Raw genomic sequence first — 72,089 nt, 5'->3', positions numbered from 1 at the left:
CAAATCACTCATCTGAGTCTTTAAAGGGGCTCCTATCCCTTGATAAGAAAAGTCAAGATGTGTGATTTCAAGTAGTTTATATAACTTTCTAATGACAACAGAGTTAACTCAAGTGTTTGACCTCTAATAGTGGAAGTAATGGAATGATCATCAAGATTGAAAGGCTTATAATTGGCGTAAAACTTCCTAATTACTTCAACATATAGAGCATGTGCTCATTCAATTAGTTTATCCCATTGTCTTTTCTTAAAGATGTCTTTTATGAATATAAATGTGGGGTCAGAAAGATTATTTATCAAAACTTCTCTTTCACCTAGTATATTCTTCTTGGAGTAGTTGTTTCTATAAGCTATCTTTGCACCAAGGGAAGTGGAGTGATCGGTTTTTCCAGACTTTGCTATAAATTTAAAGGAACCAACAATCACTTTGCCCCCTTTTTTTTTATTTCCTTTTGTCATTTGAATCTTAGAGGATTAGAATGGATTCTCTTTAGGGGATGAAGTCTCCTGTTCTTCTTTATTGGAAGAGCTTGAAATAGAGATTCCAGGTTTTTTCTTGGTTTTTACTTTATAATGTCCCTTTAACAAGAAAACTCATTAGATATTTTTAAAAACAATAAATCTGAACAAATATGCACTATAAATATAGTGCACAACTGTGAAGACACTTTTTTTTTAATAAACTTTCAACAAAAATGACAAGTTAATCTTCAATTCCATTAAAAAAAATACAAACCTTAGTTTCAATTAAATTGATTAATTTACTTACTCCTAGTATTCAACATGCATACTTAAAGGTTTCATCATAAACTTCTTCACCCCACAATACCTCTAATGCTACATTCCTTTCAGCTTTACCTTTTAAAAATGTTTTTACGTTATTTTTAAATCAATGATAACTTGGCAAGAACCTTTAGTGGCAATAAAAAATAGTTTTACCACCACTGACTAAGGTAAATAGCTTATTATTATACATACAATATGAACAAACTAATTTTTCATATATGCTTCAACCCGAAACCATGTTATATATAGAAAAATCATTCATAATCCATATAAAACCGTTTTTATTTGAAATTTTGTTTTCTTGAGACATTATATGCCAAAGCCCTGACTAGCTATAATTGACTTAACTCATGAATCAACGGTTGAAGATAAATATCTATATTCCTATTTGAATTGTAAGGACTAGGTATGATCATAGATAAAAATATGAATTATGGCTTCATATACATCCTTAGAAGTAAATTATAATTTGCTAGAATGACTAACCAATAAAATAGAGTGCAATAAATGGATCCAAATAGATTAAATTCATTTACACACAAGCCAAGATGTATGTTTTGCGATTTTATTAAAAACCAAGGATGCATAATATTAAACTACTTCAAAGTTTCATCATAGAAATGATGCATCACGACTCCATCCACCTCGTTATATGAAAGATATCATGTCATCAACAAAGCAAAACAAAATAGTTATTAGCTCATGAATATTATCTATAATTTAGTTAGCTTATCGGCAAATCTTGTTGGTGTTAATGTGCTGGGCAATAATTACTAAAGTTAGTTTAATGTTTGTTAGTTAATTATCCTGTGATATGTATTGGAGTGCCAAGGGTTAGGCATGCATTGTGATGTTTTATCTAGTATACAAGCTAGAGAGGATGTTGAATAAAAAAGAGGAGAGACAGGTGTGCTGAAAAAACAAATCACACATGAATGAGAGAAGTAGTGATTCCTTGCGAGCGTGTGTGTGATTTTTCTTCCTAAAATTGCAGAACTGATTTGCTACGATAAAGTGAGGCTTGTGAGTATTTATAGCTGTATTATTTAACCCAATTACAGCCTAACAAATCTATTAGGCATGACAATTAAGAGAATCCTGTAACTACTAACTCTTCTCTTCGTCAAGTACAGTTTAGTCTAGAAAGTTCCTGTATTTCTTCATTCATTCAAGTAATCAAACACATTTTCTGCTTCTATCGTTTCTACAAATTCTGTTTGTGACAGTCATCATGTGCAGCTGATGTCTGAAGAAATCGTGAGGCAGAGAAAGGAGGAAGATCCGCTTCAACCAGCAAAGGACTACCAGAACTCCAGTACTTTAGCTTTCTGAGACCTGAATTTCATTATTGTTTGCCTAAGGAAAAGAACCACGCATCATTAAAATCACTCTCAACATGCAGAAAGATCACTATCTTACAACCCTGCTCTCCTCCAATGCAGTTTTCTCCAGCACAAGACAGCATTGGACGCCCAATGGGTAGAGCAATACTACTAGCATTTCACCTGAGGCTCTGGATCAATGGAGATGCGATGGTGGTGAAAAATGCAATGGAGGCAAGGGATATTGCAATTTTCTCCAATACTTTGGATACTTCAGGAAACCTATTGCTAATTAACTGCGAAACAAGAAGAGAACAAAAGGTAAGTAGTATGGCTAAAGAAAGCAAGAAAAAGGGAACAGGGACTTTGGAATGTTGAGGTTTTTCGTATTGGAGAGCTATCTGAATTGCTGCTTCGAAACAGAATGCCATGATTATGTTAGGCCATTCTAGAGTGAACTGTTTAACAACGATCATATTGGTTTGTTGTGGATTGATGGCAGGGGAAGGTGTCAGTTGTGGTGGAGGTGGTGATTGTAGCTCTATTTCCATAGTAGAATGAGGTTGAGAAGCCTGTGAAATGTCTCTGTGTTGATGGCTGTGAAATGTGAGGATTGTGTTTCTTGGTTTTGAGATAATTCTTGATTAGAAATGGTAGCAGAGGGTTGTGCCAGCGATTCTGTTAACTGGGATTCAATGTTTATGGCAAGAGAAGGAGGTGGTGTATGTGACGGTTGTAATGCTTGAAGTGGTGGTTGCATCATTTCTGGGCTATGTTATCAAAATGCAGAGGATGGTTTTCTGGGTTTTGAGATCTTTTGGTAATGGTAAGATGGGCTTGTGGATATGGCCGTGTTCCCTGTGATTTCGACTCCAGATCGAAGGCAGGAGAACGAGGTGGGGTGTTTGATGAATGTGAGGGTAGTATGTTTCATACTCTGCCCCAGACCAGGATCAAGAAAGCTGTAACTGAAAGAAAAAATCCCTTGATGCTCTGAGTAATGTCCATGATCGTATGAGTTGAGTTGAGTTAAAGCTTGAAAGCAAACTCATTCAGGAGCCCCAATATATAGGGATATGGTTGCTTGTTCTGCCTAATTATTTTATTTCGTTTCTTATGTAAAAAACAAACTATGATCTAAAGTGCTGTCTCACATATCCTCGGATCTTACTGCAAGAACCATGAAGCTGACGAAATTGCTGCAGCACCATGATTAACATTACTGAGTCTTGGCCTGTGTGAAAGTTCGAAGAAACAGAGTGGAATCAATACCTGGTTGTTGATTAATTGTGTGTATATTAATGTAGTGAAAGCACTTTTTTAAAAGTGATTTTTAATTAAAAATTATTAAAACAACCTATAAATATAAATTTAAACTTTTGTAGATATAAAAATATTTTTCAATCACAAAAACAAATATTTTTGTTTAGAAACAAGCATTTGAAGTTGTGGATTGAAAAAAAAAAGATAGGAAAATTTTCCCCCTTAGTATTTAGTATTGTGGTAATAGTTGCTTTATAAAGTTTTTTTCTCTTGGAAATACATAAAAAAAATATTTTTCTCTTTTTTAAAATTCATTTTTTTTATATATCAGCATATTAAAACAACTAAAAAACAAAAAAAACAAATTAATTTGAAAAAAAAATCAGTTTTTTTTAAAAGCACTATACAACCACAAAAACAAATGCTACCTTAGAAGATGTCCTCTGAGAGTTAATACAATAAGAAATTTCTTTTCATTTCATATATATATATATATATATATATATATATATATAGATTAACATAATCTATTGTTCTGAAATAGCATCTGTCAAGAAAAAGATATAAGTGTGCTCAATTCACTTCCTATAATTTTTTCTATGTTTTTATTTATAGATTTCTTGTTAATTGACACAAAAGAAATTATAATTACAAATAGAACTAAAATAACTAATGAGCTTTTAATGACAAAAAAACACACACTTGGTGGTAGAATTGTATTTTTACATATTTAGTGGACAATGTAATTAATTCAATGCCCTTAAAAAAACAACATAGCTAATGTCTGAGCGACGTTTTTAAATTTTCACATTTTTTATACAATGTAATTACCATATAACCCTTTGGGTCAATTTTTTATTGCCTAAGGTTAAGGGGACATTTTAGATTTTTTAACATCGATTTTCTTGGAATTATTCTGTAGGGTCAAGAGTGTTATGATCTTTCTATAATTCAAAAAAACAAGTGGGAAGTGCCCACGCTCTTTGAGTGGTGCGTGCAGCTCAACCTGGTAGCCATTGGTAACTTTCTGCGGTGGCATCTAAAGCATCATGCCGCCCTTTATACAGTGGGTTGGCACGTGTTGACCTCTATGACACGGAGGAGCTCTAGCAATAATTCCCTCCTCTTTTCTCTCTCCTCAACATCAAAAGGTGTGTTGGACTTGTAAAGTTGCAAAGTGATCCTCATTCATTTAATTGTATCGAGTTTAATTTTTTTTTTCAATTTCTTCCATTGATATTTTTTTTTATATTTTTTTTCTATCAAATTTGATCCTCATTCTTTTTATTCATATTTATTTTTTAATCCTTTTTTGATTAGATTTATTTTTCAATTTAATCTCTAATCATTTGATTTTAATTTATTTATTTTTAAATTTGATCCTCATTTTTATGATTGCAATTCCTTTTATTTTGAGTTCTCTTCTTGATTCATTGTTTTTTTTTTTTTTTTGCAATTTCATCCCTTATTGTTTAATTTCATTGAATTTTCATATCATATTTGATGTTTTTTTTTATCATGCTTTTAAAATTCGATTTGGGAGTCGACCCCTTTTGTATTGTGTAGGAAGTAAAAATGATATTATTTTGATAAATCAAAATAATGGCAAAAAAAATCAACTGATGTTGACATGATTTTTTCCTAGCTAATAACTTGATTTTTTATTCAGCTAAAATGCAAAAATGATATTATTTTGATAAAAAAATAATGGAAAAAAAAATTGAATCATGATCATTTTTTTTATTGGTCTTTCTTTGTTTTGGATTCTTTTTTAGATTTTTTTTCTAGTTTCATCCATTTTTATTTTCATTTGATTTTGTTTTGTTTTTTTATATTAAATATGATATTCATTCTCTTGATTGTTGTTTTTTTAATCCTTTTCTTGGTTTTTTTTTTCAATTTTACCCCTCAACATTTTATTTTATTTCTTTTTTTTTTCCAAATTTAGTTCTCATTTTTTTAATTACTCATTTTTTTTTATCATTTTCTTAATTTGTTTTATTTTTCAATTTTATCCTTCGGAATTTTATTTCATTTTTTATCCAATTTTGGTTCTTTCTTTTAATTTTTTTAATCATTTTTTAATTTTATTTTTCAATTAAATCCCTCATTATTTTTTTTATTATTTTTTATACCAAATTTAATTCTTATTGTTTTGATTACTATTTATTTTCTTTTTAGTTTTTTGATGGTTAAGAATTTTGTTCAAGATGTTTTTTTGGTCTTTTGTATGATCATCTTGGTCTCATGATCAAAGTTGCTGGTTCTGAAGATTAACCCGATTTAACTTCAATCTTTTTATTTATTTATAAATTTCATCATTTGACATTAGGTTATTGGGTCTTGAGTTTCCTATTTTTCTTTCCCTTTCCTTCCTCCGATGTTATCTTGGATATCGAGTTAGTCAAGTTAATCCGGGTTCAATTAGGTGATCACCGTTTGAGTATCTTTTTTATGTTGGAAAACAATTGACTCGCCCTACAACGTAGTGCGGGCAAAAAAATCTAGTAAAAAACTAAGAGTGTTCATTCTTTCACACTAGGATGGTTTCTATTTTTGGTCACTAGGATTTTCTACGCTTTGATCCCTTAATTTCTTTTTATTCTTATTTGGTTCTTTAACATTGTTTTGATTTGTTATTGGTCTTGGTGATTTATTTCTCATGCCTAGATATGAGGATCTCAAGCTTTCGAGGAAATATTTTGTTGTTTGGTTAATGCTTGGTTTGGAAAAACAAGATTTAATTTCATTGATTTAAAATAATTAGAGATTCAGAGACTAAATTTGAAGCTTAAAGAAATGTTCAATCCTTTTTTTTTCCAACATTAAGGACTGATTTACAGAGTCAGGGAATAAGTTCATGTCTTTTTTATTTATTTCAATCCGTTAACCTTTTTTTTTCAATTCGATCCCTTCACATTAGCTTTATTTGAGATTTAACTTAGTAGTTTGTTTTGGTTCCCTTGATATAGGGATCTTGCAATATTGAAAGAAATTTTCAGTGTTTGCTTGATGCTCAGTTTTACAAAATAAAACACAATTATGCTAATTTAGAATAATTAAGTATTAAGGGATCAAAATTGAAGCTTAAACAAATATGGGGACTATGGTAAATGGGTATGAAAAAATAGTTGGCACATGCAACACACATGCTAGCTTTTGAGGGAAGTCCACCGTGTTCTAATGGCACATGTGGCTTCCTCTAGTTACTAAATGCCAACTTCTGCGGTGGCGTTGGAAGTTGCATGTCGAGCTCTTTTTGTTGAAATCGACATGTGTGAGTGAAGGAGCAACAATGAGCCTTTGTTTTCTCTCTCCTCTCGAAGGATTCATGTCAGCCTGTCAAAATTGAGAGGTGTCCTATCATTTTATTTATTTTTTATTAAATTTGGACTTTATTCTTTTTCTTGCTATTTGTTTTGTTTCGAATCCTTTTTTACTTGATTTTTTTTTTAATTTTATCCCTATGTATTTGATTTCATTTAGTTTTTATATCGAATTTGATCATTATTTTTTTTATTACTATTTTTTTTTTGTTTTGGATCCTTTTCATAATTGATTTTTTTTTCAATTTCTTCCTTCAGCATTGGATTAGTTAGGGGTTGAGCTTCATGATTTTTTTTACTTTCCTTTCTATAGGGATATCTCAATTTTATGTTCTAGGTCATAGGCTTGGCAGGTTAACTTGAGTTGACTCAGATTTTTTTTGGTTTTTTTTTTTAATTTCTCACTTCAACATTGGATTGTTTTAAGAATTGAGGTTTGTATTTTAATTTATTTTTTTATACGGAGTTATCCCAGTCTCATGATAAGTTGTAGATATGGCAAACTGATTAGGGTGGACTTTGAATGGTTTTTTTTGTCATTTTTTTAAGAATTTATTTTAATTTTTTCCTTCAACATTTGATTTGATAGGAATTGAGTTTGGGGTTTTTTTTTTACATTTTTTTTATTTACTTATCTCATTCTCATTTAATTTTTGTTTGTTATCAAATAAGATTATGGGTCTTCATGGAGATAGTGGGTCAAATTTTAATCTATAATTGTATCCAACCTAACTTCTGATATTTTACAAAATATAAATCCGACCCATTAATTTTTTTTTTAATTTAAGTGGGTTGGATATATCGAGCTGGACTAAAATTTTTATGGATATTACAGATATCTGCGAGTTAGGTATATTAATTCTCTTATTCTTCAACAATCCTAAAAAAATATCAGGTTGCAATCGTTGAAACTAGATAAGATCTTTAAAATGCATATATCAGAGACAACATAAAAACCATCATAATTTTCATATAAAAACAAAATAAAACAAAAAATATTGAAATAATCAAGAATTTTATCAAACAGTTAGGGCTTGTGATTTGACTAAAAAATATAAGTTCAATTTGGACTCTTGAAATTTTCATTTGTTTTCTCATGGTCTTTATGTTACCAAATAAAAAATATTGAAATTGTAATACGCACTATCATTTCATCAGATCAAACTTCAAAAGAAACTTAAAGTTCATTACTTGCCAATAGCATTAATTATATGGATAAGAGATAAAAAAAATTGATAAATAATTAAGTATACAAGGTTTGAAGGACACAATTAAAGGGAAAAGATTAAAAGAATGAGAGATGACTATGAGTGTGAAGGCGAGAAAGAAAAAAAAACAAAGAAGAGAAGAACAAAAATATTATTTATACCAAGAACTAGGTTATCTATATTGGGTTAAATGGGTTGGGTTAAAAAATCCTAACCCACACCCGACCCATGATATCCATTTATTAGGTGTTTTGACCAATTATCATCTATAATATTTGTATTATCCGACTTTGATAGGTTGTGTAAAGTTAGATAATGCAAATACTACATATGACTCAGTTTTTTTTTTAACAATCCTAAATAAGATCATGGAAACTTTTTAAGAAAATTGGCCAGATATTTTTCCATTGTATTGGTAAGCATTCATTTTCTGCAATTAATCATTGTTAATTGTTTAGTTTAATTTAGTTTATTTATTGTCGTTGGTTTTTTTTAATAATATTAATAAATTACTTCAAGTCTTGAGTTTTTCTTGCCTTTTTTTTTTTTTTAATATTAGCATCACATGATCATCGTCTTTTTTTTTTATATATATATATTAACAAAATTTTGGCTAAGCCTATTGGCGACCAATCGAGTACCAAACTACACTAGATTAAGTAATATGATGCATTGGATCATAGATGACTGTCAAGATTGCGTGTAATTGGTTTTGCTAAAGGATTTAAGTAAAATTGTAAAAGCATAACATAATTACATAGCTATATAACTGTGTTGAATACTTTTATTTTTATTTTTAATTAATATAAATGTTTAAATTAGCTTATACACATCTCGACTAATCCTATAAATCCTAAAATTAACGATTATATAAACCACAATAACTCCAAAATTGATGCAACTCAATTGTTAACTGTGTTGAATACCTTTGAATGTTCAGGTTAAAGGCATAAAGCTAAAACTCTTTGTTATTACGTTTATTGCTTTTCTGAATGGTCCTTGAGGTCACCATAAAAGGTTGTCATCAATGGTTGCAAATAACAGAGTTTCCTAGAAGAACAATACTAAAGTATTCGGTTATTGTCGTCATTGGTGGTAATGAACTAATCTCATCCATTCTATCCGAGAAGCCAACAAGCCATTCTACATATCCGACTCTTCCACGTTTGGTTCTTTTCGCTATGACCACATGCAGGGGCGGAATGAAGGGATGGCAAGCAGGGGCCCGGGCCCTTGCAAGACATTTTTTTTATTTGATAATTAAATGTGATCAGGAGTTGTAATATTTTTTAATGAGATGCTATTGCCAGAAGGGATGACGAACCAGTACCACGACGAACTCATTTTGAAGCAGGGGTCCTTCTTACCGTAAATATATTTGTTATTCTTTGCTTTACTTTTGAATTCCTTTGACTTTGTCTTGATTTTATGGTATGTACATGCCTACGTGGAAAGGAAACAAAATATGAAGTTATCAGTATGATTTGCTACATTTTCTCTCCCTACCGCTCAGTCGATACAAATTATAAATAAAATTTTTTTTATGAAAAGATTGAAACAGAGTATTGATTAATCATTTTTGATTAAACCAAATAAGATAACTGGTAAAGGCAAGAAGAGGACTAGTTTTTCAAGAGCGCGCGTGCGTGCTATGGCACAAAGTATTTTGATTTTGAAAGTATTTTTGATACAGGAATATTCAGCGTATGTGATGTAATTGGAAAAGTAAAAGTAAGATGACCGGTGGTGCAGAATGAAGTAATTTATTACTTTATTTAATATAATCGAATGTTTTTAAAGCATTTTTTTAGAATTGCAACGATGAAGAATAACTATAGATAAGAATATGAATTTTAGTTTTATATAAATCATTAAAAATAAATTGTAAATTGCTAGAGTATAATAAATAAACCCAAATAGATTAAATTGTAAATTGCTAGAGTGTAATAAATATATGTTTTGCGATTCTATTAAAAACCAAGGATATATAATATTAAACTACTTCAAAGTTTCATCATAGTTTCATGATAGAAATGATGCCACCTCGCTATATGAAAGATGTCACATCAACAACAAAGGAAATGCCATGTCATCAACAAAGCAAAACAAAATAGTTATTAGCTCATGAAGATTAGATATAATTTAGTTAGCTTATCGGCAAATCTTGTTCGTATTAATGTGCTGGGCAATAATTACTAAAGTTAGTTTAATGTTTGTTAAGTTAATTATCCTGTGATATGTTTTGGAGTGCCAAGGGTTAGGCATGCATTGTGATGTTTTATCTAGTATACAAGCTAGAGAGGATGTTGAATCAAAAAGAGAAGAGACAGGTGTGCTGAAAAAACAAATCAAACATGAATGAGAGAAGTAGTGATTCCTTGCGAGCGTGTGTGTGATTTTTCTTCCTAAAATTGCAGAACTGATTTGCTACGATAAAGTGAGGCTTGTGAGTATTTATAGCTGTATTATTTAACCCAATTACAGCCTAACAAATCTATTAGGCATGACAATTAAGAGAATCCTGTAACTACTAACTCTTCTCTTCGTCAAGTGCAGTTTAGTCTAGAAAGTTCCTGTATTTCTTCATTCATTCAAGTAATCAAACACATTCTCTGCTTCTATCGTGTCTACAAATTCTGTTTGTGACAGTCATCATGTGCAGCTGAGGTCTGAAGCAATCGGGAGGCAGAGAAAGGAGGAAGATCCGCTTCAACCAGCAAAGGACTACCAGAACTCCAGTACTTTAGCTTTCTGAGACCTGAATTTCATTATTGTTTGCCTAAGGAAAAGAACCACACATCATTAAAATCACTCTCAACATGCAGAAAGATCACTATCTTACAACCCTGCTCTCCTCCAATGCAGTTTTCTCCAGCACAAGACAGCATTAGACGCCCAATGGGTAGAGCAATACTACTAGCATTTCACCTGAGGCTCTGGATCAATGGAGATGCGATGGTGGTGAAAAATGCAATGGCGGCAAGGGATATTGCAATTTTCTCCAATACTTTGGATACTTCAGGAAACCTATTGCTAATTAACTGCGAAACTAGAAGAGAACAAAAGGTAAGTAGTATGGCTAAAGAAAGCAAGAAAAAGGAAACAGGGACTTTGGAATGCTGAGGTTTTTCGTATTGGAGAGCTATCTGAATTGCTGCTTCGAAACAGAATGCCATGATTATGTTAGGCCAGTCTAGAGTGAACTGTTTAACAACGATCATATTGATTTGTTGCGGATTGATGGCAGGGTAAGGTGTCAGTTGTGGTGGAGGTGGTGATTGTAGCTCTATTTCCATAGTAGAATGAGGTTGAGAAGCCTGTGATTGTTCTGTTTGCAGCAATATCTCTGTGTTGGTGGCTGTGAAATGTGAGGATTGTGTTTCTTGGTTCTGAGATAATTCTTGATTAGAAATGGTAGCAGAGGGTTGTGCCAGCGATTCTGTTAACTGGGGTTCAAGGTTTATGGCAAGAGAAGGAGGTGGTGTGTGTGACGGTTGTAGTGCTTGAAGTGGTGGTTGCATCATTTCTGGGCTATGTTATCTAAACGCAGAGGTTGGTTTTCTGGGTTTTGAGATCTTTGGGTAATGGTAAGATGGGCTTGTGGATATGGCCGCGTTCCCTGTGATTTCGACTCCAGATCGAAGGCAGGAGAACGAGGTGGGGTGTTTGATGAACGTGAGGGTAGTATGTTTCATACTCTGCCCCAGACCAGGATCAAGAAAGCTGTGACTGAAAGAAAAAATCCCTTGATGCTCTGAGTAATGTCCATAATCGTATGAGTTGAGTTGAGTTAAAGCTTGAAAGCAAACACATTCAGGAGCCCCAATATATAGGGATATGGTTGCTTGTTCTGCCTAATTATTTTATTTCGTTTCTTATGTAAAAAACAAACTATGATCTAAAGTGCTGTCTCACATATCCTCGGATCTTACTGCAAGAACCATGAAGCTGACGAAATTGCTGCGGCACCATGATTAACATTACTAAGTCTTGGCCTGTGTGAAAGTTCGAAGAAACAGAGTGGAATCAATATGTTGATGTGGCAAACGTAAAAGGTCTTGACAATGGAAGAAAGGAACAAATTAAGAAGCAGATTTGCCTTGAGGGGATTGCGCATGTCTACGTGGTGGGTATTTTCTTTGTCCTTCCTTGGAGTTATAAAACCGAAGATGGAACCGATCATGTTGAAATCGTTAATTAGATTCCTTCTCGTTGACCGGTAAATAGTGGAGGAAGGAGATGGAAAACTTCGTGCCTACTTCATGATATCAATTGGATTCTGCATTGCATCAAAATAGTTAGCTTGTACACGATACCTGGTTGTTGATTAATTGTGTGTATATTAATGCAGTGAAAGCAATTTTTTAAAAGTGATTTTTACACGATACCTGGTTGTTGATTAATTGTGTGTATATTAATGCAGTGAAAGCAATTTTTTAAAAGTGATTTTTAATTAAAAATTATTAAAACAACCTATAAATATAAATTTAAACTTTTGTAGATATAAAAACATTTTTCAATCACAAAAACAAACATTTTTGTTTAGAAACAAGCATTTGAAGTTATAGATTGAAAAAAAAAAGATAGGAAAATTTTACTACTAAGTGTTTAGTATTGTGGTAGTGGTTGTTTTATAAATTTCTTTACTCTTGGAAATACATAAAAAAATATTTTTTTCTTTTTTAAAATTCATTTTTTTTTATATATCAGCATATTAAAACAATCAAAAAACAAAAAAAAAACAAATTAATTTGAAAAAAAAATCAATTTTTTTAAAAGCACGATACAACTACAAAAACAAACACTACCTTAAAAGATGTCCTTTGAGCGTTAATACAATAAGAAATTTCTTTTCACTTCATGTGGATATATATATTAACATAATCTATTGATCTGAAATAGCATCTGTCAAGAAAAAGATATGAGTGTGCTCAATTCACTTCCTATAATTTTTTCTATGTTTTTATTTATAGATTTCTTGTTAATTGACACAAAAGAAATTATAATTACAAATAGAACTAAAACTTATCTGTGTTTTCCTGTGAATTGGGCACAATGCAATCCATAATAAAATAACTAATGAGCCTTTAATGACAAAAAAACACACACACTTGATGGTAGAATTGTATTTTTACATATTTAGTAGGCATTGTAATTACTTCAATGCCCTTAAAAAAACAACACAGCTAATGTCTGAGCGATGTTTTCAAATTTTCACATTTTTTATACAATGTAATTACCATATAACCCTTCGGGTCAATTTTTTATTGCCTAAAGTTAAGGAGACACTTTAGATTTTTTAACATCGATTTTCTTGGAATTATTCTGTGGGGTCAATAGTGTTCTGATCTTTCTATAATTCAAAAAAATAAGTGGGAGGTGCCCACGCCCTTTGAGTGGTGCGTGCAGCTCAACCTGGTAGCCATTGGTAACCTTCTGCGGTGGCATCTAAAGCATCATGTCGCCCTTTACACAGTGAGTTGGCACGTGTTGACCTCCATGACACGGAAGAGCTCTAGCAATAATTCCCTCATCTTTTCTCTTTCCTTAACATCAAAAGGTGTGTTGGACTTGCAGAGTTGCAAAGTGATCCTCATTCATTTAATTGTATCGAATTTATTTATTTTTTTCAATTTTATCCATTGATATTTTTTTTTATATTTTTTTTCTATCAAATTTGATCTTTATTCTTTTAATTCATATTTATTTTGTCATCCTTTTTTGATTAGATTTTATTTTTCAATTTAATCTCTAATCATTTGATTTTTATTTATTTATTTATTTTTAAATTTGATCCTCATTTTTATGATTGCAATTCCTTTTATTTTGAGTTCTCTTCTTGATTCATTGTTTTTTTGTTTTTTGCAATTTCACCCCTTATTGTTTAATTTCATTGAATTTTGATATCATATTTGGTGTTTTTTTTATCATGCTTTTAAAATTCGATCCGGGAGTCGACCCCCATCATGTCCCAAGTCATGGGTTGAGTTGAATAATCGAGGTTAATTGGATGTTGTATTGTGTAGGAAGGAAAAATAATATTATTTTGATAAATCAAAATAATGGCAAAAAAAAATCAACTGATGTTGACATGATTTTTTCCTAGCTAATAACTTGATTTTTTATTCAGCTAAAATGCAAAAATGGTATTATTTTGATAAAACAATAATGGAAAAAAAATTGAATCATGATCCTTTTTTTTATTGGTCTTTCTTTGTTTTGGATTCTTTTTTAGATTTTTTTTCTAGTTTCATCCATTTCCATTTGATTTTGATTTTGTTTTTTATATTAAATATGATATTCATTCTCTTCATTGTTGCTTTTTTAATCCTTTTCTTGGTTTTTTTTTTTCAATTTTGCCCCTCAACATTTTATTTTATTTCTTTTTTTCCAAATTTAGTTCTCATTTTTTTAATTGCTCTTTTTTTTATCATTTTCTTAATTTGTTTTATTTTTCAATTTTATCCTTCGAAATTTTATTTCATTTTTTTATCCAATTTTGGTTCTTTCTTTTAATTGTTTTTTTTATCATTTTTTTAATTTTATTTTTCAATTAAATACCTCATTATTTTCTTTCATTAGTTTTTATACCAAATTTAATTCTTATTGTTTTGATTACTATTTGTTTTCTTTTTAGTTTTTTGATGGTTAAGAATTTTGTTCAAGATGTTTTTTTGGTCTTTTTTATGATCATCTTGGTCTCATGATCAAAGTTGCTGGTTCTGAAGATTAACTCGATTTAACTTCAATCTTTTTTATTTATTTATAAATTTCATTATTTGACATTAGGTTATTAGGTCTTGAGTTTCCTATTTTTCTTTCCCTTTCCTTCCTCCGATGTTATCTTGGATATCGAGTTAGTCAAGTTAATCCGGGTTCACTTCGGTGATCACCGTTTGAGTATCTTTTTTATGTTAGAAAACAATTGACTCGCCCTACAACGTAGTGTGGGCAAAAAAATCTAGTAAAAAACTAAGAGTGTTCATTCTTTCACACTAGGATGGTTTCTATTTTTGGTCACTAGGATTTTCTACGCTTTGATCCCTTAATTTCTTTTTATTCTTATTTGGTTCTTTAACATTGTTTTGATTTGTTATTGGTCTTGGTGATTTATTTCTCATGCCTAGATATGAGGATCTCAAGCTTTCGAGGAAATATTTTGTTGTTTGGTTAATGCTTGGTTTGGAAAAACAAGATTTAATTTCATTGATTTAAAATAATTAGAGCTCCAGAGACTAAATTTGAAGCTTAAAGAAATGTTCAATCCTTTTTTTTTTCAACATTAAGGACTGATTTACACAGTCAGGGAATAAGTTCATGTTTTTATTTATTTATTTCAATCCCTTAACCTTTTTTTTTCAATTCGATCCCTTCACATTAGCTTTATTTGAGATTTAACTTAGTAGTTTGTTTTGATTCCCTTGATATGGGATCTTGCAATATTGAAAGAAATTTTCAGTGTTCGCTTGATGCTCAGTTTTACAAAATAAAACACAATTATGCTAATTTAGAATAATTAAATATTAAGGGATCAAAATTGAAGCTTAAACAAATATGGGGACTATGGTAAATGCGTATGAAAAAATAGTTGGCACATGCAATACACATGCTAACTTTTGAGGGAACTAATGGCACATGTGGCTTCCTCTAGTTATTAAATGCCAACTTCTACGGTGGTGTTGAAAGTTGCATGTTGAGCTTTTTTTGTTGACATCTGACATGTGTGAGCGAAGGAGCAACAATGAGCCTTTGTTTTCTCTCTCCTCTGAAGGATTCATGTCAGCCTGTCAAAATTGAGAGGTGTCCTATTATTTTATTTATTTATTTATTAAATTTAGACCTTATTCTTTTTATTATTATTTGTTTTGTTTCGAATCCTTTTTTACTTGATTTTTTTTTAATTTCATCCCTATGTATTTGATTTCATTTAGTTTTTATATCGAATTTGATTATCATTTTTTTTATTACTATTTGTTTTGTTTTGGATCCTTTTCATAATTGATTTTTTTTTCAATTTCTTCCTTCAGCACTGGATTAGTTAGGGATTGAGCTTCATGATTTTTTTTACTTTCCTTTCTATAGGGATATCTCGATTTTATGTTCTAGGTCATAGGCTTGGCAGGTTAACTTGAGTTGACTCAGATTTTTTTTGGGTTTTTTTTTTAAATTTCTCACTTCAACATTGGATTGTTTTAAGAATTGAGGTTTACATTTTAATTTATTTTTTTATACGGAGTTATCCCAGTCTCATGATAAGTTGTCGATATGGCAAACTGATTAGGGTGGACTTTGAATGGTTTTTTTTATCCTTTTTTTAAGAATTTGTTTCAATTTTTTCCTTCAACATTTGATTTGATAGGAATTGAGTTTGGGGTTTTTTTTTTACATTTTTTTTATTTACTTATCTCATTCTCATTTAATTTTTGTTTGTTATCAAATAAGATGGTCTTCATGGATATAGTGGGTCAAATTTTAATCTATAATTGTATCCAACCTAACTTCTGATATTTTACAAAATATAAATCCGATCCATTAATTTTTTTTAATTTAAATGGGTTCGATATATCGAGCTGGATTAAACTTTTTATGGATATTACAGAAATCTGCGAGTTAGGCATATTAATTCTCTTATATTTCAACAATCCTAAAAATATATCAGGTTGCAATCATTGAAACTAGATAAGATCTTTAAAATTCATATATTAGAGACAACATAAAAACTATTATAATTTCCATATAAAAACAAAATAAAACAAAAAATATTGAAATAATCAAGAATTTTATCAAACAGTTAGGGCTTGTGATTTGACTAAAAAATATAAGTTCAATTTGGATTTTTGAAATTTTTATTTGTTTTCTCATGGTCTTTATGTTACCAAATAGAAAATATTGAAATTGTAATACGCACTATCATTTCATCAGATCAAACTTCAAAAGAAACTTAAAGTTCATTACTTGCCAATAGCATTAATTATATGGATAAGAGATAAAAAAAATTGATAAATAATTAAGTATACAAGGTTTGAAGGACACAATTAAAGGGAAAAGATTAAAAGAATGAGAGATGACTATGAGTGTGAAGGCGAGAAAGAAAAAAAAACAAAGAAGAGAAGAACAAAAATATTATTTATACCAAGAACTAGGTTATCTATATTGGGTTAAATGGGTTGGGTTAAAAAATCCTAACCCACACCCGACCCATGATATCCATTTATTAGGTGTTTTGACCAATTATCATCTATAATATTTGTATTATCCGACTTTGATAGGTTGTGTAAAGTTAGATAATGCAAATACTACATATGACTCAGTTTTTTTTTTAACAATCCTAAATAAGATCATGGAAACTTTTTAAGAAAATTGGCCAGATATTTTTCCATTGTATTGGTAAGCATTCATTTTCTGCAATTAATCATTGTTAATTGTTTAGTTTAATTTAGTTTATTTATTGTCGTTGGTTTTTTTTAATAATATTAATAAATTACTTCAAGTCTTGAGTTTTTCTTGCCTTTTTTTTTTTTTAATATTAGCATCACATGATCATCGTCTTTTTTTTATATATATATATATTAACAAAATTTTGGCTAAGCCTATTGGCGACCAATCGAGTACCAAACTACACTAGATTAAGTAATATGATGCATTGGATCATAGATGACTGTCAAGATTGCGTGTAATTGGTTTTGCTAAAGGATTTAAGTAAAATTGTAAAAGCATAACATAATTACATAGCTATATAACTGTGTTGAATACTTTTATTTTTATTTTTAATTAATATAAATGTTTAAATTAGCTTATACACATCTCGACTAATCCTATAAATCCTAAAATTAACGATTATATAAACCACAATAACTCCAAAATTGATGCAACTCAATTGTTAACTGTGTTGAATACCTTTGAATGTTCAGGTTAAAGGCATAAAGCTAAAACTCTTTGTTATTACGTTTATTGCTTTTCTGAATGGTCCTTGAGGTCACCATAAAAGGTTGTCATCAATGGTTGCAAATAACAGAGTTTCCTAGAAGAACAATACTAAAGTATTCGGTTATTGTCGTCATTGGTGGTAATGAACTAATCTCATCCATTCTATCCGAGAAGCCAACAAGCCATTCTACATATCCGACTCTTCCACGTTTGGTTCTTTTCGCTATGACCACATGCAGGGGCGGAATGAAGGGATGGCAAGCAGGGGCCCGGGCCCTTGCAAGACATTTTTTTTATTTGATAATTAAATGTGATCAGGAGTTGTAATATTTTTTAATGAGATGCTATTGCCAGAAGGGATGACGAACCAGTACCACGACGAACTCATTTTGAAGCAGGGGTCCTTCTTACCGTAAATATATTTGTTATTCTTTGCTTTACTTTTGAATTCCTTTGACTTTGTCTTGATTTTATGGTATGTACATGCCTACGTGGAAAGGAAACAAAATATGAAGTTATCAGTATGATTTGCTACATTTTCTCTCCCTACCGCTCAGTCGATACAAATTATAAATAAAATTTTTTTTATGAAAAGATTGAAACAGAGTATTGATTAATCATTTTTGATTAAACCAAATAAGATAACTGGTAAAGGCAAGAAGAGGACTAGTTTTTCAAGAGCGCGCGTGCGTGCTATGGCACAAAGTATTTTGATTTTGAAAGTATTTTTGATACAGGAATATTCAGCGTATGTGATGTAATTGGAAAAGTAAAAGTAAGATGACCGGTGGTGCAGAATGAAGTAATTTATTACTTTATTTAATATAATCGAATGTTTTTAAAGCATTTTTTTAGAATTGCAACGATGAAGAATAACTATAGATAAGAATATGAATTTTAGTTTTATATAAATCATTAAAAATAAATTGTAAATTGCTAGAGTATAATAAATAAACCCAAATAGATTAAATTGTAAATTGCTAGAGTGTAATAAATATATGTTTTGCGATTCTATTAAAAACCAAGGATATATAATATTAAACTACTTCAAAGTTTCATCATAGTTTCATGATAGAAATGATGCCACCTCGCTATATGAAAGATGTCACATCAACAACAAAGGAAATGCCATGTCATCAACAAAGCAAAACAAAATAGTTATTAGCTCATGAAGATTAGATATAATTTAGTTAGCTTATCGGCAAATCTTGTTCGTATTAATGTGCTGGGCAATAATTACTAAAGTTAGTTTAATGTTTGTTAAGTTAATTATCCTGTGATATGTTTTGGAGTGCCAAGGGTTAGGCATGCATTGTGATGTTTTATCTAGTATACAAGCTAGAGAGGATGTTGAATCAAAAAGAGAAGAGACAGGTGTGCTGAAAAAACAAATCAAACATGAATGAGAGAAGTAGTGATTCCTTGCGAGCGTGTGTGTGATTTTTCTTCCTAAAATTGCAGAACTGATTTGCTACGATAAAGTGAGGCTTGTGAGTATTTATAGCTGTATTATTTAACCCAATTACAGCCTAACAAATCTATTAGGCATGACAATTAAGAGAATCCTGTAACTACTAACTCTTCTCTTCGTCAAGTGCAGTTTAGTCTAGAAAGTTCCTGTATTTCTTCATTCATTCAAGTAATCAAACACATTCTCTGCTTCTATCGTGTCTACAAATTCTGTTTGTGACAGTCATCATGTGCAGCTGAGGTCTGAAGCAATCGGGAGGCAGAGAAAGGAGGAAGATCCGCTTCAACCAGCAAAGGACTACCAGAACTCCAGTACTTTAGCTTTCTGAGACCTGAATTTCATTATTGTTTGCCTAAGGAAAAGAACCACACATCATTAAAATCACTCTCAACATGCAGAAAGATCACTATCTTACAACCCTGCTCTCCTCCAATGCAGTTTTCTCCAGCACAAGACAGCATTAGACGCCCAATGGGTAGAGCAATACTACTAGCATTTCACCTGAGGCTCTGGATCAATGGAGATGCGATGGTGGTGAAAAATGCAATGGCGGCAAGGGATATTGCAATTTTCTCCAATACTTTGGATACTTCAGGAAACCTATTGCTAATTAACTGCGAAACTAGAAGAGAACAAAAGGTAAGTAGTATGGCTAAAGAAAGCAAGAAAAAGGAAACAGGGACTTTGGAATGCTGAGGTTTTTCGTATTGGAGAGCTATCTGAATTGCTGCTTCGAAACAGAATGCCATGATTATGTTAGGCCAGTCTAGAGTGAACTGTTTAACAACGATCATATTGATTTGTTGCGGATTGATGGCAGGGTAAGGTGTCAGTTGTGGTGGAGGTGGTGATTGTAGCTCTATTTCCATAGTAGAATGAGGTTGAGAAGCCTGTGATTGTTCTGTTTGCAGCAATATCTCTGTGTTGGTGGCTGTGAAATGTGAGGATTGTGTTTCTTGGTTCTGAGATAATTCTTGATTAGAAATGGTAGCAGAGGGTTGTGCCAGCGATTCTGTTAACTGGGGTTCAAGGTTTATGGCAAGAGAAGGAGGTGGTGTGTGTGACGGTTGTAGTGCTTGAAGTGGTGGTTGCATCATTTCTGGGCTATGTTATCTAAACGCAGAGGTTGGTTTTCTGGGTTTTGAGATCTTTGGGTAATGGTAAGATGGGCTTGTGGATATGGCCGCGTTCCCTGTGATTTCGACTCCAGATCGAAGGCAGGAGAACGAGGTGGGGTGTTTGATGAATGTGAGGGTAGTATGTTTCATACTCTGCCCCAGACCAGGATCAAGAAAGCTGTGACTGAAAGAAAAAATCCCTTGATGCTCTGAGTAATGTCCATGATCGTATGAGTTGAGTTGAGTTAAAGCTTGAAAGCAAACTCATTCAGGAGCCCCAATATATAGGGATATGGTTGCTTGTTCTGCCTAATTATTTTATTTCGTTTCTTATTTAAAAAACAAACTATGATCTAAAGTGCTGTCTCACATATCCTCGGATCTTACTGCAAGAACCACCTGGGTGCTGTTCAGAGGTTAAAGTAAGCTACAGTTTTTATGTGTTTAGTTATGCTAAAATCAGCTTTTATTATGATGGGGCCATCAACAATTGTGGCTGCACCTGTTAACAAAAGTTGGAAAATTGAGCTTTTCCTACTGCTTAAGATAACGTGGAAGTATTGGAGCCTTTGACCAAGGCAAACAACCAGTGAAAGATATAAAGCACCAATTATTTTCACTCTCCCGTAGCATCATCATGTATAAATTAATTATTATTACTATTATACAAATATTATAAAAATGGTATAATTGATTTTTTAATCAAACATATATTTTATCAAACCTACCACCTGCAGCACCAAGATTAACTTTACTAAGTTTTGACCTGTGTGAAAGTTCGAATAAACAGAGTGGAATCAATATTTTGATGTGGCAAACGTAAAAGGTCCTGACAGTGGAAGAGAGAAAAAAATTAAGAAGCAGATTTGCCTAAAGTATTCGGTTATTGTCGTCATTGGTGGTAATGAACTAATCTCATCCATTCTATCCGAGTAGCCAACAAGGGACTAGTTCGGTTCTTTTTGCTATGACTACATGGCAAAGGCAAGAAGAGGACTTGTTCTTCAAGTGCGCGCGTGCGTGCTACGGCACAAAGTATTTTGATTTTGAAAGTAATTTTAATTAAGAGATACACATAATTTTGTACTTCAAAATTATAGGTCCATGCCCTCAACAACCAAACCACGCTACTTGTTACATTAGCCATATTTTCACAGACTTTGTAATTGATCTGGTTTCTTCATAGCAAGAGATCTCAAAACAATACAAGCAGAAGCACTTCTCCTTCAAATTACTTCTAACTTGATTTTACTAGCTACTTGTTTTAATTGTTAAATGCTTTTGTTCTTAATAAGAGCTAACTAAACTAGCTTGCAACTTTGATCTTAATCACCATTCCTGCCCTCCAAGTTCCATAAAGCATACCTAAATTGATTGGGACATGCTAAAATCAACACTTGAGCTTTGTTTTTGACAAATCAACACCTTGAGCACCTATGATCTTTATTTTTGACATGCTAAAATCAACACTTGAACATACTTCCCTTAATTAGAAATTAGAATGGATGGATTACAATTAAGATAATTAAATATTATGAAAGATTTGAAGTTCTGAACTCTCCTCTGAAGATTCTGTCAGAAGAACACACAAGTGTTCCCAATGCAAATATGGGACGCGTTATTTGCACACTCATGTCGTGCTTGCTTGTGACCTTTGAGCACCTAGCTGGTAAAGGCAAAAGGAAATTGGCACTTGACCCCATGGCCTTGCATCCGACGTATTGAGAGGGTAAGTTTTTATACAAGTTGTGTTGAAAATCTTCAATCCGATGACCATCCATGAGGAGCTGCGCCATATCAGCAGTTTCCACCATTAGGACCGCGGATGTCGAGGAGGCTTCCATGTACTTTCTTTTTTGTGGGACCCGTGGGTGTTGTTGGAGGGGGGAGAAGAAGAATGTGGCATGAAAACAAGGTAACCGTACCCGATCGATGATCGGCAATGAGGAGGAATCAATGGTTTTCTCTTTCTTTTCTAGAGAAGGGATCTCTTAAATAAATCATAATTTCTGCTCTTTGTTTGAAAAATCACCTCTGAGTCTTCTTTGTCGGTCCCACCACACTAATGAATTTCTAATTTGTATGGAAAAATATATTATTTTAGAATAGTATAAAATATATTATGTTGATGAAAGGTAAGTTTTGTTTTGGGTTGGAGGGTGTTTAATGCATTTTATATTAAATAAATCTTGAAATTTAATTAAGACTAAAATTTAGAATTTGTGTATGAACTTAGGTCAAGATCTGTAATCCTTTAAAATCTCCTTTGATCATGTTTAAAGGGTGGGAGAAGGGAGGGCATATAAGGGGTTAAGTGGTAACCAAAATAAGGTTGGAGTAACAAAAATGTCAAGAGAGGAAAATTTACTTGTGCTTTTTATTTTTGTCCAAACTATGCATTTTTTTTTAATACAAAAATCAATGAGTTCTACCATAAAAACACAATTTTTTTTTCTCGAAACTTGAAGGAAATTTTATGACCGGAAAATTTTTACCCTAAAAATCTCGTCATAGTTTCATTTTGTGAGCAGTCAATACTATTGATTAAAAAAAATGAATTAGAGTCGGTCGCAAAATTATTTTATTATTGTTATTAAAAAATTGTGACCCAATTTTCAGATTCAAATTTGAATTTTTGATTGGGATTTGTGATCAAATTTGGATATATTTTGAATGAACCAGAGAGTGCAAACAAATGCATGCATATGATATTTCACGATTCACTCAAATACTTGGCACAACAATATACACATATGATCCCGTGTTCTAAATTAATTAATTGTATTCCTGGTAGAGAATTAATCAATGAAAAATAATTATAAAAAAAACTAAAAAAACTTAGTATTTCATTGTTTACCAAGACACATATTACTGTGAGTTGAATATATCGAGTTGGGCTAAAAGTTTTATGAATATTATAAATATTCACAAGTTAGGTATATTAATTATCTTATTCTTCAATAATTCTAAAAAAAACATCGGGTTGCAACTGTTGGAAGTTGGAATTATATAAAATCCCTAAAATACATATATTAGAGACAACATAAAAGCTATCATAATTTTCACATAAAAACAAAATAAATCAAAAATCATAGTCAAGTATTTTATCAAACAGTTAGGGTGCAATATGATATGAAAATAGACTAATAAAAAGAGACTATAAAGTGATTTTGAGTTTGTGATTTGACTAAAAATATATTAGTTCAATATGGATTCTTAAAATTTTTATTTGTTTTCTAATGGTCTCTATGTTACCAAACAAAAAATATTAAAATTGTAAAACGCACTATCATTTCATCAGATCAAACTTAAAAAGAACCTTCAAGTTCATTACTTGCCAAGAGCATCAATTATATGGGAAAGAGATAAAAAATTGATAAAAAATTAAGTATACGAAGTTTGAAGGATAGAATTGAAGGGAAAAAGATTAAGAGAATGAGGGACGACTATGAATGTGAAGGCAAGAAAAGAAAAAATAAAGAGAATGAAGAAAACATATTATTTATACCAAGGACTAGGTTACTTAGATTGGGTTAAATGAGATGGGTTTAAGAATTCTAACCCACACCCGACCCGTGATATCAATTTATTAGGTGTTTTGATCCATTATCATTTGTAATATTTGTATTATTCAACTTTAACTGGTTGTGTCAGGTTAGATAATGCATATATCATAGACAATCTAGTTTTTTTTTTTTTTAACACTCCTAAATAAGATCATGAAGACCTTTTAAGAATATTGACAGGATGTTTTTTCATTGTATTGGTAAGCATTATTTATTAAATTCAGTGGAGTCAATTACTTAAATTTTGAGTTTTTCTTGCCTTTTAAAAAATATTAGCATCACATAATCATCTTTTTTTCTTTCTTTTTTCTTTCTTTTTTTTTGTTTGTTAAGAAAGCCATTCTACATATCCGACTCTGCCATGTTCGGTTCTTTTTGCTATGACCACATGGCAAAGGCAAGAAGAGGACTAGTTTTTCAAGTGTGCGTGTGCGTGCTTTGGCACAAAGTATTTTGATTCTGGAAGTATTTTTGATACAGGAATATTGAACATATGTGATGTAATTTGAAAAGTTAAAGTAAGATTACCGTATAATGAATTAATTTATAATTTTATTTAATATAATTGGATGTTTTTAAAGCATTTTTTTAGAATTGTAAGAACCAAGAATAATCATAAAGAAAAATATAATTTCTAGCTTCATATACATCATTAGAGGTAAGTTATAAATTGTTAAAATAACTGGTTAATAAAAATAGAATGCAATAAATAAATCTAAATGGATCAAATTTATTTATACACAAGTCAAGATATATGTTCTATTATTCCATTAAAAACTAAGAATGCATTATATTAAACTACTTAAAGCTTCATCATAGAAATAATGCATCATGACTCCATCCACCTCACTGTATAAAAGATATGTCATGTCATGAACAAAACAAAACAAAATAGTTATTAGCTATCAATTTAGTTAGCTTATCGGAAAATCTTGTTGGTATTAATGTGCTGGGCAATAATTAAAAATTGAGTTTAATGTTTGTTAAGTTAATTATCCTGTGATATGTATTGGAGTGCCAAGGGTTAGGCATGCATTGTGATGTTTTATCTAGTATTTAAGCGACAGAGGATGTTGAAAAAACAATCACACATGAATGAGAGAAGTAGTGATTCCTTGTGAGCGTGTGTGTGATTTTTCTTCCTAAAATTGCAGAACTGGTTTGCTACGATAAAGTGAGGCTTGTGAAAAAAATTTTAGCTGTATTATTTAACCCAATTACAGCCTAACAAATCTATAAGGCATGACAATTAAGAGAATCCTGTAACTACTAACTCTTCTCTTCGTCAAGTACAGTTTAGTCTAGAAAGTTCCTGTATTTCTTCATTCATTCAAGTAATCAAACACATTTTCTGCTTCTATCGTGTCTACAAATTATGTTTGTGACAGTCATCATGTGCAGCTGAGGTCTGAAGCAATCGGGAGGCAGAGAAAGGAGGAAGATCCGCTTCAACCGGCAAAGGACTTCTAGAACTCCAGTACTTTAGCTTTCTGAGACCTGAATTTCATTATTGTTTGCCTAAGGAAAAGAACCACACATCATTAAAATCACTCTCAACATGCAGAAAGATCACTATCTTACAACCCTACTCTTCTCCAATGCAGTTTTCTCCAGCACAAGACAGCATTAGACGCCCAATGGGTAGAGCAATACTACTAGCATTTCACCTGAGGCTCTGGATCAATGGAGATGCGATGGTGGTGAAAAATGCAATGGCGGCAAGGGATATTGCAATTTTCTCCAATACTTTGGATACTTCAGGAAACCTATTGCTAATTAACTGGGAAACAAGAAGAGAACAAAAGGTAAGTAGTATGGCTAAAGAAAGCAAGAAAAAGGAAACAGGGACTTTGGAATGTTGAGGTTTTTCGTATTTGAGAGCTATTTGAATTGCTGCTTCGAAACAGAATGCCATGATTATGTTAGGCCATTCTAGAGTGAACTGTGTAACAACGATCATATTGATTTGTTGTGGATTGATGGCAGGGGAAGGTGTCAGTTGTGGTGGAGGTGGTGATTGTAGCTCTATTTCCATAGTAGAATGAGGTTGAGAAGCCTGTGATTGTTCTGTTTGCAGCAATATCTCTGTGTTGATGGCTGTGAAATGTGAGGATTGTGTTTCTTGGTTTTGAGATAATTCTTGATTATAAATGGTAGCAGAGGGTTGTGCCAGCGATTCTGTTAACTGGGATTCAAGGTTTATGGCAAGAGAAGGAGGTGGTGTATGCAAGGGCGGAGGAAGGAATTTTTCCTGTCCTGGGCTATTAAATAAATATATAAATATTTTTTAAGATTAATTATTAATTTATATAAATAAATTTTTAAAGTTAATAATAAAGTTTTAATTCAAATACACTATTCAAAATATTAAAAAATAAATTTAAAAGTACATAAAATTAAAATAAAAGTAAAAATAAACTCACTATTAAAGTTACATTCTTCGATATTTTATGGAATATAATTCATCTATAATCGAATCTGAATTGATATTGTAACAACTCCTCAACCGGGATAAAATAACAATCTCATGTTAACTAGAAAACAAAGTAATTAAATTTTTTCCTCTCTCAATTCCTCTTTTCTTCACTTGATTCTTTCTTATATTAGTGTTTTACAAGTTGGACTTTGTAAGTTTACAAAGTTATTCTTTCATTTTTCTTATTTTTTTTCTTGGATTTTTTTTTTATGTTTTTGCCTTACTTTTCTCTATTTCTCTCTAACCTTTTCTTTTTTTTTATTTTCCTATTCTGCTTCTACCCATTCGGCAACATATAAAAGAAAGTAAGAGCTGATTTGTTTTATTTTTTAATGACAAATAATCATTTTACTCTTAACGAGTCATTTTGCTTTTATTTGACGGTTTTTTTTTGTTAGTACTACCAAGCTCCATTCATCCTAAAATTTTAACCAGGTTTTATTCAATATATTTTAAGATTCCTCATAAAATTTCAGCTCAATCTGATAGTCGAATTGAAAATTACACCCAATAACATAAATCTGGTCAAATTGTGATTTTTCATCAAATTTATGAATTTCTCAAAAAATTCTGAAATTTTAACCCAAGTTAAAGCATCATATTAGAAGGCTTCACATAAATTTTCTGAATTTTTTGAGAACTCAATCGAGATTTATGAATTTTTTTATATATAAAACTAGTAAAAAAATATTGATAAAATCTTGACTTGGGCTAAAGCCCACCCTAGCCCTTAACATACCTCCGCCTGTGGGTGTATGTGATGGTTGTAGTGCTTGAAGTGGTGGTTGCATCATTTCTGGGCTATGTTATCAAAATGCAGAGGTTGGTTTTCTGGGTTTTGAGATCTTTGGGTAATGGTAAGAGGGGCTTGTGGATATGGCCGCGTTCCCTGTGATTTCGACTCCAGATCGAAGGCAGGAGAACGAGGTGGGGTGTTTGATGAGTTGAGTTGAGTTAAAGCTTGGAAGCACACATTCAGGAGCACAATATATAGGCATATGTTTGGGTACGACAGCTTGTTCTGCCTAAGTATTTTATTTTCTTTCACGTGTAAATATTTTATTTTTTTTCACATGTGTAAGTTTACAATAGTAATTACAGTACTTGAATTTGAGACTGTAAAAAAAATAAATCTCTTGATCTAAAATTCTTACCACTTGATCATTTATTAGATAATTTTTTTTTTTTGTTTTTCAAGTGCTCACGTGTGTGCTATAGCTGTCACAAAGTATTATGATTTTGAAAGTATTTTTGATACAGGAGTATTGAACATATGTGATATAATTTGAAAAGTTAAAGTAGGATCGACCGGTGTAAAATGAAGCAATTTATTACTTTATTTAATATAATTGGATGTTGCTTTTTAAAATTACATTTCAAATGCTGTTTTATAAAATTAATTTTTTTTTAGTTTAAAATTAATTTTTATAAGTTTTTGGATCATTTTGATATATTGATATGAAAAATAATTTGTTTTAAAAATAATAATAAATATTATTTTAATATATTTTTGAGTGAAAAACACTTTAAAAAATAACCACTATTGCATTTTCAAACACCTATAAAAAAAACCAAACAACTCAAAAGAAAGGCAAGGGTAAGGAAAAGAAGGAAATAAGGAAACAATTATCTATTTTTTTAGATAATTATTTTACCAAATATTGATGTACAATCATTCTAATTATAAGTAAAATATAAAAATTACAGGTCCAAAATCTCATCAACCAAATTAAACCACGCTTCTTGTTACATTAGCCATATTTTTACAGACTTTGTAATTGATCTAGTTTCTTCATAGCAAGAGATCTCAAAACAATACAAGCAGAAGCACTTCTACTTCAAATTACTTCTAACTTAATTTTACTAGCTATTGTTAAATGCTTTTGTTCTTAATTGAGCGGCTGGATGTTGCCAGGTAACATACTTCTCTTAATTAGAAATTAGAATGGATGGATTACAATTAAGATAATTAAATATTATGAAAGATTTGAAGTTCTTAACTCTCCTCTGAAGATTCTGTCAAAAGAACACACAAGTGTTCCCAATGCAAATATGGGACGCGTTATTTGCACACTCATGTCGTGCTTGCTTGTGACCCCATGGCCTTGTGACCTCTGAGCAGCTTGCGAGTATTGCGAGTAGTGTTGAAAATCTTCAATCCGATCCATGAGGAGGTGGGCCAGATCAGAAGTCTCCTCCATTAGGACCGCGGATGTAGAACCTATGGCGAGGAGGCTTCCATGTACATTCCTTTTTGTGGGACCCATGAGTTTGGAGAGGGGAGAAAAAGAAGGGATCAATGGTTCTCTTTCTTTTCAAGACAAGGGATCTCCTGAATAAATCAAAATCTCTGCTCTTTGTTTGAAAAATCACCTTTCTTTGTCGGTCCCACCACACTAATGAATTTCTAATTTGTATTGAAAAATATATTATTTCAGAATAGTATAAAATATATTATGTTGATGATAGGTAAGTTTTGTTTTGGGTTGGAGGGTGTTTAATGCATTTTATATTAAATAAATCTTGAAATTTAATTAAGACTAAAATTTAGAATTTGTGTATGAAATTAGGTCAAGTTCTTTAATCCTTTAAAATCTCCTTTGATCATGTTTAAAGGGTGGGAGAAGGGAGGGCATATAAGGGGTTAAGTGGTAACCAAAATAAGGTTGGAGTAACAAAAATGTCAAGAGAGGAAAATTTACTTGTGCTTTTTATTTTTGTCCAAACTATGCATTTTTTTTTAATACAAAAATCAATGAGTTCTACCATAAAAACACAATTTTTTTTTCTCGAAACTTGAAGGAAATTTTATGACCGGAAAGTTTTTACCCTAAAAATCTCGTCATAGTTTCATTTTGTGAGCAGTCAATACTATTGATTAAAAAAAATGAATTAGAGTCGGTCGTAAAATTATTTTATTATTGTTATTAAAAAATTGTGATGTAATTTTTAGATTTAAATTTGAATTTTTGATTGGGATTTGTGATCAAATTTGGATATATTTTTCATAAACCAGAGAGTGCAAACAAGTGCATGCATATATATGATATTTCACAATTCACTCAAATACTTGGCACAACAATATACACATATGATCCCATGTTCTAAATTAACTAATTATATTCCTGGTAGAGAATTAATCAATGAAAAATAATTATATAAAAAAACTAAAAACACTTAGTATTTCACTGTTTACCAAGACACACATTACTGTGGGTTGGATATATCGAGTTGGGCTAAAAGTTTTACGGATATTATAAATATTTACAAGGTAGGCATATTAATTCTCTTATTCTTCAATAATTCTAAAAAAATATCGGGTTGCAACCGTTGGAACTAGATAAAATTCCTAAAATACATATATTAGAGACAACATAAAAGCTATCATAATTTTCACATAAAAACAAAAATTATAGTCAAGCATTTTATCAAACAATTAGGGTGCAATATGATATGAAAATAGACTAATAGAAAGAGACTATAAAATGATTTTGAGTTTGTGATTTGACTAAAAAAATATAAGTTCAATTTAAATTCTTGAAATTTTCATTTGTTTTCTCATGGTCTCTATGTTACCAAACAAAAATTATTGAAATTATAAAACGTGCGCACTATCATTTCATCATATCAAACTTAAAAAGAAACTTCAAGTTCATTACTTGCTAAGAGCATCAATTATATGGGTAAGAGATAAAAAAAATTGATAAAAAATTAAGTATATGAAGTTTTGAAGGATAAAATTGAAGGGAAAGAAATTAAGAGAATGAGAGACGACTATGCATGTGAAGGCGAGAAAAGCAAAAATAAAGAGAATAAAGAAAAAAAATATTATTAATTTATACCAAGGACTAGGTTACTTAGATTGGATTAAATGAGATGGGTTTAAGAATTCTAACCCACACCCGACCCGTGATATCTATTTATTAGATGTTTTGATCCATTATCATTCGTAATACCTGTATTATCCAACTTTAACTGATTGTGTCAGGTTAGATAATGCATATACTATAAATGATCTAGGTTTTTTTTTTTTAACACTCCTAAATATGATCATGAAGATCTTTTAAGAATATTGATAGGATATTTTTTCATTGTATTAGTAAGCTTTCATTTTTTACAATTAATCATTGTCAATTGTTTAGTTTAATTTGGTTAGTTTAGTTTGGTTTATTTACTGTCGTTTGCTTTTTTTTAATAATATTATAACATTAGCAAAGTTTATTGAATTCAGTCGAGTTAATGACTCAAATTTTGAGTTTTTCTTGCTTTTTTAGAAATATTAGCAACACATAATCATTTTTTATTTTTAATGTTAAGAAAATTTTGGCTCAGCTTGTTGTCAACCAATCGAGTACCAAACTACATTAGATTAAGTAATATGATGCATTGGATCATAGATGAATGTCAACATTGCGTTTAATTGGTTTTGCTACAGGATTGAAGTAAAATTGTGAAAGCATAACATAATTTCAGAGCTATATAACTGTGTTGAATACCTTTGAATGTTCAGGTTGAAGGCATAAAGCTAAAACTCTTAGTTATTACAATTATTGCTGTTCTGATTGGTCCTTGAGGTCACCATGAAAGGTTGTCATCAATTGTTGCAAATAATAGAGTTTCCTCGAAGAACAATACTAATGTATTCGGTTATTGTCGTCATTGGTGGTAATGAAATAATCTCATCCATTCTATCCGAGATGCCAACAAGCCATTCTACATATCCGACTCTACCATGTTCGGTTCTTTTTGCTATGACCACATGGCAAAGGCAAGAAGAGGACTAGTTTTTCAAGTGTGCGTGTGCGTGCTTTGGCACAAAGTATTTTGATTCTGGAAGTATTTTTGATACAGGAATATTGAACATATGTGATGTAATTTGAAAAGTTAAAGTAAGATTACCGTATAATGAATTAATTTATAATTTTATTTAATATAATTGGATGTTTTTAAAGCATTTTTTTAGAATTGTAAGAACCAACAATAATCATAAAGAAAAATATTATTTCTAGCTTCATATACATCATTAGAGGTAAGTTATAAATTGTTTAAATAACTGGTTTATAAAAATAGAATGCAATAAATAAATCTAAATGGATCAAATTTATTTATACACAAGTCAAGATATATGTTCTATTATTCCATTAAAAACTAAGGATTAAAAACTAAAAATGCATCATATTAAACTACTTAAAGCTTCATCATAGAAATGATGTATCATGATTCTATCCACCTCACTATATAAAAGATGTCATGTAATGAACAAAACAAAACAAAATAGTTATTAGCGTTCATTAATATTAGCTATAATTTAGTTAGCTTATCGGCAAATCTTGTTGATATTAATGTGCTGGGCAATAATTACTAAAGTTAAGTTAATTATCCTGTGATATGTATTGTAGTGCCAAGGGTTAGGCATTCATTGTGATGTTTTATCTAGTATTTAAGCTAGAGAGGATGGTGAAAAAACAAATCACACATGAATGAGAGAAGTAGTGATTCCTTGTGAGCGTGTGTGTGTGATTTTTCTTCCTAAAATTGCAGAACTGGTTTGCTACGATAAAGTGAGGCTTGTGAATATTTTTTTAGCTGTATTATTTAACCCAATTAAAGCCTAACAAATCTATTAGGCATGACAATTAAGAGAATCCTGCAACTACTAACTCTTCTCTTCGCCAAGTGCAGTTTAGTCTAGAAAGTTCCTGTATTTCTTCATTCATTCAAGTAATCAAACACATTCTCTGCTTCTATCGTGTCTACAAATTCTGTTTGTGACAGTCATCATGTGCAGCTGAGGTCTGAAGCAATCGGGAGGCAGAGAAAGGAGGAAGATCCGCTTCAACCAGCAAAGGACTACCAGAACTCCAGTACTTTAGCTTTCTGAGACCTGAATTTCATTATTGTTTGCCTAAGGAAAAGAACCACACATCATTAAAATCACTCTCAACATGCAGAAAGATCACTATCTTACAACCCTGCTCTCCTCCAATGCAGTTTTCTCCAGCACAAGACAGCATTAGACGCCCAATGGGTAGAGCAATACTACTAGCATTTCATCTGAGGCTCTGGATCAATAGAGATGCGATGGTGGTGAAAAATGCAATGGAGGCAAGGGATATTGCAATTTTCTCCAATACTTTGGATACTTCAGGAAACCTATTGCTAATTAACTGCGAAACAAGAAGAGAACAAAAGGTAAGTAGTATGGCTAAAGAAAGCAAGAAAAAGGGAACAGGGACTTTGGAATGTTGAGGTTTTTCGTATTGGAGAGCTATCTGAATTGCTGCTTCGAAACAGAATGCCATGATTATGTTAGGCCATTCTAGAGTGAACTGTTTAACAACGATCATATTGGTTTGTTGTGGATTGATGGCAGGGGAAGGTGTCAGTTGTGGTGGAGGTGGTGATTGTAGCTCTATTTCAATAGTAGAATGAGGTTGAGAAGCCTGTGATTGTTCTGTGTTGATGGCTGTGAAATGTGAGGATTGTGTTTCTTGGTTTTGAGATAATTCCTGATTATAAATGGTACCAGAGGGTTGTGCCAGCGATTCTGTTAACTGGGATTCAAGGTTTATGGAAAGAGAAGGAGGTGGTGTATGTGATGGTTGTAGTGCTTGAAGTGGTGGTTGCATCATTTCTGAGCTATGTTATGAAATGCTGAGGTTGGTTTTCTGGGTTTTGAGATCTGAGATCTTTGGGTAATGGTAAGAGGGGCTTGTGGATATAAGCGTATATATATAGATGAATATTCACGTTTCCACCAAGGTTTCTTAAAAATAATGTATTACTTTTCTTTTGTTCTGAAATAGCATCTTTTCCGCGTTCAACTTCAAATGGTGTGCTGGATTTGCCAAATTATAAAGTGGTCCACGTTCATTTAATTTTATCAAAATTTAATTTATTTTTTTTAATTTTATTCATTGATATTTTATTTTTTATATTTTTTTTATCAAATTTGATTCTCATTTTTTTAATTCATATTTATTTTTTAATAATTTTTTGATTAGATTTTATTTTTTAATTTGATCTCAAATCATTTGATTTTAATTTTTTTTTAAATTTGATCCTTATTTTTATGATTGCAATTCCTTTTATTTTGAGTTCTCTTCTTGATTCATTGTATTTTTTTTTACAATTTCATCCCTTATTTTTTAATTTTATTAAATTTTCATATCATATTTGATGCTTTTTTTTAATCATGCTTTTAAAATTCGGTCCGAGAGTCGACCCCCATCATGTCCCAATTCATGAGTTGAGCTGAATAACTGGGGTTAATCGGATTTTGTATTGTGAAGGAAGTAAAAATAATATTACTTTGATCAATCAAAGTAATGGAAAAAAATCAACCGATGTTGACATGATTTTTCCCTAGCTAATAACTTGATTTTTTATTCAACTAAAAAGCAAAAATGGTATTATTTTGATAAAAAAAATAATGGAGAAAAAAATTGAATCATGATCTTTTTTTTTATTGGTCTTTCTTTGTTTTGGATTCTTTTTTAGATTTTGTTTTCTAGTTTAATCCATTTCCATTTGATTTTGTTTTGTTTTTTATATTAAATATGGTATTCATTCTCTTGATTGTTGCTTTTTTAATCCTTTTTTGGGTTTTTTTTCAATTTTACCCCTCAACATTTTATTTTATTTTTTTTCAAAATTAGTTCTTATTTTTTTAATTGCCTTTTTTTTTATCATTTTATTAATTGGTTTTATTTTTCAATTTTATCCCTCCGAATTTTATTTCATTTTTTTTTATCTAATTTTGGTTCTTTCTTTTAATTGTTTTTTTTATCATTTTATTTGTCAATTAAATTCCTCATTATTTTCTTTTATTTGTTTTTATACTAGATATAATTTTTATTGTTTTAATTACTATTTGTTTTCTTTCTAGATTTTGGATGGTTAAGAAGTCAAAAGGAAAAAGCTAGTTAAAGCGTCAGCTCCTTATTAATCATCCAATCGCCATCATCCAATGAAGTTATGGAAAAGCCAGAATTCCGAAACAGTGATTCTGTACTGTTTGCCGCTTTGTTGCACTTCCCAATGATGTGTCGGGAATCAGTTAAACTTTTGGTTGATGCCAAAAAGATCTGACTAACACACCCCTCCCACAAAATCCTCTGTTAATTCTATAACTGCTCCAACCAATTTTTCTAATAAAATTTGTCCATTCTGTGAAAAATAATTATAAAAAAACTAAAGAGGCTTAGTTTTTCTTTATTCACAGAGAAATAAATTACTATCAATTATAACAGCATAAAGACAAAATTATTCTTGCTAAAAAAACTAGCTTAGCATGTAATTAGAATAAAATTGTCTTTTCCATAAGATACATTTATTATTATAAGAATAATTAGAGATATAGTAGTTTGTTTATTTTTTGCTATATTATAAATATTGATTTGCCTTTTAGACATAAATTTTTAACCCTATGGGTGGGTGGGGGATTCTTGTCTTTTCAAACAAAATTAAACAATGAAGTTATAGTTATCCGCTTGGGAGGGGAAAAAAATATATGTATTGAAGGGCTTTTTTGTTCTTTTTTTTTAAACAATAAAAATACAAAATTTTAACCTTTGAAAGGAGGATTCTTGTTCTTTTTTAAATTAAATTCTTTTCAATTTTTTTTTAATATTAAATTGATTAAGAATTATGTCATATACTCTTGTTGGTGCGACGTATGTCATCAATGCTAGAGCAGTTTATTGTCAGTGGGTTTTTTCTTCTTCTTTTCTCTCTTCTCTCCCAGCAATTATAGGTTGGTCCTTTTTGTTATTGATATTCCATTTTTAGTTCTTATTCTTTTGATTTTTAATTTTTATTCTTAGCCTTTTTGTAAAAGTTTTATTGTTTTTAATTTCATAATTCAATCTCAATTTGTCTTCTATTATTTTTAAAAATTTGTTCCATATTCTTTTATTTCTATTTTTTATCATTTTGTAAAAATATTATTTATTTCAAATTTCATCCTTCAATCATAATTTGTTATATATTATTTTTTTCCAATTGGGTCCTTATTCTTTCAATTTCTTTTTTTTTTTGACTCTTTTGTAAAAGTTTTATTGATCAATCCTAATTTTATTTGTCTTTTTTAAGTTATTTTTCTTTTCCATTTCACCCCCAAATAAAGAATTGTAGTTGCCCTTTAATTTATTTTTTATTTTGGTTTTTATTCTCGTTATTTTAATTGATATTTTTTATTTTGGATCTTCTTATGTGATTGCTTTTTTTTTTTCCATCATTTAGCGTTTGATTTGTTGAGGATTGGGTTTCAATGTTTTTTTTATGGTGCTTCCAGTCAAATGACTTAATTCATGAATTTAAAAAGTTAACGAGGGTTGACATCCTTTTTTTATTTTTTTATTTTCATTATTCGACTTTAGTTTTTTTAAAAAAAATTAGCTTTGTGGTTTTTTTGATTTATTTTTTATTAGGTTATCTTTTTCTTATAACATGATACACGAGTTTGATAGGTCAATGCTGACTTTACATTTATTGCCAAGGTTATATGTTTATTATGCAACTCGGGCTAACTTGTATCAATTTTTTATCATATTTTTATCCCTTTATATTTAATTGGTTAAAAATTGAACATTATTTTTCTGCTCTTGGAATTTTTTTTTCCCAAGTTATCTTGGTCTCTTTTTTTTTTATTTTTAAATTTTAGCCCATTTATTATTGTTGCCTTTTTTTTCCTTCTGATTAAAACAAAACAACTTATTTAAGGGGCTATAATCCGAGTAATTGAGTTCTTTTTTTATTTTAAACGTGATCGTGGAAACTAAACATTATCTTCTACAAGCGAGGCGTAGCACCTGCGGACATCCAGCACAGGCTATACAACATCTTGTAAGATCAAGTGTTCCGCTTTCAATGAGTTGGAACTAGTGGTATGAATGACTTTTGCATCTTTGCCTATTTCTTGGAATCCATATGGAATCTCTCCGTTTTGGTTTCTGCTTATTGCCCCCGCAGCCAGTGCTTTTGACAAAACCACCATCACAGACGATACTTTGCAAGTAACATTTCATATATTCAATTGTTTACATACATACTCTTCGTATAGTAGTACCCTCCAGAACTAATCTTTTCATTCGCAATTTAATCCCATTTTGTCATGAAAACTACGACTACAAACTTTTTAACCTTGACTACTAGACAAAATCTCAATCACTAGTCACTAAATTGATTCATTATTACTCCATTTTCTCTGTTTTACTTTCCTAATTCTATAACAGATCATGCTAAATGCATTCTGATAATAAACATTGCTTATCAGTGTTTTTTTCTTCCCCTTATTGATAAAGAAGATGGGATAAATATATTAGTTGTTAAAATCTTTTAAATAAAGGAACAAAATCGACAATTATTTGATCCTACAATGCTAAATTTGACCACGGGCATCCACGGGACAACAACATCTGACTGGCTATGGATGCCTCAAGTTTAGCTAGTCTCCCGCACTTGAATCAACGGCCTCAATCCTAACCTTTGCCCCGTGAATATCTTTCCTATGCGCAAAAGGAGCATCTTAAATGATGGTTGGTGTACTTTGTCTTTGTCATCTGGATTCTAGAGCTATTTTCTTGAGAGATAAAAAAAACATGTATGCGGGGATGACATACAGTCTTTGATCTAGCAGCTTCTCCAACAGTGTTTGCAGAACTCAAGCATTATGTTTCATTCTCAGAATAGCCCTCATATGATCTATTTCCAAAATCAACAGTCCTGATCCCAAAGATGTCAGCCTATTAGAAACCTCGCTCCAGATAGCCTTTTGATTGATGATTAACACCTACCAAGAACACAGTCAAAATTGTTGAGATTGCTACAGGACTGGAGCTGAACTTAGGCATGATTTATTGATCTCCTGTATCTTTACATTCCTTCCAGGAAGTGAAGTGCATCCCCACCCAAATACATCCTGGATTTTTTCTTGTTAAACCTACCATCATCGCTTGCTGCATCCCATTCACTTAACCTGTTCGACCTGCAGCAGCATAAGTCTCATGAAGTATAGTACCCTCCATCTAGTTTTAACTCTAATAGCTTCTTCACAACCCTCTCCCCCATATACACATCGCCATGTTTTCTACAGGCTGCAAGCAAAACTCCCCAAACAACGTCATTGCTTGGTAATGGCATGCTGGTAATTAATTCAAATGCCTCCTCTAACCACCCTGCTTGACCTAACATATTTACCACGCAACCGTAATGTTCAATCCTTGCCTCAATTCCATGGTCTCTCTGCATACTCTCAAAAAGCCTGTACCCTTCATCTACCAACCCCACATGTGCGTATGCAGTTAAAACAGCTAAGAAAGTAACCCCATCAGGTGCAACCCCGTAATTAAACATGCGACTAAATAACCCGAATGCATCTTCTGGGTTCCTGTTGTTAGCACATGCAGAAATCATTGAATTCCATGTAACCAGACTCTTCCTGCTCATGCTATTGAACACCTGCCACGCTCTATCCATACATCCACACTTTGCATACATATCGATCAATGCATTACAAAGTGAAACCATCCATCGAAACCCATTCTCATCAATATAAGAATGCACACTATACCCCATTTGCAAATCACCCAAATTAGTGCATGCTGAAATCACACTAACAAGAGTGACCTCATCTGGTCTCACTCCTTTATCTAGCATAGTCACATACAACTCTAATGCCTCCCTCGAATACTTAGCTTGCGAATACGCAGAAACCATAGTTGTCCAAGAAACAACATCCCTCTCTGGCATCTGATCAAAAACCCATCTTGCACGCTCTAATTCCCCAGCCCTTACATGAGCTAAAACCAAACCCGACCACGAGACAACGTCCACTCCCACCGTCTCATCAAACACTCTCCAGGCTACCACGGGATTCCCCCTCGCCGCATACAAATGTATCAACGCATTTCGAACAAACAAATGCGAAGAAAACCCAAGCTTTAGCACGGCCCCGTGTATCTCATCGCACTCTACGACCAATGGGAGGTTACGGTTTATATTCACTCTCACTCTTGACCGCGCTTTTATCAAGAAATTGAAAGTGAATTCATCTGGGTCTACACCATTTTGCCTCATCTGATTAACTAAATGCAAGGAATAAGAAGGGATAGAGCTTTTAGCGTAGCCACGAATGAGGGTGTTATAGAAGAAAGTATTTGGATGGGGCAATTGATCAAACAGACGCTGAGCGTAGGCTAAATCACCGGAAGGTGAAACCGCAGCAAAGCGAAGCATCTTGGCAAGGATAATGGAGTGGTCGTGGAGGCCTGTGAGTAAGGAATGGGCGTGGATCTGCTTGAGGCGGGACATAGAGTTGCAAGCCTCTGCCATGGAAATAAGAGTGGACGCCAGGGTGAGTATAGGCTTGCATTGTTGGTTGCTTGGCGGGTGCATTTAGGTGGCTTGCTATAAGCTGAATTTTGAAAGTTTGCGTGGGAGTAAAAGCTTCATATATATAAATATAACATGGATCTATTTTTGAAGTCATCTTTGCGATACTTCAGGGGAAGTATGGAATGCGGAGGCCTCTACATGTGTTTTAAGTTTATTTATTTCCGTGTTTATAAAATATTTTTGTATTTATTTATTATTATGATAGTAATTATTTTAAAAAAATTATTTTTATCATTAATATATTAAAACCAACCTAAAAACATAAAAAAAATTAATTTAATACAAAAAAAATAAAAAATTTTAATTTTTTTAAATATTTTTAAAATACAAAAATAAACAAGCAGCATCATCGAATAAAACTTGTTTAATAAAAAAAAAACTAAATTTATAATTTAACTACTAAATAATAAATTCCTAAAATAAAATCCAGAATAATAACACAATTAAAACTCCTAAATAAATAAAAACGAGTTCTCATTGTTGTCGTTCATGCTCCATCAGTCAGAGGAGGTCCCATATTCAAATCCTCCCTCCTCCAACGCTAAAGAAAATGCTGCAACTCAAGTAGAAAAACTTGGGAGCTCCTTCAATTCAACCACATCACTGGTTTTCAACTAATTAATATTCAAAAACATGCCGAAAATGAGATAGAGGTTATACTTTCTATTGTCAACATCTCTCAGCACTAAGAACTGCATGGAATCAACAAATTTGTTAGTGATGCCAGTCCTTGAAGTTTAAGATTGAGGATACAAAATGTAAATAGTTAACTGCTGAGAATAAATGGTTTGAGATATAAGAGAACCGGATGCTTAAAAAAGCAAAACTACAGCAGCTTCTTCCTCTCAAAATGTGACTTCAGATGCCAGAGCTGTAAACCAGCCACAGAGAAGCAAACCACAAGTGAAAGGAAACTAAGGCCAGCCATTTTGGAGTTTGTTGATTGATTAAGTTGTTGCATTTCTTCCTCCCTGGATCACCAACAGGGAAAAGGAAAAGGCGAACATGAAATCTAGAGCAAAAGTAATGCTTCTCTGTCAAATGAATAGCAAAAGAAAGAAGAAAAGCTAAGGAAAACTCTAAGATAATAACGCACAAGGACTTCGTTTGCATGAAAACAGAGTAAATAAAAAGTTTTCTTTCCGGTATCTGAGGGTTATTACTTTAACCAAAGATATTTGGACTCTCTCATCGGAAAACTGTCAGCATCGACCATGTAGCAGCAACATATTGAAAAACAATATCAGTGACAGCAAACCAGAATGAGTGTTGAAATGCATGGTATCATGAACAACCAGTACCACTCACCAACCTATCCAGACACGATATGAAGGCTTGGCTTAATAAAGTAATAGCGTTCATACCTCACACGAAGATGAAACATCTCTTCATTAATAGATGTGACAGTATCCAGTAATTTCTTCAACTCAATTTCCATAACCTAGAACAAGAGAAATTATGCATCAACCAAACATATTTAACAGGAATACAAAATCACCGCCCCCCCAGCTCCCATAGGATGCCCAAGGATAGAAATAACATTTTAGGAATGGAGTTCCCACCGCCAATGGAAGATTAGAATATTCTATACAAAAACTAAGCCAGATATTCACAAAGTACATTCTTAGCAATAGCATACATTTGACATCCTGAGAAGATAACATTTGTAACAGAATTAAAAATCCCCTTGTGATTTAAATGCAAAACTGGGCATCAGAGGATAGACCCATGGCTTTTAGTATATTCCTTTTTGCATGTACTTGTTATTTCATGTCACTACCTTTTGATTAATAGTTCATCATCCTAACAATAATTAGACACTCAAATTCTTAGGCCCCAAAAAACTTGATCACTTATCGACAGTGCCATTAAAGTCAAAGAACCCCCTTCAAAAGTAAAAAAATAACTCCAGAGCATAACCCAGAGCAGACAAAACTGTTTATTCCTATCAGTTATGGTTGGAAGATAATGTGAGTAGATGGTACTTGAAGGATTCCTTGAAGCATCAATTAAATAAGACACCAACCTTTTAACCCTTTTTCAGTGCCTTTATATCTAAATTGTTGATCCTCCCCTTCCATACTCATCCCTTTCTATGAATGATAATACCACTACCATACCAACACTTTCCGAATGATCTCACTTTAAAATGTCCTCCCCACGCTCAATTCACCCAGGTCTAACTAAGAACCCAGTTCGTATAGTAGATAATGCTCGCAAATGCATGATCATGCTATACTGTCCATTACAGTTGTAGAAGATAAAAATGATCAGTGCATGTAATAAAATAATTTTACCAAAAATACCATCAATAATGAATCAGCAAATTCAAAAGAGCTGTACAAAAATGAAATTCTGTCACCAAAACCACCCAAAAACAGCAATATTCATTCAGCAAAGCAAAAAACATTTCACGAGCAATATACAGGAGTAAACTTTATGAACAAATTATCATAAAATGTCAAATTAAACAGAAAATACAGGTCAAAACAGTCACTTACTTCAACTTGTTCCTTCTTAGCAATCTTAGACCAATCCTTAGCAGCAACACCAGTTTTCCATTCAAATTCAATAGCTACAGTGGTTTCTGGTTTGTGATCAGGGGCCGTAAAGCAAGTAGTGTGATCACCAGCCTCAGCTGCAGTAAATGCAAAATTACCTGAATCCACCTGATCCCCATGGTGATAATTGTTCCCATATGGCGATGTCACCTGTATCACCCCCACCATTACCATCGCCAAATTTGACGCCAAAAATCACAATAAAAAACCAAAAACAATCATTATTTATTACTTGGTTAGCATTGCACTAATGTCCCCAACAAATCTAATGGCAATTTCTCCACGATAAGATATCTTTCTAATATAAAAAAGTTTGATTTTTTAAATTTATTTTTATCAAAATACATAGACACAAACCCAGATATGCAATTACAGATACAAACCCAGATATGAACAAAAAATGCAAATATGTATAAATTTAACAGAACAATTTTTTTTTTTTGTAAATGGGTTTAAGAGAGTGGACTTGAGAGATTACCCTGACATTAAGCTTGTGGGTATCAGGAAGAGGATAACCTTCATTAGGATTGACAACATTGTACTTTCCAACAGTAATTGCGCTGTTATTTATATCCTCTGATACGCATTTTGTGTGTCCTGATTGCAGATCAAACCTCATCGATTCTGCAATTGTCAAAAACAACCCAAGAGTTGTTATCATTAAGAGATTTGATTTTGACATTTTTTTTTTCAAAGAAGCAAAAGGGAGCTCGAATTTTGGATTTTGAGGTGTTTCAAGGTTTTTTATTTAAGCTTTGAAAGAATTCGGCATCTGCTTGTTTTGTCATTTTAAGGGTCTTGTCTGGGAAATGTAATGCCCGGAATACGGATTCGGTTCTCAAACTCTCTTCCGACGTTATTTCAATTTCTTATTTTTGTCCACCATTAAAAAAAGAAGAAGGATAAAACTATATTAGTAACTTTTTTCCTTTGCTAAAGATAACCAACGACATATTCATGTGTACTTTAGCTTATTTTTATGTATAAGAAAGAATGTAAAGATTTATTTGCATAGTTATGACATCATCATTGAGCATCTACACTTGATGGAAGGGTTGTTAGAGAGCTAAAGTTCATACGGTAAGGAAATTAGTTATTTTTTTTTATCCTAAAATATCATCATACATGAAAAGAATTTTGGTGAAAGATGTGAAATGAGAATGAACTGGTTTTTTATATATATTTAGGATCCCATAAAAAACGCTATTAATGAAGTTATGAAATAACCTCACAAAAAAATTGGGTTTTTTATGGGTTGCGATCTTGAGCCAAGATGTATAGACTTGTTTGTTCTTGAAAAAAACAAATCTCTTATGGAATAAGAGACTCTCCGATGCTTAAATTAGTAAATGTAAAATAAGAAATAATATAAGAGATAAATGAGAAAAAATATATGTGTAGAGAAAAATATATAATGTATTTGTAATGTTGAAATCATAACCTAGTGACAAAAAATATTTATATATCTTAGTCACATTATCTCATCTCAAAACATGAAAAGTTATGTGATAATTGATTTTGGTGGAAAGGTTGATGTTGAATGTTGGTTAAAGTGTGTGCTCTATTATTGGTGAAGAATTTGATGATTGCTAATGCTATATTGACAAGAAAAAAGGCGCATGTTTCACACAGAATATACTGCAAAAAATGTGACAGTGCTTGCACTGTGTCCTTGGTTAGAAGTGGTGCCAACCATGCATAAAAGGGCAAACTTGCAAATAATTTGTGACTCAAGCTTAGAAAACTTTGTATGCGTGGATGGTGTGCGACGCCACGTTTGGCTTCTCAGAACTCAAAAATATATCTAGGTGTGTGCCTGAGTTTGGTTTGTACAACCTATGTGGTGAGAAGGAGAGGGGGAAATATGGGAAGAGGAGAGAAAATTTAGGTCGAGTCTAGTCACTTAAGCCTAGGTCCAAATGGCTAGAGTTTTTATGTAAAAGAAACAAGCACCATCAATCTGTATCAATTACAATGAAAGCATATAGTATGAATGCATTCATATTCAACATTTAACCCACGGACTTTCCCAAACAAAGGATTGCTCAAGTCTGCTTCCACATAATTGTACAAATTTTCAACTAGTTGCAAGGCCAGTGTTCTTGTCAATCTTCACAAGTTTACCTATACCGGAGGTAATACTATAGCATGGAGAATTTCACGACAGTGGAAACTTAAGAGCGTGTTTCGCAGTGTGGTTGCGGGTCTTTTCAAATAACTTTTTGTGCTAAAATGCATGCCAATGATATTTTTTTATTTTTTAAAAATCATTTTTGACATCAGTACATTAAAACGATCCAAAACATACAAACCATATTAAATTTTAACAAAAAAAAAATTCAATTTTTTTGGAAACACAGCATCAGCCGCGTTCCCAAACGTTCCCTAAATATAGGAACCTTGACAAGAGTTTTGCCAAGTTTTAACTTCGAAGGCGTAAAATCATGAAACTATATTCTAACAATAAGATAATGTCCCTGAATAGCCCAAACAACTAGCATCAGTTAAGTGATGGTGGTCTTAAAATTCAAAAGTTTTTTCATCTAATTAAACAATTAAGTGACTCGTTCATAAGACTGCGACTTGTACATAGAAAAATGATAAGTGCTGCACTTGAGGGTCTAGCTGCTGTGGTCAACCGTGTGACTTGTTCCGCCCCCGTCCCAGGTTCGACCCTCTATGTGCACGTCTGTCACCCCCGCGGTGCCTTACCTGCTCCTGGGCTTGCAGGATGTCTAGTGGGCCGTGGGGAATAGTCGTGGTGCGCGTAAGCTGGCCCGGACACCCCACGTAAATCAAAAAAAAAAAATGATAAGTGCTTTATCTTCTATTTTTCTCCCTAATCAACTTAAGCTAATTAGGTCTATGTATCTCTTAATTAACTTCATGTGCATTTGAGTTGTTTAGACTTTAAACATTGTTCAAGTCACATTAATTTTTCAAAGTTAATTTTTTTTTTTTAGTTTAACGTGGGTGTCCAGGCCAGCTTGCGCGCACCTTGACTAATCCCACAGGCCCTGAAGTTAATGACCATGTAAGCCTCCAGTGGTCATCATATAAGCAACCACGAGATTCGAATTTGAGACCATAGAAGAAATAAACATCTTGATTCCATACTCTTACCACTGGATTTTATTTAAGAGGGTTGGTTAGCTGGCTAATTACGTGTTACTGAGAGAGAACGTTATCAGGATTAGGTATTAATCTTATTGTCAACAATTAATTTTCAAATATCACCTAATACAACACTGCTCATATGTCATCATCATTTATGACAAGCAGGAAATCCAAGAAGACAGATGCTCCCTTGTTCAATCTTAGGCTTCCATGCGGTCATGGGAGGTCCCATGCATGTTATTAATTAGCTATTTCCTGTTGTTTTCTTGCTTGTGGTTCCTGTCTCTCCACCTCATTCAAGTAAATTAGACAAAATAGTACAATAATCTCTGCATAATGTATACATTTTTCATAACTTTGTGTATGTTTAATGCTCATGATTATATACTTAGAGGCTGTTGGCAGCTCTTGGATATATATATGCAATGTAATTCTCCACACACCTTTTAATAAAAAATATCAGAAACACTAAAATGGATGGGAAAATATTGTGGAAGTAGATTTAGTTTATTATTCACCACCGATATAGTATAATTTTATTTTTATTCTTTTAAAAAAATTGATGAACTTATTTTTAGAGGTAATTTGATCTTTGCATGTAGTCCATTAGTTATAAAAACAATTAGTATGAAAAAAAAAATTCAATAAGAGAAAAGAAAAAAAAATTGAAAATATCTTAAAAGAAAAAAAAATTAAAAGGAAAGAAATTAGTTGTCGTGTATTGGACACTGCTCTGCTATAAATTCATGGTGCTGTTGTAGAAATATATTATTTAAAGATGGTGATGATATAAATACATTTTATGATTTTAACCCAACTCAAATATTTTTACATTTGAAAACAAAATTGTTTTTAACCCGCTACGAAGCGTAGACCAATGTGCTAATTATTATATTATTATGTAATAATTATTTTTTAAAATATTTTTTTTAACAAATATATTGAGATAATAGTTTTTTAATTTTTTAACATTGAGTTTTTTATATCATCACATCAAAACAATACACAAACATAAAAAAATATTAATTTGAATTTAAAAAAATAAAAAAATTTTAAAAAATTGAAACATTTTTTAAACACAAAAATAAATATATCTTAATAAGAAAATTCAATACAACCTCATATAAAAAAAAAATTACCATCACCCAATTTTTATACAAACAATTGAGTAGCATTGAATTCTTCACAATATTTTATTATAAAATATTATTTTAAATCTTTAAAAAAAATTAAAAAATTAAAAATAACAGTTAGATACTACTTTTGGAAAGTCAATGAGGTATTCTTGTCTATTTTAATAATGTATAATTTTTTTTTCTAACTTAAATAATATATACGGAGGATTTTAACCAAAAAAGAATGCCAGAATTCGAACAGGTAAAATTTTAAAAGCCAAATGAGTATATGCTTTGCTTTTGCATCTTAGGAAACATGAAAGGGGATGTGCTGTTTGGTAGCTGGAATAGACCACCGAGTAGGAACATAGAAATCCAAGAAAAAGAAAAGAAAGAAAAAAGACAAAACTTTGCTGTTTCTTTCCAAATAACAGGATTTTTCTACCGTAATCAAAGGCTAAATATTCATGATTTCCTTGACCAACATGTCTCGTCTTCAAATGGAATATTTCCAATTTTCATTTGTTATGTTTCCAATATCTGGCATTATGAAAAAATACATTTATATATATAAAAACATTTAAGCACTTCCTGCTAGTTTTGCGTGATTAAAGACTAATGGCTTGCTAATTGCTTTATATATATGAAATGGGAGTAGAAAATTGTACTTGCTGTGTCAGAAGCTTCTTCATATCTTCTCTTGATCAGTTGGTAACAATCATTAGACAATAGGCCGAGAACAAACATCGGTCATCTGCAGAATCATTTTGCTTTCCAAACAAGATGAAGTTTGGGAAAGAATTTGCAGCACAGATGGTGCAAGAATGGCAGGAAGCATACATGAACTACAACCATCTCAAAACAATCTTGAAAGATGTCTTGCGTTTTAGAACGCTAAGAGGCGCACCGTCAACTGTGGCAGCAGCAACCTCACATGGTTCTTTGAAGAGAAGGGTATCACTCTATAGAGCATTTAGTGGCCTAACAGGCCGGTATAGAGGCTCACCAAGAAAGAGTGAAGATGAAGTGATACTAGTAAGTGCAGTACAAGAAAATGGAGGAGATGAGCATTACCAGACCTTGTTTCTCAATGCATCAGATGAAGGAGGAGAGTATGAGCTTGTGTTCTTTAGGAGTCTTGATGGCGAGTTTAACAAGGTAATCAACTTTTATAAGAAAAAAGTAGAGGAAGTGATGGGAGAGGCAGATGATTTGAGTAAGCAAATGGATGCTTTGATTGCGCTAAGGATCAGGGTGGATGATCCGGTTGTTGGTGGGTCTAATATTGCGAATCTTGCCGTCCCTGGTTTCTCCTCAGTGTCCGCATCGGTTGTCCATCCTCCCATCAACAACAGGAACCCAGGTTAGAGAGATCTGCTCCGAGCCTTGAAAGAATTATGCTGTTTTCTATAATTCCCCATCCCACCTTCCTTTCTCCGAAACAGATGTTTTTTTCCAGGATTTCCTGATATTCAATAAAGATGGATAGCATTTAAAGGATATTTAATTTAATTTCTAAAGAGATTGTTGGTAGAGATAGATTGTAGCACATTTTGGTTTTGTTTGTGCCAAATGACTGATTATACTTGAATCTAAATTCTACACTATTTCGAATGTGAAGGATGGACATGTATGGAGGTGATTAAAGAAGTTGAGATGAGCGCAGAAGCAAATTCAGAGGATAGTAACAAAGGGACCAACAATGAGAATTCCAATAGCCAGAGGAAAACCAATGGATACAAGAAAGATATGAAGACCTTCAAACCGGCTTCGTTAGAAGTTCTGGATCATGTTAAGATCAATGTTGAGCCTGAAACTCCGGTGTCCACAGTAAAGAATGTCATCTCAAGTTCAAAATCAGACTTGTCGTACAGCAAGGAAGAGCTGAGGAAGGCAGAAGAACTTATGACTCATGCTTTTGTCGAATTCTACAGAAAGCTTCGACTTCTAAAAAGTTACTGGTAATTGTCTTTCCTCCTCTCTGTGTATAGAGTTACCAGAAAACATAATACTTGAGTTTTCAACACAAGTGACTGAGTTACTGAATGACGTAACAGCTTCTTGAACCAATTAGCATTCTCCAAGATAATGAAAAAATATGACAAGGTACTGTGGATTCTGTATGCAGCAATTAATCTTAACTGGAGTTCTTGGTATCAATTGTACTGTCTTTGTTATTTCAGATCACTATGCGAAATGCATCCAAGTCTTACTTGAATATGGTGGACGATTCTTATCTTGGCAGCTCTGATGAGGTTAGACTACTAGGGAATACTGTTTATTCACTAGAGTGGATTTCTTTTTTTGAATTTTCACCGACTTTTCTTTTTGCTTCAATTTGTTCCCCGCACAGGTTACTAAGCTCATGGAAAGAGTGGAGGCAACCTTCATCAAGCATTTTTCAAATGGGAATCATAGAAAAGGAATGAACACTTTAAGACCAAAGCCTAAAAAGGAAAGACATAGAATTACATTTTCAATGGGTAAGATATGGTTGTGAATCTTATAAAGTTGCATGATGCTAATGTAGGGTTGAGATCACGCGCAAGAGTACCTCTAAAGGATTTGCATTTGCTTGTATGAATAATGGCTTTCTAGTGATGATCAATCGCCACTTCCGTAGTTTTTCTCAAAAATCTTGAATATGAAACATAGGCCTTCATATATGCTTTTCAACAGTTGAATCCTTCTATGTCTGCAGGTTTCTTCACAGGCTGCTCAGCAGCGCTTTTGATAGCACTCGTTGTGCTTATACATGCCAGGGATATCCTCAATAGTGAAGGAGGTCCTCAATATATGGACAACATATTTCCACTTTACTCGTAAGTTGTGGTGTTTTTAGTGAAAGTACAGTATTATACACATTTCCGCATCCAGAGGATGGCATCCTTCAACCATTTTAAAGCATATGCTCCTTTCTTGCAAGACTTTTGTATGTTTCTTTATGTTTTGTATAATAATTTTGCTTTGCTTTACTGCAGATTGTTTGGATTCGTTGTCCTGCATATGCTCATGTATGCTGCTGATATATACTTCTGGAAGCGTTATCGGATCAATTATGCGTTCATATTTGGGTTTAAGCAAGGAACAGAACTGGGCTATAGAGAAGTCCTCCTCCTTGCTTCAGGTCTTTCAGTGCTTGCATTGGGTGGTGTCCTCTCAAATTTGGATATGGAGATGGACCCAAGAACAAAAAGCTTCACAGCAATTACTGAATTGATTCCTCTGGCCTTGCTCACTGTATGTAATCATCTATACGCTGCACTTGATTCATTATCTCATTTGTTCGAGGGCAACTTTCTTAGTTAAATGCTATGTTGTGATTAACTTGTGATATAATAACATTTTCTTTCCAAGCCTGAGCCTTGTTCTTATTTGCAGCTTGTGCTTGTCATCATATTCTGTCCTTTCAATATCATATATCGATCGAGTCGGTACTTTCTGATCCAATGTGCTTTGCACTGTCTTTTCGCTCCTCTTTACAAGGTAACATGATTAAGAAATCCCAGAGGCATAACAATAAACTTTCTCTTACAAAACTCAAGTTTTCCTTTTTGCTTCTGTAGGTTACCCTGCCAGATTTCTTCTTGGCCGATCAGCTTACCAGTCAGGTGCAGATATCTCATACCGTCTCTTTTTTACTCGATGCTAGATTCCACTATAGTTTGAGGTTGTCCATGATTTGATTTTAGATAAGTTGTCTGGATGTTGTTACTACATTTATTACTTGGTGACAAACTACCGACAGATGTGGTTGTGGCTCCTAGACAGATGCCAAAGCAGTTTTCTTCATAACCTCTCAAAAGATACGGTCTAATTCGTTAACGTTTTCTCTATCAAATACCAGGTACAAGCTCTCAGGAATTTGGAGTTTTACATTTGCTACTATGGTTGGGGAGACTTCACAACGAGGACGAACACATGTAGTGGAAGTAAAGTTTTTGAAAGCTTCTACTTCGTTGTAGCACTGATTCCATATTGGTTTCGGTTCCTTCAGGTATGTTGCTGTTGTAGCTAGAGTTCATCTATAGCATCATTCTTCTCCAACATTTCTCCATCCTTTTCTTCTCTGTTCTCATTCTTGATGCATAATACTATGTGCTTGAACAATTTTTTCTGACAATAGACTGCGATGTTTTAGTGCCTTCGCCGCCTGTTTGAAGAGAAAGACTCAGGGCAGGCATACAATGGACTAAAATACTTTTTAATAATTATCGCTGTGGCCGCGAGAACAGCATATGATTTGAGAGTGGGAATGACTTTGAAGATATTTGCTGCAGCCACTTCAGGTGCTGCAACGATTATGGCTACATATTGGGACATTGTAGTTGACTGGGGACTTCTTCAGCGAGATTCAAGAAACCCATGGCTGAGAGATAAACTTGTTATTCCTAACAGAAGTGTTTACTTTGTAGCAATGGTAAAATGTTATATAGCTTAAATGTCCATCTTCTTCCTACCGACTACTCATTTCATTCCTAAGTAACCTTAACCTATGGGAGATTTGCAGGTGCTGAATGTTGTCTTAAGACTTGCATGGATGCAGACAGTGTTAGGTTTTAGACAAACACCTTTCTTGCACAGAAAAGCCTTGACAGCAATTGTTGCATGCTTGGAGATAATACGCCGTGGCATTTGGAATTTCTTCAGGTATGATTCAACCCTTCCTAGTCCTCCATTCTTGCTATTTTCCACCAGAAATTGAAGAAAAAAAAAATAACTAGTTGAAGTTGCGATAAAAGTGGTTAGATTTTTGACTTCTTAGGTTCAATGTTGTCGGAATTCACTGTTAGGTGGCCTAATTTGTGACAAGATTTTAAACAATTAGGTGGGAAGCAGAAGCCTTTCTTGCAAATGTATGAACACTTAAGTTAGCTTTTTCTAAGATTACTAACCTTTTAATCTACCCCATTTTCCTGCCTAATAAAATATTTTTTTTACTAATAAAAAAATTGACCATGTAAATTTTTTCAACGTGTTTTTCTATATAAAAATATTTTTTAATTATTAATAAGAAAAACTTGTACATTCATCTAATTAAATAAATTAAGAACCAATTGTGTAAATAAATGAGAAAAAAAATCATTAACAATAAATAAAAATAAAATTGGAAAAATTAAAAGATAAATATAGATTAAGATATTTAATCTCGCAACACTAGCTATCTAACCGGTTGTATTTAATGAATTTGTTTATTAAAATTATTTTTTATTAAATAAAATGATAATAAAAACTAACACACATATAAAATTGATTGAATAAAATAAAAGGAAGAAAAATATTGTGGAAGACTTCAAATATTAGAAATATTATTCAAAAATAAATTTTTATTGTTTTTAAAAATAAATTTAATCTATATAAAATAAAAAATAAAAGTATATACACACACGTGTGTGTAGCATACTAACTTTTTAAAAACTTATACACACAATATAGTTAAAAAACAATCACTATTAAAAAAGGTTAAATAAAAAAAACAAAGGAATTTGGTGACTCATTTCTTTGTAACTAGAGACTGAAAAATAATATAAATAAATTTTTATATTAAAAGTAGATTTTGAAAATTTAAAGGGATCTAAATTATATAAATTGTGTTGTTTTTAAAGATTGAGGATCTAAACGTGTGTTTTGCAAAATCACTAATATTTGATGTTTTTTTTATTTTAGTCTCTTTTTTTTAATTTCATTATTATTTAAAAAATAATTGGACTTAAATTAAAATTAAATCATCTAAAAAATCTTTTAGAGCCAAAATAAATGATTAGAAAATAAACAATAAATCCATAGTATTTTGCAAGCGTATAAACAATGTAGATCTAAGTAATTCATACACACTAAAACCTTTTAGTGTATTCTATAATCTATAATTATGTAAGAACGTGGTGATACATTTGACCACTGAATCCATGATCTCTGATACATGTTTTGGTTTTTATGGAACAGGCTGGAGAATGAGCACTTGAACAACGTCGGCAAATATCGGGCATTTAAGTCGGTACCCCTGCCTTTTCACTACGAAGACAAACGTGTATAAACATGTAAAGCAGAGAAAAGAGTTGATGGAGGACTGAATACAAGTACCAACATCACATGCATGCACCCCACCATTTTGCTCTTTTATTGTACATTACGTTGTTTGTGTGTGTCGTCGGTAGAATGGAGATGTACGATAGAAAGGGAAATATTGAGAGGACAACCTTGCACAGGAACAAGAGAGTGCATACCACAACTAATTTCTATGATTATTATTTGATGTGCCTCGATATGCCCACCCTCATGAAGCAAATCCTACAAGTCTAGAGGAATTCCTGTATTCAGTTGACAAAAATAAATAAATAAATAAAAATTAAGGAGAACAAATGGGTGACGAGAATGGTGCCATAGAATGTGCAGTGGCATGATAATGGACATAACGATTGAAGGCTTTATTCCCAAACATAAATTGGCAGACCCAGTGACAGGGGAAGCAGCAAACGATAATCAAATCCTGCATTTGAGACCAGAATGTACTCGAGTTTCCGGGGAATATCAGAATCTCCCTTAACACATGAATATGTTCTCTCCCGCTAGATTATCTGCGCCAAGAAAAAACATCTACAATTTTATATTTTGTTCGCAGCTTATAGCATCTGGGAAATAATGATACACGTTGATTATCCAGCTTCCACCAATTGAAGATTTTGTTTCAAAAAAAAAAAAGGGGGGGGGGGAGGTTACGATGCAGGATATTGTTAAACAGAATGCACATCTTCTTGATCAATCTCCTCTCCATCATGCGTTGTGGCTGAAGAGTTTGAAGTTGAGTTTGCAGCTGTTACAGCACCAGTACTTTCATCATCCTGGATCATGAAGAAAGATGAAAATGATAGTGGATTGGAGGTGGAGCTTGCCTTTTGAAGGCCTCGTATGGCTTTCATGGCTGCAAGGGTGCTGCGATATATGTCGATGGTTTCCTCCCCGAGTGTTGTCGGAGGCCCAGGTGAGATATTTGTTGTGTTATTCAGAGATGGATTTGATTGATCTTGTACGATGTTGGTCGATTCAATGACTTCTGCCTCCAGTGGAAAAAGGAGCTCAAGATTATCCTCGCATTCATGGACCAACCTTGTCAGAGGCTCTGTTGTGAAAAAAGGCTGATGAAGGGCAAGTTGTGTGAAAGGTAAGCGCAACAATCCTCCTGTCCTTTTATCATACTTCTTCAAAATCTTCACTAACCCTATCAAAGGAGAAAAACATGAATATTGTCTTAGCAACCAATCTATATTTAACCCATAATGTTTGATACAATACAAAAGTCATTAGCTACAGTGCTTGTAGAGAGCTAGGTGTAAAACAATAAATGCCTGCAATACCTGCAAAATTTAAGGAGCTATAATTTTTTAGAAGCACCATCTCTCCATGAATGGTGACCAAGTCTTTACGAATATCCATCATTTCTTCACTAAATTCACTCTCTGATGTAAAAACTCCATCCTTGCTGCTCTTTTCCTTTAGACTTTCAATTCTTTCCTTCAGCTCCTGTTGAAATCAAATATACGATTCAGTAAAGAAACACACCAGCATGAGTGCATAGCAACTTATAACTCTGAACACGACAGGTCACTTATAAACATGCACAAAATTCATCAGCGATTTGTTTTTTTTTTTTTTTTGGCAATGAAGACTTTCTAAATAAGTCGTTAATAAATTTACAGAAAAAAATTGGTATTTCAAGCATCCCGGTGGCATAAACAAAGATTTAGTTAGAGCTGAATATATATTACCAGCATGAGTTCTACAATATTCTATTAACCATGCAAGCATGAACACTGAGGAAGGAGAGTGGTTTGGTGTGGATTTTGTTGCATGTGATAACTAGAAGAGGAATCTACTTAATTTTGATTGAAAAAGTGCTCAAATATTTAGTATAAAAAATATGACTATCACACCATGCTATGTAAATTTACTATAATGAGTAACCTGGCCATAAAGGTGGTAAAAGGATGACTTATCACGCAGGAGAGGAGAGGGAGGGAGGGAGTCAAGTTAGAGATCTTATTGGTTCTAGGATAATTTTACCTGTTTCAGTTCAAACAAACCAGAATAATGATCCATCTCTTCTGCATCGTCTTAACACTGTTTAACAGCGAAGAAGGGTGATGGTTCAAAACTGTGCTATGATTCCATCATGATTATATACTTAGCTAAATCTTGAGACCTGCTGTATTCTGTTTAATGTTGGAAAATCTTGCGAGTAATGGACATTGTACATTATGAAAAGACATGCTAGACACCAGAAAGGATGAGAAGCATTTTCCCATCAGAAAAACCCTGCTCAGAAACTGAATCCTGGTCATTTTGTGAGAATGCAGCAGGCACCTTAATAGCAAAGGACCCTCCTCAAGTTGGCATCTTCTTACAACTTCATGCAGTATGAGCATGATATGATCTGGCTAGTTCTGTAACGAGATGGAGGTGATTCTAAAGACATCAAATTGTAAGCAATAAACCTAGCATATGCTTTTAATACTGATAAATATAAAATTATGTTTCAGAGACACTGAAACTAAGATTAAAAAATAAAACAAAGAACTGTAGCTCCCAACTGCATGGGTTTGGCTGCAGAGTTTCTTCTGTGACTGCTAATATTATTCACAAATCACAACCCGATCTATTCTAGATTATGATACAACATGTTCCCTCACCGCCCCTTTTTCTTTCTCATTTACGATCTGCTGGCCCTCTTAGCAACTTTACTATCCCTAACTAATCTCAAAACAAATGCGGTCAAATGAAAAGGGAAAAATCATTCAGTCCAATCTGTCAGTTATCTTTTCTGCATGATCAGAATTCTCATATATTGACGACCTGGCATTTCATTTCAATATCCTCATTTCAGCACCCTCAATTCCCTCAACTGACTTCCAACAATCCCATTGTCAGCTATAATTGACGATGGTTGGCCTTATACTATACTACAAAATACTCTGCTCTACTTCAGCAAGTTCCACAAACTGGAAAAGTTATTCTTAACTTTATCAAGCCCCTCCAATCCCATCGACAATCTCCTCTTCACATACTGTCTGACAACACCACCCAGCACTACCAGGGAAAGGAAAGCCACTTTTATGCGTCTTTTTTCCTTGACATCCCACTATTCTCCTGTTCCAATGAAGTCACGATGTCTTCTCCATTCTACTCCTCTCCTGATTATTCAAAAACTTACAAAACCCATAAACCAGACCTATGAGTTCAGATTTACAAGACATGCATATAGGAAAAACCTTAAAAGCCACCATCAAACCACAATACCTTAAATTCCCAGAGCTATAATAAACAAAAGCCTCGAAATTAAAAACCCATATGCACAAAGCTATAAACATGTAAAACAAAGAAAGAAAAGAAAAATCAAGAAAGAAACCTGAAGGCGTATAACAAAGTCTTCTTCTTTATCAACATAGAAATCATTGAACTTGTCAAGCTCTTCATTAAGAATTCTAACAAACCATTCTTGCAAATCCACCAAAGGCCTATTAGTATTACCATGAACATCACCAGTGAGCGGAGGAGGGTGTGGATGGAGTTGAAAATTAACGGGGCGATCAAGGTTGAGAGAATCAACGGTGGGAGGTAATTGTTTGAGGAGTTTCTTGAGGGGCTTGTAGCAGAGAAACTTGTCCCTCCACTCAGGAAGGGTTTCTTCTAGGTGGGTCTTGAATTCTTTTCCAAACTTCATGGCTTGATGGTGTGCTTATAGATTTGTGCTGTGCTGTGCTGTGTTGCATTCCATGAATTTGTAAAACAAAGAGATAAAGAGTATCAAAGTGTATATAGTAAGGGGGGAAAAACCATGATAAAAGAATCTTAAAGGGTAAGGAGGAATTTTGGAATATTTGGAAAGTGGATGGGAGATGTGACTTAAAAAAGATAGAGGAATATGCAGGCTTTTATATATATCTATATAAAGATTGATTAAATAATAGATGAGACTTGTTCAAAATAAAATAACATGTAAAAAAATGTTTTGATAAAAATTGTGTAGTATTGTTATTAATCTTGATTTAGTTGATCAATATTAAAATTTTCTGATCTGATTTTTTATTTATCTTAAGATAAAAGTTTTTTTAATATGATATAATTGATTTAACATGTTTAAATATAATAGTTTGGTTTTAAAAAAAAAATTAGATAATATACGATAATATATTAAATTAACTTAAATTTTGTAGTTTCGATCACGGACTCCATTAATTTTAACAACGTTGTTTTTTTTAATTATTTTTATTTAATAATATGATAATAAAAATATACTTGTAAATTAACCTTCAACCAAATACAAATACTTATTTGATGTTGTGATAACTAATTTAAAATTAAAAAAATAATAAAGATAAAATTAAAAAAAGTAGGGGAGGAACGCTCCTCGCTCCTCTAATGGTCATGTTCCTTTAATAATTTAATTTAATCGACAGAAACCTTGTTAATTAAATAATAGTATTGACTTGTTCTTAAAGTGTGTGTGTGTGTGTCGTCACTTCACCAAAATTATCGTCAGCTCTCTCTTATTTTCAAATCGTCATCGATCGATGGTTCCTGAGCCGAGTGCGAGTACAACTTGCATGAAGAAAGCCAGGTTTTTTTCGGCTCCTTTCGGCCTTGGTGACGTAAAGCTTTTTGCTCCTTCAGCCTTGTCACTTGGTTTTTACCCAAAACGGATCTCGCCCAGGTCCACTGCTTGCTTCAATCATACGTGGATCTTGCCTGCCTTACAAGCCAATCTCTTCATAATATCTTCTCAAAAGAATGCTGTCTTTTGTGCTTAGATAGTGGCCACAGTCGGGTTTTGATTTCCACCGTTGAAATGGCTGTCGTACACTTTAAATGTCAAAAAAAGAGCACTAAATGCCATCCAGCTGTTTCCCAAGAAGAAAAAGCCCATGGCTCTACGCGCTTGGATCGGTTGAGAGAAGATTCATCGATGATTCAAACAAGGAAAACAAAGATTGTTTCTAGCCAAGAACATGAGCACACAAGAGTCAACGCCGAACATAGAAAAATGGCTAATAGATAAAAGGTTTTCAGTGTTTCGTCAACAGAACAGAAACTGTAAATATGGTGATCAAACGCAGTTACGAAAGGAAAACTAAAAAAAAAAAAAAAATTAAAGGGGTAGGTGAGGCGCCGTCTATGGTCTCCAAGCTTTAACAGTGCATCGAGCCTTCAAAGCAACTGCTCCCAGGCAGCTTCAAGCACTCTCTATGGTCTCCAGAGCTTGAAGTATATCAGCCTTCAAATCTTCGAAGTCTTCAACTCCAAAGCTGAACCGAACCAAGTTGTCCTTAATCCCATACTTTTCTCTCTCTGATCGACTCAGATCCCTGTTTTCAAATTCAAGGGGAGAATGAATTGATGAGATATCATAGAACCATGAGCAAGCATTAACATGACTCCAAGAAGAATTATAACAGTTGCATCTATGTTGTTAGCCCTTTCCATATACCAGAAACTGTCACATAAAGGCATGTGTAAAAACATAAACCTTCTAAATATATACTGCTGCTTCAACAAAAAAATAAGTACCATTTTCATTTACACGGTTGAAGAGAAGAAATATCTCCTCTATGTTAATGCAAGAAAAATTCTACAGTAACACACAATTCAATGCTTAAATAGCCAGATTGTGGTTTTCTTCCGACCAAAGAGTTTATTTTTGTTTCTTAAACAGATCGACTAAGCTCATTGTCGGCAAACCCACAACAGAAGGGAACACGAGAATACATACACGAGGAAAATTAATTACATACCAGTAAGACATAATGGCTGGCTGATCCACAATGCTCTCGCAGCCTCCAAAAGAAGGGGCAATATAAGGAATTTTCAATGCATCCACAAATTTTGAGGTGATGAACAAGTCTCCATCAACCTGCAACATCAAAGAGGAAAAGCGCTTAAGAATATTATATAACAATTACAGATGCACTGCCAAGCCATTAACACATTCATCTCAAGCAGTCAGAACACACCCACCTCGAAGCTCACCACACCACCAAAACCAGTCATCTGCTTCTTAGCAATGTGATGTTCAGGATGACTTGGCAAGCCTGGATAATAAACGCACCTCACCTGCAAGTATCATTGCATGAGTCTTCCTGAGTTCTGATACACAATATAGTAGCTATGTGTTCAAAACCAAAAACCATATGCTCCCTCAGTTCCAACAAAAGGATGTCCTCATTTCCCTTTTTGTTTATCCCAATATTTATATCCATTATCTCAAACTTCCTATTTTGTTTTTATTAAATTAAATTCAACAGTTTTTCTCCAACTGCCTTCAACATGGAAGGACAATATTCAAAACCAAATAAAAAGAGATGACATCACAAAAAATCCATCAGTCATTCTTAATATGTGTGCATAGTCAAAGAAGACACTTGTGGAACGAAGGTAATATATATACACTTGTTATATATATCTAACAGTTTGATGAAAATTGAAGAGAAAAATGATCCACTTTCTTACCAGAGGACCATATAGCTCTGCATGAACAAAACATTTTAGAATTAAAAGCACTAAATAATTCAGTAAGAACCTCTGTCCACCATCAAAACCACTTTGCTGCTTAACTATACAGACAAGGGACCAACATGTTTGCATGCTTTACAAAGGTAAACTCAAGTTCCATATCAAACATAAAACGACTAAATGGATCAATGGCAAAAGAAGCTAATTTGGTAAACATATAGCTTGATGTTTCTCAGAAAGTTTTAACAATGATGATCCCTACAATGTGTGGAAAATATAAAATCCCCTTTAGTATTTTCTATACAATATTTAGGTATACCAATGTCACTGGAGAGGATTCTTCATCAGAGGACAGAGAAATATAAAAATTAGAGTACATTATAATATACATACCTTGGGATGCGCCTCTAAAATTTTGGCCATCCTCAATGCTGTTGAGTTCTGTTGCTGTACACGAAGATGCAGTGTCTTCATGCCTCGGATGATCAGATAGGCAGCATTCTTTTGAAAAAGAAGAGGAAAATAAGGAACCTCAAGTTATTCTTCATAGTAGAAGGAAGAATTTATATATAAAATTCTGAATTATATATATCATCCAGAAGTTAAATTAATCAAAGTACTCACCGGGTTGAGTGTACCTCCCAAAACATGATGCAAATTACGAATCTCTGAAACTACCTTTGTGGAACCACTTATGCATCCTCCAAGGACCTGGAATAGATGGTATGTATCCAATGCTTTAAGTTGGGAGAAAATTGGCAGTTCATTTGTTGACAAAATTTAATTAAATGATTAAACCAATTTTGCAAACCTACATCATTGTGTCCCCCGATGAACTTTGTTGCAGAGTGCAGAATAAGATCAGCTCCAAGAGCAAGGGCTTTCTGGTTTAGAGGTGTTGCAAAGGTACCATCAATGCAGACTAATGCTCCTTTTCTGTGGCAAAGCTCTGAAACCAATTCAATGTCAACACATCTCAGGAATGGATTGGTAGGAGACTCGGTGAAGAAAAGAGAAACCTGCACAGAATTATCATGCTATGCAATTTAGGATGACATGTCATTAAAGTAATATGCTCAAAGAAGACTTTTAATAATATAATAAACTATTCTACACTACTGACTTTGTTGATCTCAAGTGCAGATTCCAAAGCTTTCACATCTGCAGGGTCAATCACAGTAACCTGCATAATGAATAATGATCAAAATCATAGCAGAATGACACCAAAATATCCCCAAAAAACAATATCAAGCAAAACGTGTGATTAACCAAATCTTAGAGAAAATAAGGTGCAAATTTTGGCATGGATCTACCAAACATGAAGGAGTGGATCTATGTATTATTAACCTCAAACAATCTCGCGTACAGACAGATTGCAAGGAACTCCTATATTCAGAAATACAAATGTAAATATTTTTGAAACATGATATAATAAAAGTTATGTATTAAGATTCTTTTGTAAAACTGCAGTTAATTCCAAACATTAGAAAAGAAATTTTTACACGTTATTACAAATTCTACAAAAAGAATAGTTAAATACTTGATCTGTTTTCTTGAAACAAAATAAACTATACAACAAGTTTTCACAACCCCAAAGCACACATGCAACAGCATGCAAATGAAAGAATCCATACCGTGATCCCCATCTTAGGAAGAAAAGTCTCCATGAAAATCCTAGTCTTCCTATAGCAATCTGTGGTTGTCACAAGATGACCACCAGCAGGTACCAACGCCAACAACAAGACAGTACTAGCACACATCCCAGATGCCAAAATCAATGTTGATTCCGCTCCTTCAAGCTCACTGAATTGAAAAAACAAACACGACACGGACACACTCTTATTAATCATCATGCAACCATACAAGTCTAACAAACCCCAAACTAACTACTAAACACAAACCTTATCTTGTCCTCCAAAACCTGTGTGGTCGGATTTCCATACCTACCATATTCATAACTTGCATGGCGCTTCTCCTGTAACAACATTGTAGATTACCACAAAACTAATCAATACATTATAGCACATCATTAATCCATTCTCGTAGATTTCATTAATACAAATGGGAACATCAAATGGCAATAGAAATAATTTCAAAGTAGAGATTGGAAGCCTTAAAATGCATAATTATGGTATTATTATTACCTTGAAATCAATAAGCTCTTGGGTTTTCTTAAAGAAATAAGCAGAAGTATTAACCACCGGAGTTGTGATTGCATCTGTCACTATACCGCGACCTAATCTTTCACCTTCACACAACCAAAAAGATATTATTATTATTATTATTATTAATAATAAATTCAGAAAAAGAAAAGCGAAATCAGATTTGAATGCTTACCAGCGTGAACTGCAATGCTTCCATCAGAACTCAAAAACGACTTGTATTCCAAATCGCTACTCAAATCCTCCAACTGTACAACACTTACATTCTTATTATCACTGCTATCAATCCCCACCACCTCATTTCCGGCCAAGGTCTTGGCCGGCTCGGCTGCGGGGATTGCGGAGGCAGCAGCTGCAGCAGCAGCCGCCGCCGCCGCGGATGGAGCACCTGCGGCGGAGTTGTTAGACCACGAGGCAGCAACGATTTGCGCGACGCCGATGTTGCTGCAGTTTCTTCGAGCTTTAGTGCTAAGCTGGCGAACGAAGTTGGGAGGAAATTTGAGAATCAGAGAGGACATGCCGGCGCCAGATAAAAAGGGTGTGGTTCCATGGCGAGCGGAGTTGGATCGGCCTTGACTGGGCTGGTCCGCGCTTGAGGAGGAGTCGGAACGGCACTCGAAAGAGGAGGCGACGAAGAGCTTAGGACACGGACAAGAAGAGACGGCCATGAGGTGGAGAAGTTTGGTCTCTCTTTGGCTTCACTGGAAAGGGAAAAGAAGCAAAAAATGGCCTTAGGAGACTCGAAATGGTCACATAAGTAGGCGTTGAGTTCTGTCGTTTTGTTTGATGAGTTACCCTAATTAGGTTTGGGTTAGTTTTTAATTAACTAGAGTTTAGGGTGTCCAATATTATATTGAGTAAATAATGGGTGATTAAAGATAATAAGGGGGTGGGACAGGTTGGAGTAGGCTATTTGTCGATGTTTGTTGGATTTGGGTCAGAGATTCTACCTTATTCGAAGAGGTGTATTTGATCTAATTTAGGAGTGCGTGGCTTTTTTTATTTTTATTTTTTTTTGGAGTCAATGCTTAACTTAATAATAGATCAGCTCATAGCTGGCACGCAGTATATTTGATTGCTATAATTTTCTCCCATAGATTTCACTTACAAATAAAAAACAAATATAATAAATCTCATCGATAATTTTTTAACCCATAGATTTCACTTACAAATAAAAAATATAATAAATCTCATAGTTAATTTTTTAATATTTAATAAATATTAGAATTTAAATCAAAAATCAAAATAAATTAGAGAGAATAAAGAATAGACCATCACTCGTCAAAATCAGAATTATTGAAACAAAAAAATGAATTGGGATTATAAATTATTGAATTACCATGTGAATCAAGATTGAGAAAATGGTGGTTTTATTAGCATTAACTCAAATCTATTATAAAGCTCCATTAATAAACCTACTTGGTTTATTTATTAAAACTAGTTATTTAATCCGCTCTCCGTTATAAGTTATAATTTTTTAAAAAATATATATTAGATATGCAGGCTGCTTTGATGTGTTTCCTTACTAAAAAAAATCAAAATGATAAATTGTAATTGAATGATTAAATTGAAAAAAAAAACTTCTTTGAAAAAAATAAGAATGAAATAAGAAATTAAAAGAATAAAGAGTGAAACTATAAAAGGAATAAGAATGAAATCAGAAATTAAAAAAATAAGGACTGAAATTAAAAATAAAACATATGAGAAAATATAATTGAAGGACTAAATTGCAAAAGAAAAAACATCTATAAAAGGAATAAGAATGAAATAAGAAATTAAAAGAAAGAAGACTGAAATGAAAAACAAAAAACAAAAAGGTTCAATGTATACTTTATATGTCAGAAGAAAGAAAAGAAGGGGAAAAAACAAACGACCACCAGTGATAATCCGACCACTATAAGCAGACACGTGTCACTTCATGCGGAAGAGGACACAGTTACGCATCTAGAAATATGATGGAAGGCCAGATTTGGCTACCAGGTGGCGTCACACACTCTGCCTGAATGGCACGGACGTCATCCACTCGCTGGCGTGTGATCAACACGCGTCATCAGTTTTATTATTCAAATATTCAAAAGTAAATATGAAAATATCAAAACATCTCTCATGACCCCCCATTAATTACACAAAATACCCGTGTGAAAGTATAAAAATATCTCCAAATGCAAAGCTTTTTTTTTTTGTCAAATCCAAGGTTAAATTTGTACTTGTACTATATATAGACAATGAAAAAATTGAAAAGAATTCTTGACCAACAGCCTAACAATTTTTTCTTTCTATGAGCAAAAAAGTATTTTTACTATTAAAAAACTTATAAAAAATAAAAAAATATCTAGGTAACAGTTTTAAATTTTATTGACTTTGTGAGTAAAACATTTATTTACTGTTTAAATGTTTTTGGAAAAGACATATACACCACCAAATAATCTTTGAATAGCTAACAGACCAGCGAAAAAAAAAAAAAAACCCAGCCTTAAGGCCTAATTTTTCCCACTAAAAAGTAAATAAGCAATTTCACTATAGCAATCTACACTCAACTGTATCTATTGCTATAATAAAAATACCATGCAGTAAGTTTAGAATTTTGTTAAATTTATTCATGATAGATATTGAATAAATGTAACCATCATTGCTATTTTAGTTGTCATGCTTAGTCATTTGTTTTTCTTTTAGAATATTTAGATTATTTTATAAGAAATATCAATCAGATGTTTTGTCTGAGGGATTTTTTGTTTTTCTTTAAAATGGTTATGATAATTATAGGCAAAGGATGGGAGATGACGAGAATATTGATGAGTACATTTCCATCCTCATCGGAGAGAACCGTACCATTGTGATCAAGGAAAAAAAAAAGACATCCATTTATAGAAAATTTAAAATTTTCAATCTGTGCACAGAGAAGAGAAGAGATGAACGAGTAAATAAATTATTATGGTAATTATCATGTGTCTTGCACTAGAAATCCCACCTACGTCTCGCAAAATAAACTTTAGCGACTCAAACCATGTAATCTCAAGGGCCGGTTTAAATTTTTTAAATATATAAAAAATTGTAAAAAAAAACCAAAAATAAAAAACTAAAATCAAAATAACAAGGATTAAAGTTAAAATACGAACAACCAAGAGGGTCAAACTGTATTTTACAGTGAAAGAACGAGAGAAAGAAAAAAAAATGGCTCAGTGGCGACAAACCAAATTAAACCACTAATACATACACACACCACTTCACATGAAAGAGAACACAATGTTGCTTTCAACTATACAATAAAAAGATATTTTTTGATGCTAGAAGGCGTTACACGTGTCATTTGAAGTGCACGAGCACCTCCCATGTGCCTCTCGATGCCTATACAAGTGCTTGTCCATTTTTGTTTTTTGTTTTTTATATTCAGTTTAATACCACGCTACCATTAAACTAACATGATAGTAATAAACAAACCATTGTGAAAAGATGAAAAAGTCTCTTAACTCCAATTTCACTATGCTTTTTTTTTTTTATTTTTTTTATATTCGGTCAGATAAGAAATTGTCTCTCAGTTGACATTATAATAATAAAAAAAAATTTAGACGTTTCACTATGCAATTCATATAGAAAAAGATTTATTTGTTACTGGTTAATGACTAATGAGTCATGTAAAAAGATTTTAATATTTTTAGAAGCTAATGTTAAATTTTTTAAATTAATTAAGAGGTAAAATCATCATTATACTTTTCTAGTGAGCAATATTACTAAATTTGAAGCTACAAAATTTTTTCAAAGCCAAAGAGTTAATCTTTCATGTAAGACACCTCATTAATCAATCATAAACTTTTTATTTTTCTCTGTTATTTCAGAAATTATACTTTACTTCTAACAAAAAGAAAAGAAAAGAAGAAGCTAAAAAGCTTGATTTTAGTAGTCATGGTTATGCTATCCACATCACTTTCCATTCCAAAATCTACAACTTCGAATTACACACTTGAGTTCTCTGGTCTTCGCCATTTCTGCCCAACACAGCAACAACAAATCTCATTCCTAGTCTTTTCTTCGCTTTTGTTCTCCCCAGAAACCTCTTAAAAACATTAACTTTTTTTTCTTTTTTCTTTTTCTTCTTTATTTAATGACCCTGTCTTCTCGAGACCTCGCTTCCTTAACTATTAATACAAATTATAACCTTTACTTTACTGTTTACTGCATTTGAGTCTACATACATAGGCGTAATGGCTTTAAAACTGTTTAAGAGATAAAAGGACTTGGTTTATATAATCTGGGCTTATGACCACTTGAAAATTTCCTGGATGGAAATTTTGCCACCATCAGATTACATAATCTGATGTTGTTTTAGTGGCTGAAATAGAGCTGTTCATGAAAACATCAAAGAATGATGTCAACCCAGTAGTTTAAGTTGTTAGGTGACATTTCAAGATATAATTTATATTATTTTTTAACATACCTCCTAAAATGAAAATCCTTGGACTTGAAACTTGAACAGATTTACATTAGAAAGACTTAATTTTTATTAAATAAATTAACTGGGACGATAAGATTTGAATTCGTGACCGCTTGGTCATTAAGACTCTATTACTATTTCAAAGAACCATCTCAACTTAATAGTTTAAGCTATTATGTGACGTCTCAAAATATGATTTATATTATTTTCTAAAGTGAAAGCTCTTTGGGATTTGAAACTTGTATAAGTTCATATCACATTTTATTTAATTTTTATCAAATAAATAGGGATGATGAAATTTAAACTCATGACCGCTTGATTATCAAGACTCTGATACCATGTCAAAGAACGATCTTAACTCAATAATTTAAATTGTTAGATAAAATTTTAAAATATAATTTATATTATTTTTTAATATACCATAAATATGGTATCCCCTTTACTATATCATTAGAGAGAATATTAGAGAGATTGCTAGCTGAAGATACTTGAAAGCTGTTTGATAATTTGAAAAACCCTTAAATTAACCAGAAATCAAAATCATTACTATTTCTATATACCTTTTGTGATGGCTTCTCTACATTCTCACTCTTAGCTTCCAGAGGCGAATCAACACCCGTAGAATGTACATTTGAAACGTTAAAAGAACTTCTGTGGAGAAGAGATGAGAGAGAAATGAAGCAAATGTCTTCTGGGATCAGTTATCTTGTAAAGGACAATGGATGATTTCCCATTTGCAGAAGAGAATTTGAATGATCTCTCACTACAAAAAGGAGACTTTTGGGTAGAGAAGAATAGGAGGCCAGCAATAGGACCTGCTGTTGTTGACCTCCTAACTGTTTATGCCGCTGAATTGATTAGAACTCCAATAACTTGATCCTGAAATGCGTTCTTCATGATGAATAGCTGAAGTAGATCTCAACAGCGAGAGATACTTCCAATGGTTGATGAAACCTTGTGTTATGTAAAGATATTTTTAGGGTTAGAATGCTGGAATACAGCTGACATGATGGATTATAGCCGAAACCAACTTGGAACTAGCTGTGCAATTGAAATTGCACCTGATTTCTCTGGAGTCATTTATCACTTAGGCTCTATTTTGGACAATTTCATCTTTAATATGTTCTTAATTATCTTAAGTTTCCTCGTACTGCGTATTCTAATGTCCTGTAATAACCATGAAATAGGAGAAAACGGCTGGGGATAACTTGAATATATTACAGTAGTTTGACATTCTTCTCAGGGTTGTTTTGATTCTTGGCCAACAATTTAGGGGGTAAAGCAGGACTATGCTAATCGGCATGTTAAAAAGATTTAAGCTTGTAACCGGGAGAAAAACCGGAGAGAAATTAAGAGTATGTTTTGATGTGTTTATATTAAAAATAAATTTTAAGAAAATAAAAAAAATATTATTTTAATATATTTATCTTTTAAAAAACATTTTAAAACCACTATCATAAAATCTAAAAAAAAATACGGAGAATAAAAATATCGTTTTCGGAAAGAGACAGTGCATGCTAAGCCTTGTTTCTGGTGAGGAGTGGAATCAGCAATCCTCTGCTTTGGTTGGACCAGCCTTCTGAGCAATAATTCTGGCATATTACGCTTCCACTTGCACAAAAGTAGGTGCTTCGTATTGTCTAATAATTGCTCTTAACTGTTTCCTCGCACGAAAGAAAGATTGATGGCCACAAGAATCTGAGTCCTTTTTGGCAAGAAAACAACAGATTGAAAGGGTGGAAGGCGAGGAGCAGATCTTTTGGTGTGGCTAGCAGCATCCAGCATCTAAAATCGCACTAGGGTTTCAAGGATAACTTGAACACCAACAGTATCTCAAGCTATCTCATGAGTATTTGTTTACTACTCAAAATAAACATTTATAAATCTAACTAGCCGTTTATTTATTGAAAAGTAGTTGTTTTTAAAAAATGAAATCCAGGAAAAGTGAATTATTTTTTGATATTTGATAGTGTAATGAAAAATAAGTTGGAAAATACTTTACAGTGTTTGGTTATGTCATGGAAAATGAACTGGAAAATAACTTATTAATGTTTTATTTTTTTCAAATTTATTAAAATAATGAGGAACAAATCTTACAAATTAAAAGTTGAATGAGAATGAAATTGAAAAAAAATATAATTTCATAAATTATCTCAAATAAAATAAATAATAATCAAAATAATAGAGATCAAATCTAAAAAATAAAAAAATTAAAAGATGAAGAAATTAAAGTAATAATTAACATTTCATAAATTATTTCAAATAAAATAAGTAACAATCAAAAGAATGAGGATCAAATTTGATAGATAAAAAATTCCAATTAAAAAATAATAAGGGAAAAGTAAATAACAATTATAAAAATGAGGACCAAAGTTAATATAAAAATTAAATTCTAAGGGATGAAATTGAAAAATAAAATATATATAGCAATCAAAAGTTTGAGGATTAAATTTGATATGATCAACAAATAATATGACATTTCTAAATTTTTCACAACTTCCGGAAAGTGTTTTCCGTTCAAAATAAAAGGAAAATATTTTTCTGGAAACCAAGTCAAATTTTCCTTTGACTGGAAAGTGTTTTCCGTTTACCAACTTTTCTAATGGTAAATAAACATAGGAAAGTTTGGAAAGTGATTTTCCAAAAACCACTTTTCAGGAAACAAACGCACCATAAATAAGAATAGGAGGTGTTTATGAATACCAAACAAGAAAAGAAAGGCTAAAATAGATCAAGAAAGATAAAAAACGATGAACTAAATGAGATAAAAGTCATGATGAATTATAAGAGTTAGAAAATATGATTAATAAAAATAAATAATTGATTATAGAAATAAAAAAAAAAGCTTGCATGATTGACTAGAAGGTCAAGTCCCTTTAAGAATCAAAGTGCTCAATATATTAAAACCAACAAATATTACATTTAGTTAGAGTTTATATGACTATAGTTTTGAAACTCGGCCCGGTCCGACGGGTCGACCCGGGACCCAGGGTTGGAACCGGGCCTGGTTGAAGAAAAAATAGGAAAAGTTATGACCCAGTGTGACCCAGCTGACCCGACGGGTTGACCTGATGACCTGGCAAAACCCGGTTGCAACCCGTTGACTTTTGTTTTTTTTACTAAAACGACGTCGTTTTGATTTTTTTTAAAATAGGGATTGACCTGGGCGACCCGGTCAAAACCAGGAACTCGGGCCTTGGACCAGGCCGGGTTTAAAAACTATGTATATGACTATCAAGAAAAAATCAAAATGTATTTGAATTCATTATGTAAATTCTTTATATGTAGTAAGAAAATTGTAGAGGGCTAGGAATTATTATTGATGTAAAATTAAATCTTTGTAATAATATAAAAGACCATCCATTGCTAGAAATGAGGATCAACCCTACATATAATTTCTTTATGCAACTTACTTTTTTTTTATTGCAATTTATCTTTCATTTTTCCTATACAACCTTTACAAATTTTCTTTTCTTTTATAGTTTTTTTTTTTAAAATATTTTTGTATGTGGTGTCCTTATGCTTGGTAGTTTGTAAGTTAGGAGATGTGAAGGCTCTCCTTCCACTTTCTTAAATTTTGGTGCTAAATTCTTCTTTGTATTGTTCTGTTTTGGAGTGATTTGGGGGAACAGTCGGACAACACGTCAGCTTGGAGTTTTGACTGGTTCGGTCATGGAAAAAGTGGAAGATTGCGAGTTGTCGTGGGACTGGAGAAAGAGACGTGTTGTTACAACGAAGGCTGTTATTAGACTCAGTCTTTCAAGGTGAGTGGCACGTCAAAATGTTTTTTAAAATTATTTTTATTTAAAAATATATTTTTTATATTTTAAAAATTATTTGACACTAACACATTAAAATAATTTAAAAATAAAAAAAATATTAATTTAAAGAAAAAAAATAAAAATTTTTAATTTTTTTCAAAAACACTTTTGAAACACAAAAATAAACAGGACCAAAGGCTATTATTAAACCCAGTCTTTGAAGGTGAGTCGGCATGTTTTCGATTGTTGTAGTGATTATTTTTTAAAGTTTTTTTTATTTAAAAATATATTAAAATAATATATATTTTTTATTTTTAAAAAATTATTTTTAATATCTCTAAAATCATAAAAAAATTTAAAACAAATAAAAATAAATCTTTTTTTTCAAAAATATTTTTAAAATATAAAAATAAGCATTCCTTACTTCTAGGTTAAGCTGAATTCTAAGTTAAACCAGGTAAGAGGCAAGAGTCGATGAAGTTTACCATCCACTCAAAATAAAAAAATACTTTGTTTATTAAAAAAATTAAAATAATATTATTTTAAATCTTAAGTACACAAAAGTTTAAAAAATTGCATGGAGGAGGTTGTGAGGATCTCGGTAAAGTCAATTACCAAGGCCAAGAAATACTTTGTTTATTAAAAAATTAAAATAATATTATTTTAAATCAAAGTACATAAAACTTTAAAAAATTGCATGGAGTAGGCTGTGAGGGTCTCGGTAGAGTCAATTACCAAGGCCAAGAGTCCACTTAAAGAATTTGGTTGAGTAGAGCGTAGGCCGGCCCGGTCCTACAGTTTATAACAAAAACAATTTTAAAAAAATAATTAAGAAACAATTGAAATTAAAATATTAAATTAATCCAAAGAACAAACATTTATTTAAGTCAACATCCACATGCAAATATATATTAATTCACACTTTAAAATATTCACAATTGCAATTATTTTTTTATGTCTCTTTAATCATAATTAATTAATATATAATTAATTTAATTAATCCTAACTACTAAAAAACTCAAAAGAAAGGCTAAAAATCTAAACAAGTGAGACAATCATAATATATAATTAGCCAAATAAAAATAAGAATAAGATATTAAATCCGACCCGCAAAAATGCATGGCCCTGCCACTGGTATTATATATGAAAATGATAATATTTTTTATTTGTAGCTATTCAATTTTAATATTTATATAACCAAAGTCCACATGTCCAGCTGTAGTGAAGCTAAATTAAGATCATACATGTATTTTAGCAGCACTACCTCAATACAGGCACTCCGGATTAAATTTTATAATACTAAAAAACACATTCATAATATCAATGATGTCTATTGGCAAACTAAAGGGCCAAATAATTACTCTTCGAGTTCCAAGTAGGAAGTTCATCGACTACAACTAGTTGTTACAAAATTAAATTTTCCAACTTAAGGATAAATTCAATTGGACATGGCAATCAATGTATATTAAACATATATTTAGATATTGTTTGGTATGCTAGATAATATTGATTAAATAAATAATTGTTTTGTCATATGTTTGGTAAGCATGAATTGAACTATAATTTATTTTATTTTGTGTGTGGTAGATACTACACAGGACACGGTCGATCCGGGACTTGGACTGGTCCGAGTTTAAAGAAAAAATAAAGGAAGAATTGATCTGACTTGACCCTGTCAAAAATTCATTGAATTTTTTTTTTACTTTTTTGTTGTCAAAACAAGGTTGCTTTAATTCTTATTTAAAAAAAAAAACATTTTGGTCCATTACCTAGTCATTGCTCTATGATGACTCCCGAGTTAAGTTTTAAAACTATGATAATAATCATTTTTATCCATACATTGACTCAAGTCAAACTGGGTTGACCCTTCGACTCATGACCCGATCCTTTCCCCGATTTGACCCCCAAATCGGGTTTTAAAAATATCAATGGTCAACCTGACCCGTGGCCCGAGCTTTGTCTTAGATCGATCCCCGAGTCGTGTTTAAGACTATGATAATAACCAATTTTATCTTTATATTGACACAAGTCAACGATATACTCGACCCATTACCCGAGCCTTGCCCTAGATTTACCCTCGAGTCGGGTTTTAAAACTACGATAATAACAACTTTTATCCTTATATTGACCCGGGTCAATAGTCAAACCGACCTTTGACCCAGGCCTTGCCCTTGGTCGACCTCTTAGTCGGATCTTAAAACTATGATAATAATTATTTTTATCCTCATGTTGACCTAGGTCAATGGTCAACCCAACCCGTGACATGGGCCTAGCCTCGGTTTGATCCCCGAGTTGGGTTTTAAAACTATGATAATAAACACTTTTATCCTTACATTGACTGTGTCAATGATTAACCTGACCCGTGACCCGGGTTTTGTTCTAAGTCAACCTCTGAGTCAAATTTTAAAGCTATAATAATAATAATCACTTTTATCATTATGTTGACCTGGGTCAATGATCAACTCGATCTGCGACTTGGATCTTGCCTTAAATTGAACCCCTAGTAGAGTTTTAAAACTATGATAATAACTATTTTTATCCTTACATTATTCCAGTCAATAGTCAACCTGACCCGTGACCTGGTCCTAGCCTAGCCTTAGATTGACCTCCAACTTGATTTTTAAAACTATAATAATAACCACTTTTATCTTTACATTGACCTGAGTTAGTTCAACTCAACCCATAACCGGGCCTTGCCTCGGGTCGACCCCCTAGTCGGGTTTAAAAACCATAATAATAACATATTTTATCCTTACATTATTCCAGGTCAATGGTCAACCAGACCAGTAGCTCGAGCTTTGCCCTAGATCGATTCCTTAGTCAGATTTTAAAACTATGATAATAAATATTTTTATCCTCACGTTGACTCGAGACAATGGTCAACCTAATACTTGACCCGGGTCTAGTCTCGGGTTGATCTCCGAGTTGGATTTTAAAATTATGATAATAACCATTTTTTTTTATTTTGACTCGGGTCAATGACCAACCCAACCCATGATCCGGGTTTTGCCTCTAGTCGACCTCCGAGTAAGGTTTTAAAAATATAATAAAAACCATTTTTATCCCTACATTGACTTGTGTCAATGATCAATCCTATATATGACCCGGGTCTTGCTCTGAGTTGACTTCTTAGTCGGGTTTTAAAACTATGATCATAATAATTTTTATCTTTACATTGATCCGGATTAACCCAAATTAACTTTTTTTTTTTGTAGAGATTTTGGATAAGTTTGCCCTTTTTTTTAGGTGTGACAAAACTTTCTCCATTAGAATAACCTTGAACACGATAAAAATCAATTTTTATAGAATCCAAATATGCACCAAACAACATCACAAAAGAATTTACATGTCCAGTCTATCCTTATTCGGCATAAAAAAAACACTACGTACCCTAATGCACGAGTCCTAGATGTTATAAATTTGTATACTCCTTTAGGAGCAAATAATTAAGGTGTAACTTTCAAACACATCCGAATACGTATGGATTGAATTCGATCCTCCATTTGTTCAACCAAGTGCTCAACATATGATCACCCAAGAGGTTACTTCTATATATTATGCTCATACTTCTGGTCATGCTAACAT

At 32.5% G+C, this 72,089-nt stretch overlaps 5 protein-coding genes across 5 annotated transcripts; 1 reads left to right on the top strand and 4 right to left on the bottom strand.

The window, feature by feature from the left end:
- Positions 1 to 36,779: 36,779 nt before the first annotated feature.
- On the bottom strand, positions 36,780 to 38,968 carry LOC112324713 (pentatricopeptide repeat-containing protein At5g66520). Its single transcript, XM_024588880.2, has one exon. It carries the CDS (start codon positions 38,856 to 38,858, stop codon positions 37,467 to 37,469), a length of 1,392 nt encoding a protein of 463 aa, XP_024444648.2. The 5' UTR covers positions 38,859 to 38,968; the 3' UTR covers positions 36,780 to 37,466.
- Positions 38,969 to 39,501: 533 nt separating this feature from the next.
- Positions 39,502 to 42,308, bottom strand: LOC7495989 (transmembrane emp24 domain-containing protein p24delta9). Its single transcript, XM_002323838.4, has 4 exons — positions 41,898 to 42,308; positions 41,360 to 41,569; positions 40,223 to 40,299; positions 39,502 to 39,829 (listed from the first exon to the last, which is right to left on the bottom strand). Exons 1-4 carry the CDS (start codon positions 42,099 to 42,101, stop codon positions 39,685 to 39,687), a joined length of 636 nt encoding a protein of 211 aa, XP_002323874.2. The 5' UTR covers positions 42,102 to 42,308; the 3' UTR covers positions 39,502 to 39,684.
- A 3,755-nt stretch (positions 42,309 to 46,063) lies between these two features.
- On the top strand, positions 46,064 to 51,899 carry LOC7482490 (phosphate transporter PHO1 homolog 9). The gene is made up of 13 exons (XM_052448613.1): positions 46,064 to 47,014; positions 47,273 to 47,612; positions 47,709 to 47,757; positions 47,835 to 47,906; positions 48,005 to 48,134; positions 48,353 to 48,473; positions 48,633 to 48,891; positions 49,033 to 49,137; positions 49,218 to 49,262; positions 49,499 to 49,648; positions 49,793 to 50,071; positions 50,162 to 50,301; positions 51,595 to 51,899. The coding sequence occupies exons 1-13, from the start codon at positions 46,435 to 46,437 to the stop codon at positions 51,683 to 51,685; spliced, it is 2,361 nt and encodes a 786-aa protein (XP_052304573.1). The 5' UTR covers positions 46,064 to 46,434; the 3' UTR covers positions 51,686 to 51,899.
- Positions 51,900 to 52,191: 292 nt separating this feature from the next.
- Positions 52,192 to 55,556, bottom strand: LOC7482489 (SPX domain-containing protein 4). The gene is made up of 3 exons (XM_002323837.4): positions 55,052 to 55,556; positions 53,004 to 53,169; positions 52,192 to 52,867 (listed from the first exon to the last, which is right to left on the bottom strand). The coding sequence occupies exons 1-3, from the start codon at positions 55,364 to 55,366 to the stop codon at positions 52,383 to 52,385; spliced, it is 966 nt and encodes a 321-aa protein (XP_002323873.1). The 5' UTR covers positions 55,367 to 55,556; the 3' UTR covers positions 52,192 to 52,382.
- Positions 55,557 to 56,679: 1,123 nt separating this feature from the next.
- On the bottom strand, positions 56,680 to 61,043 carry LOC7482488 (cystathionine gamma-synthase 1, chloroplastic). Its single transcript, XM_006373271.3, has 11 exons — positions 60,490 to 61,043; positions 60,297 to 60,400; positions 60,054 to 60,127; positions 59,787 to 59,955; positions 59,276 to 59,335; positions 58,968 to 59,171; positions 58,777 to 58,863; positions 58,546 to 58,653; positions 57,658 to 57,753; positions 57,435 to 57,553; positions 56,680 to 57,008 (listed from the first exon to the last, which is right to left on the bottom strand). Exons 1-11 carry the CDS (start codon positions 60,980 to 60,982, stop codon positions 56,876 to 56,878), a joined length of 1,647 nt encoding a protein of 548 aa, XP_006373333.1. The 5' UTR covers positions 60,983 to 61,043; the 3' UTR covers positions 56,680 to 56,875.
- Between the last annotated feature and the right edge of the window lie 11,046 nt (positions 61,044 to 72,089).

This window comes from Populus trichocarpa, chromosome 17 (assembly GCF_000002775.5).
Source record: "Populus trichocarpa isolate Nisqually-1 chromosome 17, P.trichocarpa_v4.1, whole genome shotgun sequence".
In the NCBI taxonomy this organism is placed as follows: Eukaryota; Viridiplantae; Streptophyta; class Magnoliopsida; order Malpighiales; family Salicaceae; genus Populus; species Populus trichocarpa.
The sequence above is the reverse complement of the archived record's forward strand: the minus strand, read 5'-3'. Positions and strand labels throughout refer to the sequence as shown.

What these genes read in the sequence shown, in the direction of transcription:
- LOC7482490 (XM_052448613.1), top strand. Translation starts at nt 46,435, where the DNA reads ATGAAGTTTGGGAAAGAATTTGCAGCACAGATGGTGCAAGAATGGCAG. An exon ending in TAATGAAAAAATATGACAAG is followed by an intron (nt 47,758 to 47,834) that starts GTACTGTGGATT and finishes TTGTTATTTCAG; the next exon opens with ATCACTATGCGAAATGCATC. An exon ending in TAGAATTACATTTTCAATGG is followed by an intron (nt 48,135 to 48,352) that starts GTAAGATATGGT and finishes CTATGTCTGCAG; the next exon opens with GTTTCTTCACAGGCTGCTCA.
- LOC112324713 (XM_024588880.2), bottom strand. Translation starts at nt 38,858, where the DNA reads ATGCACCCGCCAAGCAACCAACAATGCAAGCCTATACTCACCCTGGCG.
- LOC7495989 (XM_002323838.4), bottom strand. Translation starts at nt 42,101, where the DNA reads ATGTCAAAATCAAATCTCTTAATGATAACAACTCTTGGGTTGTTTTTG. An exon ending in CCCACAAGCTTAATGTCAGG is followed by an intron (nt 41,570 to 41,897) that starts GTAATCTCTCAA and finishes GGGGTGATACAG; the next exon opens with GTGACATCGCCATATGGGAA. An exon ending in ATGTTTCATCTTCGTGTGAG is followed by an intron (nt 39,830 to 40,222) that starts GTATGAACGCTA and finishes TTGGTGATCCAG; the next exon opens with GGAGGAAGAAATGCAACAAC.
- LOC7482489 (XM_002323837.4), bottom strand. Translation starts at nt 55,366, where the DNA reads ATGAAGTTTGGAAAAGAATTCAAGACCCACCTAGAAGAAACCCTTCCT. An exon ending in ACTTTGTTATACGCCTTCAG is followed by an intron (nt 53,170 to 55,051) that starts GTTTCTTTCTTG and finishes TGATTTCAACAG; the next exon opens with GAGCTGAAGGAAAGAATTGA. An exon ending in TAGCTCCTTAAATTTTGCAG is followed by an intron (nt 52,868 to 53,003) that starts GTATTGCAGGCA and finishes CTCCTTTGATAG; the next exon opens with GGTTAGTGAAGATTTTGAAG.
- LOC7482488 (XM_006373271.3), bottom strand. Translation starts at nt 60,982, where the DNA reads ATGGCCGTCTCTTCTTGTCCGTGTCCTAAGCTCTTCGTCGCCTCCTCT. An exon ending in TCATCGGGGGACACAATGAT is followed by an intron (nt 58,864 to 58,967) that starts GTAGGTTTGCAA and finishes CATCTATTCCAG; the next exon opens with GTCCTTGGAGGATGCATAAG. An exon ending in GTGGTGTGGTGAGCTTCGAG is followed by an intron (nt 57,554 to 57,657) that starts GTGGGTGTGTTC and finishes TTGATGTTGCAG; the next exon opens with GTTGATGGAGACTTGTTCAT.